This window comes from Erythranthe guttata, chromosome 4 (genome assembly GCF_056151865.1).
Source record: "Erythranthe guttata isolate IM_541 chromosome 4, IM_541, whole genome shotgun sequence".
Lineage (NCBI taxonomy): Eukaryota > Viridiplantae > Streptophyta > Magnoliopsida > Lamiales > Phrymaceae > Erythranthe > Erythranthe guttata.
This window is the reverse complement of record NC_142536.1, coordinates 16526420-16594220: the sequence shown is the minus strand read 5'-3', so window position 1 is coordinate 16594220 and position 67801 is coordinate 16526420. Positions and strand designations below refer to the sequence as shown.

The following is a 67801-nucleotide window of genomic DNA, read 5'->3' as shown; positions in this document are numbered from 1 at the left end:
TGAGTAAAAATAGCTTATAAGCTCATAATCCATACACTTTAAAAATAAATCTAAAAAATAATACGTAACAACTAATCAGCTCTTAATATGAGACGTAAGAGCTTATCAGCTCTTTAAAATAAGTTTAGCCAAACGGGCTCTAAAAAGTAACAAATACTCTGACAAATTTTAGTAAATACAAGACATTTTATGTTTAAAAAAAAATCACAATCTTAAACACTATACATATTTTTTTTCAAACTTTCTTTTCCTACGAGGGTATAGCTAGGATCCAAGTAAGCCTACTATATAGAAATTTGAAATTTCTACATTATACAGTTTAAATAATTAATTGAAACATCTTCGGCTACCTTAACTTAAAATCATATTACAAATATTCAATATCTTTCACCCTATCAAGACACCTTATCCCCAATCCATAACTTAAAATAATAATAATATATAAAAAAAAAAAAAAAAAAAACCCACATGCTAACAACATGGCGGTGTTATTGTCAAAGGTGCAGTCACAAGTAAGTGTATTCTCAAATTCTTTAGTGGCCGGGTTAAGGGTAATCCAACCCGATAACCCGCTACATGGATCCACACTGAAATTCCAATCCGTCTTCCCCAAACTCTTCGCCACCACCTGCTAAGATACCACTGCACCACCAAACCAAATAAGCATATATATATATATATATATATATATATATATATATATATATATATATATATATATATATATATATATATATATATATATATATATATATATATATATATATATATATATATATATTCAGCATATACATATAATACAACTAACACCATTTACTAGTTATACAGATATACATATAATATGTATATGTAATATGTACCTTCATCAGCAGGCAGAAGGGCTGCTCCAGAAGCAAAACCCAGAAGACAAATCAACCCGAGAAACCTGGGAAAGAACATTGGGAGGGAATGGCTCAGATATAATTAGTTAGCTTTCTTTGGGTGATTAATGAATGACGTGAGCAAAATCTGGGTTTAGTACAAAATAAATCCAGAGAGCTGAATTAGAGAAGGTGGTGATGTGGGGTTCAAGAAATGGATCTTGGTGACATCCTAATGGTATTTCTGTAATTATTTATTTTAATATTTTGTCTCTACTAATTTCTAACTATAATTTTTAACAATTATCAAAATTAAAACTAACCCGTAAAGAATCCTACCTTATCGCTACTTATATAATTATTTATTTTTAATATTTTTTCTGTACTAATTTTTTAACTATAATTTTAAACAATTATTAATCTCCTAATTTTCATCAATATATCTCAAATCTTAAGAGATAAAGCTAGAAATTCAATATGAATAATACTACATTATTAAATTTTATTATATTAGTGTACTATATTTTCTTATTATGTATTAAATTGATTATTTTTTTCACTATTTAAATAATATCCCGTGCATCGCACGGGGGAAAAATGCTAGTAATAATAATAATAATAATAATAATAATAATAATAATAATAATAATAATAATAATAATAATAATAATAATAATAATAATAATAATAATAATAATTATTATTATTATTATTATTATTATTATTATTTTATTATTATTATTATTATTATTATTATTATTATTATTATTATTATTATTTTATTATTATTATTATTATTATTATTATTATTATTATTATTATTATTATTATTATTATTATTATTATTATTATTATTATTATTATTATTATTATTATTATTATTATTATTATTATTATTATTATTATTATTATTATTATTATTATTATTATTATTATTATTATTATTATTATTATTATTATTATTATTATTATTATTATTATTATTATTATTATTATTATTATTATTATTATTATTATTATTATTATTATTATTATTATTATTATTATTATCGTTATTATCGTAACGATAATTATCGTTATTATTATCGTAACAAATGTATATTTTGATTCAATAAACCTTTTTCTTGGTATTATTTACATGTATATCAACTGTTCAAAGTTTTCGTTCGTTTTATTTTATCCAAAAAAAATTGATCCCGTGCATTGCACGTGTGAATTACTAGGTATTGTGATTGTGGCATTGGGCTACATTTCATTACTAGGTATTGGGCTACATTTCAACGTGGATGGTTTTTAGAACGTTGTCAGTTTATTATATATGCAGATTTTTTATTGATTGATTAAGATACAAATTTTTATTTTTTTGTTTGGTTGTATTCTTAGCATTCTCGATATTATTTTTCTTCGTTGATTTTATACATTAACTCATTTTAATGTTTTTAATTCATCTCCGTGCATCGCACGGGTGAGTTACTAGTAATTAGGTAACTGAAAAGAATTATTAAACGGTTGACCATACTCAAAATCCTAATACATTAAATAAATATTCAAATAATTATAAAATATTTGAAAGAGTATGACAAAAAAATTAATGAGTAAATAATTATAACATTATTTAAAAGAATATGATAAAAAACATTAGTTGAACAATAAATAATTATAAAAATATTTAAAAGAATATGATAAAAAAAAGTTAATGAAAAGTGATGAATTATTAGTAATTCTAACTTAGTTCAATATTTTCCAAAACTTTTCCATCAACAAAAAGATTTTATTTTATTTTACCATTCATACAATACTAAAAATATATCAAAACATTTCACCATACAAACAATACTATAAACTCATTTAAGTACATAAATAATTAGTACATATATGTAAATAGTATTATATTTAAATGAGGTTATTGCAATAAAAATATTGGAATAAGTGTATGCGTCATTGTGTGGGTTATTTCTAAATTAACACAAAAATAAAAATCATTTTCACATACATCATGTAAATCATTTCATTTCATGTAAATCATTGTGTGGGTTATTTCATGTAAATCATTCTTCATTTAAAAAATGGAAAAAATATATAAAAATTAATTCAAACACATTATTTAAATTTTATGAAAATTGAATGGACTCATTAAAACATAAAAATGAAATAACAATGAATGGTAAATCGAATTCTATTTAGAAAACAATGCAGAAATGAAAGCAAAACTATAAAATAAAATTTGAAATTATTGAATAAAATCTGTATAAAAATAAATAACATAAACCTGGGAATTGTTTTAAAAATGAAAGCAAAACCATAAAATAAAACAATGAATCTACAATTTTTACATGTATTGGAACTTGCGACTTTACAATTTGTACAGGGGATTTAAGAAATGTAAACAAATAAATATATGTAAATTTTATGTACAAATTACATGTTGCAAATTCCAATACATGCAAATAATAAAATAACAATTCCAAATTCGATATAATCAAATAATAACATACAAACAAATGAAAAAAAATGACTTAGTTTACTGGAAAAAAAAATCGAAAAAAAAAAACAGATGAGGAAAACAACTAAACACTCTTATACTCTCTTGTTGCTGTGAAGTTGGATAGTGGTGACACTTGAGGTGTGGTATGAGGATTTTATACTTGTGTTTGCATCATAAAAAAATTAAATAATATTTAAACTTGGTAAAAAATAATCAACATTGAATATACATTGCAAAGATTTTGTGAATCGTAAATTGGAATTTTGAAATGAAGTACAAAATAACTAATCAAGTTATTATTAAGGCGAATTTGACGGATTTGGTAAAATAATAATTTGGTGGGATGACAAATTATTTGCTTAAATAAGATAAACTAATAAAGTCGAGAAAATGTAATATATATAGGGGTTATTTTACATATCCCCCTAGCCACCAAATAAACTAGGGATAAACCCAAGCCCAAATCATCCTTTGACATACCCCCCATGGGGAAGCGAAATTACTATACTACCCTTATGTGCAATTTTCGGCCAAACTGCATTCAGCATTTATGGTCCTGCATTTATCATTTTCGCTGATTTATTTATTATTATTATTTTTTTTTTATAAATTTTTTTGTTAAATATATATATATATATATATATATATATATATATATATATATATATATATATATATATATATATATATATATGTATATATATATATATTTTTTTTTTTTTTTTTTAATTTTTTAATTATTTTTATAAATAAATTTTTATATTTTTTTAATTTTTTTTTTAATTTTCAAAACAATATGTCTACAGTACTGAAAATAACTACATGTAACTATAGTACCTATAGTAATTCATAGTTATGTTCGTTTTTTCCCCATATTTTTAGTCGATCAATTGTACGTATACACACACGAATACTGACTTATACAAAATAAATTCATAAAACCCCAACAAAAATTTACAAATTTAAATATTTTTATTATAAATCACATCAGAACCAATAAAATACAAATCGAAACTACATATATATACGCATATGTAACTACATGTAACTACATGTTACTATAGTAATGTATATTAATGTACACAGTCTGTTGAACAGATCTGATGTAACTTAAAAAAACAAAAATTGACACCTTCAAGGAAAGGATCAATGGCCTTCATTAAGCTGCAATTGCAAAATCAAAACAAAAAGAAATTACTTTAGTGCAAATAAACAAATTTGAATAAAAACATCAAAACACTCAAAAATCACCAAACATTAAGAGATCGAGAGATAGAGAGAGAGGTTATTGCTGGGAAATGCAAAAAAATATAGAAATAAATCTGTAAACATAAAAATAAACGAAATTACCATCAAAATACAGATCTCGACGAGAGGAATCCAACGGTGGGTAGCCCATCGAATTTCGACTGATGGAACACAAAGAACTCCTCCGGCAAGACCACCGTCGACGAATGAAAAAAAATTGCAGAAACAGATCTGTTCTCCAAACTGAATGAAATCACCACCAAAAGAAAGAGCTCGACGACAGGATTCCAACGGTAGTTAAACCATCGAATTCCGACAACCGGAGAGAGAGTTATGGCTCCGGGAAGCAATTTCGCCGGTGGGAGGTTTGTGGAGGCGGGATTTTGAATCTGGGAGAAGAAGAGAGACCGAAATGTGAGTGTCTAGGGTTTAAAACTGATTTTAAAAGGGTATTATAGGTACTTCAGAAGGGGTCCAGGGGGGTATGTCAAAATATTTTTGAAATTATGGGGGTTTCCCTTAGAGTGTAATGCACTTGGTAGTTAGTTCTATATAATTTGGGAATGAGGGGGGTCTACAAAATAATCCCATATATATATATATATATATATATATATATATATATATATATATATATATATATATATAATATTATATATATATATATATATATATATATAATATATATATATATATATATATATATATATATATATATATATATATATATATATATATATATATATATATATATATATATATATATATATATATATATATATATTAAATGAAAGCAATGGTAGAATAAGGAATACATCGTAATTAAAAGACAAAAAGACATAGGGATGTGATAAATGTCGTTCAAGCTTTAATAATACCGTTTTGACTTCAAACGCGATTTTCATCATTTTTATTTCAAATTTTGCAAAACCCGAAAAATAGGATTTGTAGTATTCTGAGTTAGTTTTCTAATCCAACTTGAATCGCCAAAATTGGATGTCGGACGAGAAAGATATACATAGATCAATGGATACTGCCCACAACTTTGATGTATTGAGGTATCTAAAATTCAAAATGTGACTCATTCATGCATAACTTTGTCACATGGCATCCATTTTAGCGGATTCAAGTTGGATTAGAAAGCTAACTCAAAGGACTACAGTTTTCGTTTTTTGAATTTTGCCAAAATCAAAATAAAAATATGTCAAAATTAGGTTCGAAGTCAAAACGGTATTAGTAAAATTGAAACGACATTTAACATTTCAGAAAGACATATGAGACCAAAATGAAAGGAAAGTCGTGACTCGTGTGTGTGTGTATATATATATATATGTATATATATATATAATATATATATATATATATATATATATATATATATATATATATATATATATATATATATATATTAATGATAGAATAAGGAATTCCTTTAAAATATATATATATATATATATATATATATATATATATATATATATATATATATATATATATATATATATATATATATATATATATATATGAGACCAAAATGAAAGAAAATGCAAGGCTTTCTTTTAAAATGAAACTATTAACCTTCAAAACAATGGAAATAAACATATAAATATGATCCAAATTTATTGAAATAAAAACATAAAAAAATAACATAAAATTGATTTTTTATAAAAAATGAAAAATGCAAAATTGGTGGAAGTATAATCTTTAATCTTTATATACTATTGGATTAAAAAAATCAAATCATTACCTAAAAACAATATATTTCCAATTAATTTTGTGAAATTCTACAAATATAATATATTTCAAGGAATTAATGCTAAAACAATACATAGAAATACGAAAATATATACATAATATAAAAATTCAAAAATATATACATAATATCAAAAAAAATCAATATTCATATACATTAAAAATTGAGTTTTCTGAATTTTCTAAAATATATAGGCGGAAAATACATTTCGAAAAATTTAAAATATTAAAAAGATAATATTTTTCGAATTTATAGGATATTAAATGCATGAAATGTTATATATATATATATATATATATATATATCTATATATATATATATATATATATATATATATATATATATATATATATATATATATATATATATATATATATATAGGTAATTGTTAAATGAATGTGCAAATGTTAAATAGGAAAGAACTTAAAAACATACCAAGATTAAAATGCCTAATAAGCAATTGAGTATTACACATCATCAATTTAATGCCAACTAAGCGATTTGAACAAATGACATAGGAATTTGACACATGTCATTCAATGAGGGCATAGATTGTCTTTTTATATAATATATAGATTCGATATTTTATTTTCTCAAAAGTATTATTTAACAAATAATAATTTTACAAGCAGCCTTTATAAGTTTCAATACACTCAATCAAGAGGGATTTATTAGGGTTAGAGAAATCGGGCATCCCACGTCGAGGTTGGTGCATTTTTATTATAATTTTAGCATCTAAGAATCCTTTAATATTAAGATCGTAAAATTCTTGGTATTTTCTTAGCGCAATTTCTAAAGAATCGTCAAAAGTATTTTCGTGTTCTTGGCTTGGCTTTGGTATCCATTGTAATCCAAGTACCCGAGATTCGACAAATATATCTTTAGTTCGTATATTCCTTTCATATTATCTCCCTTTTTCATTCCACCCAATTCTTAAGAAACTCTAAGGTCGTTAAAAAGTTGTTAATTGAATGTGCTTAGGTTATGTGAGAGTGTGAACAAAACAGAAAGAAAATGCCGAAAAAAGCTCGAAATGCGATTTAATTTACTTGATAATAATGGTGTATATTCAACTCAATAAACTCGATTTGATTGTTTGTTCAGGTGTAAGCTAGCTGCGATTTATGCCCTCTTGATCTAACAACAAAGTGAAATTGGATAAAATGAAACACATGTAATTGGAAAACTTTATTTAATGTTTTATTTTTTTCCATAAAAAAACAAGAAAAAAAAATCAAAATATTTTCTTGTACAAAGCCTTGATTCCATCAATGTCATCTTTATGCAATCCTTTTCTTTCACCCGGATAAATAATCGGATACATGACCGCCTTAAAAATCGTGCTGTGATCAAGCCCGAGTGCATGGCCCAACTCATGCAGCCCAACGGTTTGCATGTCGTATGCGTTTTTCTTATGGACCCAAGCCCATTTTCGATGCACGTCGAAGTGGATCCTCCCGTCTGGAGGCGGAAAGCTGTGGGCCATGCCGGTGGAAGACCCCACGAACGGATGTCCGTCGTCGTGATCCCCACTCATGAAGCTAAACTTAATGTCAGCTTTCCGGAAAATTTTAACGTAATGAAACTTGAAAGGCGTAGCCGATGCCCATTGTTTGAGCGCGTGCTCCAACGGTTGTTTAGCTCCTTCTAGAACGTTCCAATCGAAACTGTAACTGAGATTTTTCTTATACCATTTGGGACTATCCCGAAGAAAAGTATAGTAAGACCTTGTGTGAAATGGGGGAGTAGTTTTATTCGGGATGAAGAAGTCCGGCATGCCACATCTAGGTTGGCGCATTTTTGTTATGGTGATAGGATCCAAGAATCCGGTAATATTAAGATCGTAAAATTCTTGGTATTTTTTTAGGGCAATTTCTAACGAGTCGTCAAAGATATTTTCATGTTCCTTATTTTTATCGTTGGGGTAGCTATCGTGATTCAAATACCCGAGATACGACAAATAGTTTTTCAGTTCGCGTACTCCTTTCACATTATCGCCTTTTGCGACTCCACTCAATCGGTTAAGAAAATCGAAGGGGGTCGAAAAGTTGTTATTCGATTCATGAAGATGTGCTTTAACTATGAGAGTGTGTAAACACAAGAGGAAGAAAATGGAGGAAAAAACTTGAATTGTCATTTCATTGAATTGTTTGAAGTCTAAAGCTAACTTATGAGTTTATATATAGTCTCTTCTAGAATTTTTTTTTCAAGTGGATAATTTAAATATAATTAATGGGAAAACTTTATTTAATTTTTTTTTTCCACACAAAAGAATGAAAAAGATAAGGTTTCTAATGGACTATATATTATAGCCATGGAGGAAGTAAATGCTCTTTCCACTAAATTAAACTTGGCAAATGGCAATATTCAAGTTTAATTGAAGATCTCCAAAATATAAAAGTTTATTTTATCTTACAGTATTTTTATTTTTAAATTATGTTATATGAAATAACATAATTATTTTTTAGGAAATAAAATTAAAAAAATCACTTCGCTTCTGTTGAAAATATAAATATTAAATGATTCACCTCAGTGAATACTTAAATTTTCAGATAAAGTTGTCATTTAACACCCTTTCAACATATTTGGACATCATTATATTGACAAATGAAAATTATTTTCATTGAAAATAAAAATAAATATTACTTTCTTTGTAAAAATAAATTCTCACAAAATATTTGTTTTCTAAGATAAAATTAAAATACAGCCGAGTACCTAAGAAATACCACATATATATTGTAATATATGATAAAAAAAACGATTATACATTCAAAATAAATAAACTTTACCCAACTTTAATATTAGTTTAATTTTGTAAATCTCAACCAATTTGGTTAATGCATAAACTTATAACTTTCATAAATTGTACAATTTCTTAATTCCATCGATATCATCTTTATGTATTCCTTTTCTCTCACCTCGATAAATAGTCGGGAACATGACAGCCTTAAAAATCATGCTATGATCAAGCCCGAGCGCGTGTCCCAACTCGTGCAGCGCAACGGTTTGCAAATCAATGGTGTTTCCATTTATTATGTTACCGCCCAAGGACCAATTTTGGTGCGCGTCAAAGTGGACCCTACCATCCGGCGGAGGAAAAGTGTGGGCCACCACATCAATCGTGCCCCGAAAGGGATATCCATCGCCATGATCTCCTCTCTCAAAGCTAATTTGAATATCAGCTAGGCTGATATTTTTAATATAGTAAAATTTAAAAGGCGTCACCGATTCCCATTCTTTGAAGGCACGTTGTAGGGGTACCCTAGCCGCTCGGTTAACGTTCCGATCGAAACTGTAACTGAGATTTTTCCGGTACCACTTGGGATTACCCGGGAGAAGTGAATAATGAGATATTGTGTGAAATGGAGGGTTTTTATTAGGGTTAGTGAAGAGATCCGGCACGCCACATCGTGGTTGTAGCATATTTGTTATGGTGCTAGCATCTAAGAATCCGGTGGTCTTAAGACCGTAAAATTTTTGGTATCTTCTGAGGGCAATTTCCAAGGAATCGTCGAAAATATTTTTGTGCTCCTGATTTTGATCGTTGGAGTGTCTATTGTCGTTTAGATACCCAAGATACGATAAATATTTTTTGAGTTCGTATACCCCATTTACATTATCGCCTTTTCTCATTCCAACGCTCAATCGGTGAAGAAACGTTGAAGGAGTCGTTGGAATGATGTTATTTGATTCATATAGATGTGATTGGGCTATGTGAGAGTGTAAACAAAAGAGGAAGAAAATGTACGAAAAAACTTTAAATTCCATTTCGTTTAATTGGTAATAAAACCGAGTATGCAAATCACTCGTTGAACTTGATTCGACTGTTTGAAGTCTAACGCTAAATTAATTGAAACAAAGTGAAGGTGTGTGTGTATATATATCTATTGATATATAATTAATTGGAAAACTTTATTTACTATTTTTTCCACACGAAATAATCGAAAAAAATAAGGTGGTTAAGTTCAGTTCATGATTTAATTCCTCATTTCTTGTATGGCCTAAAAGAAATTTGAAATATAATTTTTATCTTGATCTATATGTTTTTCAAAATCAAATATATATGTCTATTTGGTTTATTGCATTCAACACTCTTGTGTTTACTTTGATTATTGAAAAAAAAAAAAGTACTCGTGTTGTAATTATTAACAATTATTCTCCGAATGCTTTTTTTTTTAGCTTAGAACTTTTACGCATAACCATCGTCGAAATAAATTTTGCCCACACATGCAAAAGTTTAATAAGAAAATTAATCTGATTTTCGGAATTCTAATGATCATATTATTTATATGTGTATACATAGAAAATGTACAATTTGTTAACAGAATTACGATTCCGTTATTATTTCAATCCGAGCATCCAAACGCGTCTCCCTACCAACGGTACAAAGCCTTGATTCCATCGATATCATCTTTATCCAAACCCTTTGTTACGCCTCGATAAATAATCGGATACATTATAGCCTTAACAACCTTGCTGTGATGAAGCCCAAGGGCATGGCCCAACTCGTGCAGCCCGACGGTTTGCATATCAATGTCGTTTTCATTTACCTTACCGGCCCAAGACCAATTATGGCGCACGTCGAAGTGGACCCTACTATCACGTGGCGGAAAGGCGTGGGCCACGATTCCATGTTGGCCATCAAATGGATATCCATCACCGTGGTCCCCACTCTCGAAACTAATCTTAATATTAGCCCGCTTGAAATATTTGGTATGGTAGAACGTGAAACGTGTCTTCGATGCCCATAGGTTTAGCGCGCGGTCCAGCGCCGGTTTAGCTTTATCGTTCACATTCTGATGGAAACTGTAACTTAGGTTTTTCGAACGCCACTTAGGATTGCCCTCGAAGAACGAATAGTGAGACGATATGTGAAACGGGAGGTTTTGATTCTTATTAAGGTTGGAGAAATCCGGCATGCCACATCGTGGCTGTCGCATTTTTGCTATGGTGTCGGCGTCTACGAACCCGGTGGTGTTGAGACCGTGAAATTCTTGGTATCTTATGAGGGCAATTTCTATGGAGTCGTCGAAAATATCTTTGTGCTCGCGATTAATTTGATCGTTAATATTGTAACTAAAGTACCCGAGATACGATAAATATTTCTTCAGTTCGTATACGCCTTTTACGTTATCGCCCTTTCTTACTCCGAAACTCAATTGGTTAAGAAAATCTAAGGGAGGTGAAATGATGTTACTTGATTCATGTAGATATGAGTGTGCTGATTGAGAGTGTAAACAAAAGAGGATGAAAATGTATGAAAAAACTTGAAATGACATTTCATCACTTGGTAAATTATGTAATAACACTAGATTTGGCTGTTTGAAATCTATCACTAATTAAATTATCTTGAGTACGTTTATACCATCTTCTAACAATAAAGTGAAAGTGAATAAATTCAAATATAATTTAACTAGAAAGGTTTTTTTTTAATTTATTAATACTAACTTTGTTCTTTTTAATTCATGACCCATTTTTTTAGGGTAAATTCCACTTTCCTCCGTTATACTTTGGTTGTATATCACTTTACCCCTTTCTATTTTCAATTGTATCGATTGCCCCCATGTACTTGAAAAATTGTCTCAATGTGCCACTCGCCGTTAGTTTTCAGACATTTGACATTAACACCGTTTGATCTAAGTCTGAAAATTACAAAAAAGCCACACCTCCCAATTCAAATAATTATTTTTAAAAAAAATTAAAAAAAAATTAATAAATTGTGGGTGATGTCGTGAACTATGTTTTCTCGTTGTCCTTTTTTAAATAATTATTTAAACTCGGAGAGGTGGCATTTTTGTAATTTCAGATCTTAGATCAAACGGTGTTAAGGTCAAATGTCTGACAACTAACAGCGAGGGTCACATTGAGATAATTTTTCAAGTACATGGGGGCATAATCGATGCAATCGAGAGTAGAAGGGGATAAAGTGATACCAAGCCAAAGTAAAGGGGGGAAAGTGGAATTTACTCTCTTTTTTTATGGTATAAAAAAGAAAAAGAAAAAGAAAATGCCTGTTTCAGATGATAATATATATTTTTATTAATTTAAGAGATAAAGTTGTTATCTTGTTGATTGGAATGCATTTTATACACGTTTACACTTTGTATATATAGCTATGTTCAAAATAAATGATGTTTAGGGAAATTGGGCAATCAGTAAATATCCTCCTTAAAAAAATTGAAAAAATAAATAAATGTTATTTTCCTCTTAATTGAATTGAAGATCTCCATTGATCATTGAGATAAAGTCGTTATTTATTTATTGATTTATTAAGAATTGATTTTTGAAGTCAATATATATATATATATATATATATATATATATATATATATATATATATATATATATATATATATATATATATATATATATATATATATATATATATATATGATGTTTTTTGAGGTTTAATTTTCTGCACTTTATGTTGAACAATTTTATGATCATATGCATATTAATTATTATATATGGCTTTGGCTTATATATTTTTGCTTTAAGCAATTCTACTTAATGTCACCAACGTAACTCAGATCATTTCGCTTATTTAGTCGAAAACTACTTTTAATTAAGACTAATGAAGATTTATATATGTTTCCCCGTATTCTCGAATCGTGTTATGACAAATTTCAACGAACTTTTCTAAATTGTGAATGGTCGTATGATATATTTATTTATTTTTATTTTTGAAGTTTTATGAATTAGTTTATGAATTTACCGGTGACGATATTATTGTTTCTTGTATTGATCTTAAATTGAAAAGGAAGATCAATTTAAGAATTATGATCAAATGTCGAAAGTCGGGACTTGAGAATCGAAGCCGTTGAAGCCCTGATAAGGCAAACGAGCTAAAAGGTTCCTGTACGGATCCTTTTTTCGTTTCTCCTTCAAATAACCAATGCATTTATCTATCTCATTTTGTATCTCCAAGTACATTTCCTTAGCTTTATCTTTGTTTCTCAATATATCCTCCCTTCCTGTAAACATAACACCGAAGCAAGATTTGCAAGCCGAATCACTCTAATGCAGACGGAAAATTAAATCGGAATAAAAAACTTGTTTCCATTAATTACCTTCTGTCGGGATTGGCTTGCCGAATAGGAAATAAAAGCGACCGGGCAATTTGGGAAGGACTATTGGATAGTACAGAAGTTGCTTTCCGACTTCGCCTCCAGCATCGCTCCTGCATTGTCGATACAGCCAAACAAAAAATTAGATAAAATAAAACTAAAAAATTAAAAAAGCGGGTAATGTTATAGAAACATTTTCGTCGAATTATATATGTGTGTGTGTGTGTATATATATAAGTGACTATTATTACTTACCTTAACCTAACGGCTTCGTTGGTTAGTTCTTCTATCAAAGACTTGAGGGGCGGAATCTTCATTTGATCATCGGAGTCTAACAACAGCTGCTCAAGAAAAGAGTTACATCTTATATTAGCGAGAATGAGCATTTTCAATATTCCTCTCGAAACTAATTAAGGAAGGGAAATCCAAAATTAAAAGTCGAGGTGTCAAATTACTAACAAAAACCCCTCAAATTTGGGTAGTTACAACCACCCCTAATATTCTTATACGTCCACCCAGTGTTAAATTTAGCCGGATTTTCTACTAGATTTTGTGTTATATTCTCCAGTTTTTAAACAAAATAATCATAAGATGTGTCGTTTGGCTTGTAAATATCAGATTATAGTGCATCAGCAACTGCATTTTTGCACAAAACGAGTACAAACTAGAGAACATTCCACGAAATCAAGAAGATTTTGTTAAATTTCACACCATAGGGGTATGCGTATAAGAAGATTCATAGTTGAGGGGTGGTTGTAACTACCCAAACATGAGGGTTTTTTTCGTAATTTAACCTTATCTCGGGGGTTGACCGTAATTTACCATAAAAAATAAATAAATAAAAAATGAGAGTGTGGAGAAACTTACTTGAAGAACATCATCCTCCCCAACACCTCCAAAAGGTACAATTTTCGCTCCAAATTTAACGGCCATTCTAACAAACTCCGGTTCAACGGGCCAAATCAATTTGTAATCCTCACCCTGATACCACAATGAATTGAATATATAAATGTCTGATCTATGGGTGAAAATCAGATGGATTGGTAGAATCAGAATTAAGACTTTTCTTAAATTACGGAAAACCCTCCAAAATTTAAGCTAAATTACGAAAAAAACCCCAACCTATCAATAACGACCAAAAACCCCTCTGACTAACTTGTGAGTTTTTTAACAGAAAATGTGTAAAGTATATTATACCCCTTCAGTTAAGTATGAGAATCGTAAATGTAGATTCTACCCTCTGCAGACGTGGCCTTTTTTTATAAAAATATTCCGTGAAAATATGTAAAGTCTATTATACCCTTCAATTAAATTAGGAATTTTGTTTCTAATTTCAATCCTGATAACAAAAATCTGTATAATCGAACATCGGAATGACAAAAAAAAAAATCTACTTTGAAGTCGAAAATTTTCTGATTGGAACTGACGGATTTAAAAATACAATTCCGACTTCCACCCCTAAAAGTCTGATCCCTTACCAAGATTACTAATACCAAGACTAAAATGTCTTTGAAAAAATCCTGGGTAAATAGCATTTAACCCCATGTGGTTACAAGCTTTTGCAAATGAACCCCTTATACTTTTAATATCAGCACATAACCCTCTCGTGATTGATGGGTTAGTTTTCTTTAGTTTTTCCGTCAAACTTAACCCAGTGTCAAACGTCAAAGCAATTTAATTTTGCAAATGACCCCCTCTGGTTTCATTTTCCTTTTCATTTTTACAAATGACTCCCTTGAAGTTTGACACACGCGATTAAGTTTGACGGAAAAACTAACGGAACCTACCCCATAAACCACAAGGGGGTTATGTGTTTGATATTACGAGCATAGGGGGTCATCTGCAAAAGCTTTTAACCATAGGGGGTTAAGTGATATTTACCAAAAAATCTTTAAACAAGACAAAAAAAAATGCTGATTGGATATACCTTCCGATGATACCCCTCGCGTATACCTCCCGGAAAAAGCAACACATGAGACTTCAACTTAAAAAGTTTATACATATTAGCTGCTGTAACTGGAACTGCACCAAGAACTCTGAACACATCGAAGAAGGACAAATCTGGTAATTTTCCATCCTTGGTCAATCGTTCAAAATATAACGGATGTGCCATTGTGCGGACCGTAATATTCCTCTCGATCACGAACTTGGAAACCAACGGTACAAGATCCATCGCCAACATCATGTGGTTACCGACGAATAATACGGGCCCTTCTGAAGGAATTCCGGAAAGTCCTCGGACAATTTTTCCGTTGTCCAAAGTCGACAGCATTACGGGATTCACAGCCACATCCATCCATCTGAGGTTTCATTTAATTTTCGGTTTATGTGATTAATGAGTAATAATATAATTAGATAATCGGTATTTTAATTTACCTGAACGGATCATAAACCATGTCAAATTCAGAAGGGCTCGGTGGCATGAAATCCGAGATAAAATCAACGGATCTTCCACGTCGATAATAGCTGGCGCGCTTTATAGCCGCTACCAAATCAAAAGTATCATCCTGTAAATAAATAAATCGAACCAACAAATTATTGCATTTTTAAACGAGCTATGTGAAATTTTAATTTTGTTAATATTTATTTATTTTATTTTATTTCGAATGAATATTTTTCTTTACCAAGAATAGAGGGTCGCCGTTGCCGATAAACGAACGAACCTCACAACGTTTGAGAACGCTACGAAGATTTTCTTGTTCTGTTATGCTCGACAGAAGAATATCCTTTCCACTGCATGGGAAATAATAATCCAAAACTTCGATCGAATATATGTAATATAATTAAATAAAGGTGTATTTTAGTTTATTATTTTTTTCAAGTTGAGATTGGGAGTCGAATCGATAACCTGTTAAGTATCAGTGTCTGAGCCTCGACGGTACGAAGATTCGAGTTCAAATGATTTTGCATCTCGTTAATCATATTCAGCTTCCATAGAATTGTTTCTACTGTTAATTCCATCATAAAGTTAATATTAGTAATTAAGCCAAAGAATGTAATACGCTCGACTAAAAAAAATCTCGAACAATGAGGAAAACGGAAAACCTGGTATCGAACTAATTGAACGATGTTTATCAATTATATCCCACAAAGGCACAACGTTTTGCAGCAAGGATTTGCTCAAACTTGTAGCTGCCACGAGATTATATAAAAATAAAAAATCGCAAAAAATTGTAAAATGTGTCTTAAATTTTACGGGTCGGATAACTTAAAACGGCACAATCCCGCTCACCTGGATTAGCCAGGATTAGAACGAGATCGATATCAGGGTTTTGAGCAGCAACAACTAGTGCAAGTGATGCTCCAAAAGATTCCCCGACAAGATATATCGGTCTCTTTGCTGCTCGATTATGCTCTGATCTAACTGTACTCTGAACTAACTTCACTAGGTCTAGTAGATCAAACAAATTAAAAATTAATAATTTCATTTTTTTTGAAAATCGACATGCAAAAATATGAGAGAGAGAGAGAGAGAGACCTGCCAAGGGTGTTCGATCCGTTACAGGAATGTGCAAACACCATACGTCAAAAATCCTTCACACACGGAAACGAGATAAGGGATAGCATAAATTACAAAGTGTTAGAGTTAAATATCAAAATAAATAAACGGCATATTTGCGGGAATTCGAAATTAAATGCAACAACTTACTCTCCAAGCCGTTCGTAGTGCAACGTAAGACCATGTCCAGAGCCATCAATTCCTGAAACCTTAATTTTTTCATCAAAACTTAAAACATTTTTAACAGATCTAATTAACAAGATAAATAACATCAAGATCACTGAGTACTACTCAAATGTAGACGAAGCAAGTGTTCAAAAAACATGTCTCGATTTCAACACTAGAATGTTAAAATTTCACCGACATGCAAAATTATAACAATAAGTTTCAATTATTTGATGTACTTTGTTCCTTGACTAGGTACTGTGTTATTTTTCGAAATGATCCCACACATACAATTAGTAAGTTATAACTTTAAAAAAATCTAGTCGTTTTTTTCCCTCAAAATCAGGATATCAACATTACGTCTGATGAAATACACGAATAGTTTTTCATATTTGATTAACACATATAATTACACACATATACATGTGGATGTGTGTAAACGAGCGAGTCCACCCTTGGGCAAGGGTGAACTCAAGTCCACCCTCAATTTATAATTTCCCCCCTATATTATTCCTATATATCTATTTCCTCCACCCAATTTTTAGTAACTAGCCCGCCCTGAATATAAATTAATGCAAAAAAATCCCAATTTTAATAATTAGCCACCCAAAATCCAAATTAATGCAAAAAATATTATTTTATTTTCTCTTCTTTTTTCATTTTCATATTTTCTGTTTTTGTCACAAAAAAATCCTAATTTAAGTCCACCGTGTAACAAATTCTTGGATTCGCCATTGTATAAACGTGTATGAAATTATACATGTGTATTGGTATAGATAGTATAATTCACCCGGTATAGCATTCGATTAAACAGGTCGAACTAAATCAAAAATAAAGAACATAAGACGACGACAGTATTTCCTATTACAAATTAGAGTAAATTACACTCACACCCATGAGGTGTGCTAAAATAGCTTTAAGGTCCCAGTGGTATCGGTAATTACACTCACCCCTTGAAACATAGTTTAGAAAGTGTAACGGGATAATCTATTGGATACACCGTTCCGATAGAATTCTAACGGACTATTAGTTCCAGGAAGTGTTGAAGACAACGCAGAGCTATGGGTGATTTAAGAAATGTTGGGGGAGCCACGTCACCTCCTAGCTCTATGTTGTCTCCACCACTTACTAAAAGTAATAGTCTGTTGGAATCCTATCGGAATAACGAATCCAATGCATTATCCCATTTCTAACAATGTTTCATGAGTGATTGTAATTACCGATATCACATGGACCTTATAGTTATTTACGCATCCCTCAGGGGTGTAGGTGTAATTTACCCAACAAATTAAGCTGCCGATGTACTCAATCAAAAAGAAAAAGTAGAGAGAGAGAGAGTTGTATGAGAGAGGAAACCTGGTAAGAAGAGCAAGAGAGGAGAGTTTGTTGACCTGCTACACCCGCACTCCAGCGGCGAAAACCACCGCGGCGGCCCGCCGCCGCCGCCGTCGAGCTCCGTCAACTTCTTCGATTGCTCCGCGTAATTTCCCGAGCTCAAACTGCTCTTCGTCTTGAAGCTGCTTCCGCTCACACGCGGGGAGCTGCGGCCAGTCGGCCGGTAACTGAGTCTCCGATGGGTTGTCTGCCGGTGGCGGAGAACTGTCGGGAGAGCGGCGGCGAGAAGTCCATTTTCGACCATTGCCGCCATTGATGGGGAGTGGCCTGCCTGCTAACGTGTACGTACTCCAGGCGTAGAGTAGCATACAGAAATTGGACACTTCATTATTAAATAGTCTGATTCATCGATAGATATTTGTGCAGTCAAAATTTATTGAGATCCAAAAACAGCCGATCCCCACTACCTGACAATACTGTGGTGCTAGTTGCACAGGGAGCCCTGTTGATTTTTCTTTCATTATTTTTTTCTTTTTCTTTTTTTCTTTTTTTTTCATAATTCAACGGTAATATAGTAAGAGATTGTTCTTTAAAATTTCATTTGATAATATAACAAACCAAAATATTTACAGATTGCCTAAACTCAACTTCAAAGGAAAACAAAAAATATAGGGACACTACAAAACAATTCACTAGTAAAAGTGAGGAGTCCTATAAGTTTGTACTAATTTCACATGTGGTCACATATACTCACGAAAATACATTTGATCTTTCATGTTTGAATAATTTAATATTTTTTGTCGTTGGGGCAAAAATTACAATTTTCATCCCTCAATGTTGCACTGTTTCCGCATATGGTCCCCTATGTTTACAAAAAACAAATTTGGTCCCTCATGTTTCAATAATTTATCAGTTTTCGTCATTTTCGTTAGTTTACCGTCAGTCCGTCACTTAAGGCAATGATGGGAACACGCTGATTTCGTTAATCTTAGCGGAAAATTGACGAAATAGGCTAAAAATGTTGAATTTTAGAAACATGGAGGATCAAATGTGTTTTTTGTGAACACTGTGGACTAAATGTGAAATCGGTGCAAACTTGAGGGATGAAAACTGTATTTTTCCCATTTACAGTTAGTCCGTCAGTTAAGGCAAGTGTTGAGCACATGCTTGATTCCGTTATTACTAACTGAAAATCGACGGAAACGACTAAAAATGTTAGATTTTTAAAACACGAGACACCAAATGTGTTTTGTGTGAACATTGGGAACTAAATGTGAAATCGGTGAAAACTTGAGGGATGGAATTTGTATTCTTCAAACACAACTTTTTTTTTTATTTGAGAATTCAAACACAAATTAAAACATAAACAAAAGCATAACACATTACATAATACATATTCCCCTCAACAAATCCTAAATTAAATAACATTAAAAACATCAACAGTCAACACAACGTGGGAAGCTCAATCTTTGCATTGGTTTCCATTTCTTTTTTTCTTTTATTTCCAATTCTCATAAACGTGGAGGCTACCACCCTTTGCCCTTCTCCTCCATTATCATCATTCCATACAAACTTCAATATGTATCTATCCATCTATATATACATATATGTATTTGCATTTCACTTCCAAAATAGAAGAAAACCAAAACCAAGAAGCAAAAAAGAAAAATGGTTAGCTTATCACCATCATACACTAGTTTGATCCTCTTAGTCGGCCTTCTTTTCTCCGAGGCAACAATTGTCAACTCGTTCGATTACGGCGACGCCCTCGACAAAACCCTCTTATTTTTCGAGGCGCAAAGGTCCGGCAAACTACCCGCCTCCCAACGCGTGAAGTGGAGAGGAGATTCCGGCCTTAGCGATGGCTACGCTCAAGGGGTAAATCCGTAAAATCACTAAAACAAGAAATAGTACTTTATGAATCTTTTTTTTCTTGGAACAATATGTAATTACGAAATCTCGATTTGCTTTGTGCATGGACAGGTGAATTTGGTGGGAGGGTACTACGATGCGGGGGACCACGTGAAATTCGGATTGCCGATGGCGTTTACGGTGACGATGCTATCGTGGAGTGCCGTTGATTTTAGTGGCGATTTGGTGAGTGTTAACCAAATGGCGCATACTTTGGAAGCAATCAAATGGGGGACTGATTACTTCATCAAAGCGCATCCAAAGCCTTTTGTTCTTTGGGGACAGGTACGAAATTACACTTATAATATCAATATTACTACGTATTTATATTATAAAAAATTGGAAATTTGAATTTCGCCTATTCCGTTTCAAAAAAATTCAATATTGAAACACTTTTTTTAATGCAAATTTTCGAAATTCCGATATCCAAATTGTTATGGAACCGTAATGGAAATAGTTTTGCACTTCCGGGAAAAAAAAAAAAAAAAACCCTGTGAATTTTTCAAATTTGCTAATTCCAATCCGATCCATCTGAATTCCACTTAATACTGGTCAATGGTCAATATTACGGGCACAACTACACGGTTCGAATTGATGTTTAATTTGAAGTGCACACCTATATGGATGTATGTATTTTGTGTACGTGTGGATATTCGGTAGCATCTAATAGAGCTATTACTACAAATTATATGATAATTAAGTATGTAAGTCTTAGCAAGTTTATGATGATTAATAAAGGTCGATTCACGTGTTTAATTAGGTGGGAGATGGAGCGTCGGATCATTATTGCTGGCAACGAGCGGAGGATATGACAACATCGAGGACCGCTTACAAGCTAGACCCCGAGAATCCGGGATCGGACCTCGCCGGAGAAACCGCTGCCGCCCTAGCTGCCGCCTCTCTTGCTTTCAAGCCCTATGATTCCACCTATTCCGAACTTCTCCTAGTTCATGCAAAACAGGTGACTCTTCTATTTATTTTATTTTATTTTCTAAATATAATATAATTGCTATAAAACAAAATATGAATAGATTAATATCATTTTTATTCTTGTTTTTTTTTTCAGATATTTTCATTTGCAAATAGATTCAGGGGATTCTACGATGAGTCAATTGGAAATGCCAAGCAATTCTACACATCATCTAGTTATGCTGTGAGTTTCATTTTTTTTTTAATTTATTATTTAACTTCAAATATAAAATAAATTATTTATTTATCCTAATATTTAAAATTAATTATTTAATTATATTACCTAGGATGAACTTCTTTGGGCTGCCACATGGTTGTACAGAGCAACAAAAGATGAGTATTTCTTGAAATATGTTGTTGACAACTGTGTCTCCCTTGGTGGAACTGGATTGGCTGTTAAGGAATTCTCTTGGGACAACAAATATGCCGGAATTCAAATTCTTCTCTCGAAGGTACATCTCGGAATTCGTTTTATCGTTTATTAAAAAAAATCGCAATATTTTCGACACACGAAAAAAAAAATACTAATCGGAAATTTTTATACGGTGTGTAGATTTTGCTAGACGGAGCGGGTGGGCAATACACTGCTACCCTACAACAATATCAAGCGAAAGCCGATTACTTTGCTTGCGCTTGTCTACAAAAGAACGATGGCTACAACGTAAAAATGACTCCCGGTTAGTATAATAGCCAAAAGAAGTCGATTTTTTTTAAACACATAGCTACTAGCTTCATTTAATTTTTTTGATTTAAGTATAATTTTTTTTTTGTACTAATTTTTGGGTATAATGTTTTATTAATTAGGGGGGCTTCTCTACGTACGCGAGTGGAACAATCTTCAATACACCGCCTCGTCTGCGTTTCTCCTTGCTGTCTACTCCGATTATCTTGCTAAGTCGAAAAGTGTCGTTAAATGTCCCAGTGTTCAAGTCCAACCTCAAGAACTCCTCACTTTTGCTAAATCACAGGTATGTACACATATACATACATACAGTAGAACCCCGATAAATTAGTAACATCGTTTCAATAATATTTTTTTCCCGGCCCCGACTCAAAACAATGTGTTAAAAAATATTTCGCTAAATTAATAGAAATTGGCTGATCCCAATTGTATTAATTTATAGAGGTTTAACCGTATATGTGTATATATTTGTCCACTTCTTCGTTATGATATTTACTTGCATCAATGGCCGAGCCAGCATATAGCCCCATTGCTTCTGAAAAAAAAATTGAATGTAGAAAAATTGAAAATATTAAATATGTGTGTGTAGGCCGATTACATTCTTGGAAAGAATCCGAAATCGATGAGCTATTTGGTGGGATTTGGACAAAGCTACCCATTGCATGTTCACCATAGAGGTGCTTCTATTACATCGATTTCACTTCTCAAATCCGCCGTTGGATGTGTGGAGGGATTCGAGTCTTGGTACAAACGTGCGGAGGCCGATCCGAACGTTATATACGGAGCCCTTGTGGGAGGACCAAATGCTAACGACGAGTACTTTGACAGTAGGTCTAATTACGAACAATCCGAGCCGACTATTTCCGGCACTGCCCCTCTTGTTGGACTCTTCTCCAGATTGCACAGATTGCCTGCAGGTAATAAATATGTGAAGAATATATAACATGAAAATTTGGATTAAATGTTGAAATTTAAATCATGGATTAATATTGTTTGTATTTATTTTCAGGTCCCTATAATCCAGGATCCCCCAATTCTTCTGCTCCTTACCACAAACCACAAGGTTTGTAATTATGTTATCTTGTTGTGGGAATTCTCATTAATCAACTATGTTTCTTGTCACATGATCCAATTGTCGAAATTGGAACGGAATTTTTAAATAATGTCGATTTCTATCAATAATTTTCAAATTTGGAATTTATATAGTTATTTGTTTTCCAAATTTTCAATTTCCTTGTTTTTTTAAATATAATAAAAAATGAACCGTAATCGGAATTTTATATCTTTTTTTATAAATTTCGATACCTGGTCCGATTTTGATTTTCCAAAAATAATTTCAAAAGTTCCAATTTTATTTTAAAGAAGAAAACAAGTCAATAATATTAATGTTATTATAAAATGTATCATATTACTATATATTTTTTTATATATATCAAACTCGAAATTTCCAAATATTTCTCATTCCACTTTCCGAAATTCTGATTTCTAATTTTGGTGAAAAACTTTTGAGATCATAATCGATTTTTCTCTTCGTCAATTTCTTTTTCTTTAAAAATGAAAATACTGATTCTGATCCGATACATCCAATCCTGTCAATTTTTATAGCATTATATTGTCATAAAAAAAGTCCCAATTTTCGAAGAAATTTTCTAACACCTCGAAATCTTGCAGGTCCATCACCCAAGACTTACACACCATCTCCGAAAACAAAACCAGGTAAGGAAGAAACAAAATAAAAATAAAAATAAAAAAATAAAAACATATACGAAAAATAACGGTATACTATTTGATGCAACAGCTGCCCCTGTCGAATTCCTCCACTCGATAACGAGCACATGGACCGTCGGCACGGAAACTTACTACCGGCACAAGGTGATAATCAAGAACGTCTCGCAAAAGCCGATCACGCAGTTGAGGCTCCACTTCGACAGCCTCACCGGATCGCTGTGGGGGCTCAGCCCAACGCAAGAGAAGAACACGTACGAACTTCCCGAGTGGCTTAAAGTGTTGGAGCCGTCTTCCGAGTGCACTTTCGTATATATCCAAGGCGGTGCTCAAGCCAAGATTTCTATTCAAAACTACCATTAATCGATTAACAAGAGATCTAGTGCGTACGTAAAACGAATTTGATGTCGTATGATCTTTTTTGTCGAATTTAATTATATCTTTTTTTTATTGGTTGTTGTATAATTTGATATATATATATCATGAAAAAATGTGACAGGTGCTTGATATATAATATTAACAATGATACATATATGATTTTTCATGTGATTATATCAAACCTCTGTGTGCTGTTTTTTGTTTTGGTTGAGGAATTTTCTGATATTAAAACAGGGTTTATTGCATTATTATATACTGAGCCTCAATTAACAATTAACCAAGATGAATTGTCTTCTATAATAGATATTTAGCAATGAACACTCAGTAAATACTACTAATTCAAATGCAATTTATATGCACATGTACATTTGGAATTTTGGATCAAACTTTTGGGATCAAAACAACCATAGTAATTACTAGCCCTTGAAGATAGATTCTTTCATTAGTCATTTTAGATCTCAATCCCTTGTTTGGTTACGAAGATATGATCAGCCAATTTCACTACAAGAAAAAGTTGCACTAGCACACCCCAATTGTGACAAATGCAAAAGTTGTCATTTAATGCACACATTAAGTGACAACATCTTTTTTATTGTCACTAATAGCTCTTTTTGTTGTCATTTAATCCTTATTTATTGTCATAATAGAGCATTAGCGACACCCCATTAGTGGCAAGCATAGTGACAACACTTTTTGCCTAACTATGTGAAAAATAGGTGGTCACTCAAAAAAAAAATATTTGTAGTGTTTCCATTCCAAAAATATTGGAATACAAAATTTCATTCCAATTTCGGAATGCCTTGGAATCAGCCGAATTTCAGAAATTTCGGAAATTACATTAGTTTATAATCTCTTGTTCAAATTCGCACGTAATGGAAATTTTCACAATATTTTTCTATGTTGCAGGAAAATGAAAGAAAATCCAAAAGAGAGTTCGACAAAACAGAAGAAATAAAAACACATGTAGGAACAACAAATTGAAACATATATTTATGAACCAATTAATCTTTTCTAGGGTTTTAATTTACTTGACCCTTCCGTATTTATAATTTCCATATAAAATATAGCATAAGTTATATTATAAAATTACAAAATATATCTTAAAATTACAATATATATTTCAAAAAACCATATAAATATTTGGAACTAAAATCAGATTTTTCGGCAATTTTATATAGCATTCCAATTCCGTTCCAAATCAATTCGGAAGAATCAGAAATCGGGATTTTGAAAATCAGAATAAAAAATACGATTCCGTGATATCTTCGGATTGAAATTGGCGGGATTCGAAAATTCCATTTCAATTTCCACCCCTAACTCTGATTTTAAATGTTGATATATAGTAGTGTTGTGCTTGCATTCACTATTAAAAAATAAAGATTCTTAGGACAAACAAGATATGTCTGAAGAACCTGGACTGCAAGAATTAGACAAGAAAACAATTACACAAATGAAGTAGTTAAGTCAACATAAACATATATTGTGTGTGCATCATATTTATCTGTACATGTTAAGATTAATAAATTAGCATAACCAAATATTTGAGCTGCATTCTTAATAGCAACAAATTATAAAGGGTAAATTACGGCGACTAAGGTCAAATTACAAAAAACCCTTTATATTTGAATAATTACAATTATCCCATCAACTATGAATATTCTTACACGTTCATTCTTGCAGTGTCAAAGTTAGTGGAATCTTCTAAATTATGTAGAATATTCTCCAGTTTGTACCTATTTTATCCCATTCGAGCTCCGCATTTTGAAACAAGATGATCATAAGATGTGTCTTGGCTTGTTAATATCAGAGTTGTGGTGCATCTGAAACTGACGTTTTGCACAGCAATAAGTACAAACTAAAGAACACTCCACGAAATGTAGAAGAATATGTTGAATTTGACACCATAAGGATGGACGTATAAAAAAATTCGTAGTTGAGGGGTGGTTATAATTATTCAAATATAAAAGATTTTTTTTCGTAATTTGACCTTACCTCAGAGGTCACCATAATTTACCCGATTATAAGTTTTACATATTTTATCATATATTGTATGTTGGATGTCTTGGAAAAACAGGTTCTATTCTAGATTCACTTTTTCTTTCATTTGAAACCTAAAATGGAACCAAAAGTATAACTTATTAGGACTTTCCCAAATGAATATATATGGAAGCAATGGGAGTTTAGGATAGTGTTACAGGGTGTAGGGGTGGGCATTCGGGTCGGGTCGGGTTATTCGGGTTATTCGGGTCGGGTTATTCGGGTTTTTTGCAAAAAAAAATTACCCGAACCCGACCCGAGATAACCGGGTACCCGGGTTTTGCTATTTTCCTCTTTTTTTTTTTTTTCTTTTTTTTTTTTTAAGGTATACATATATATATAGAAATAGACAGATACATATACTGATATACATATACATATACTGATATACATATATATATATATATACACAGACATATACATATATATACATACAAACATAGACATATATATATATATATATATATATATATATATATATATATAGTATGTATTACAGACATATATATATATATATATATATATATATATATATATATATATATATATATATATATCTTTATATATATATAAAAAAAAAAAAAAAATTTTTTTTTCTTTAAACCGGGTACCCGATCGGGTACCCGGGTAGAATTTCTATTACCCGGACCCGACCCGGTTTGGGATCACCGGGTACCCGAACCCGGGAAAAACCCGGCTACGTAAAAAATTACCCGATCCGGTCGGGTAATACCCGACCGGGTCGGGTTATACCCAGGGGCGGACCCAAGGCTTCTGTTGGGGGGGCACCCGCCCCTGCAGAAAATTTTTTTTTACCTTTTTTTTTTTATTTTTTTAATATTTTGGCTTATTTATGTATTAATTTATACACTTTAGCCCCCCCAAAGTTAAAATTTTATACCATTTAACCCCAAATTTTTTTTTTCGCCCCCCAACCCAAAACCCCCTGGGTCCGCCCCTGGTTATACCCGAATAACCCGACCCGAATGCCCACCCCTAACAGGGTGATCTTAAAATTTCGGGAGTATGAGGGCAGTCTCTTTGAAAAAAAATTATAATTTTTTTTGTGACAAAATCAGAAAATAGGTACCTAAAAAGAAGAAAAGAAAAAAAAATTATTTTTGCATTAATTTGAATTTTGAGTAGCTAATTAACAATAATTGGGACTTTGCTTACATTAATTTTAATTTTGAGTGGACTAATTAATAAAAATTAGAGGGACTTAATAATATATAGGTACAATATGGGAGAAATTTGCAAATTAATGGTGGACCTGAGTCCACCCTTCCAAAGGGGTGGACTCGCCCCTGTATGGAAGCACATAAGAAAAAATATATAACAAATAAAACCTATAAAAATAAATTCATTTGCTACTTTAAAAAGGGCGAAAAAAAAAGATTTAAAACATTACTAAAGAAATATATTTAAAATATTAAAAAAAATCACATAAAATAATTATACTGCAAACAAAAGCCAGCCACCTCGATAGGTAGTTGATGATCGGTTGTTCTGTAGTTCTCTGACTCTCTCCGGCCGGCAAAATTTGTCTGCATCCCCTCTCTCTCTCACACACACTACACACACTAAACAATGCCTATTTTCTCCACCACCACCACCACCACCTCCACTATATATGTACAATCCCCTTTGTCCCACCACCACCACCCACTGTTTCTCCATCAATGGCCGCCTTTTCTACTGCTCCTCCGTCACCGTCTTTCTGTTTCACTTCAATTCCGGTGAAGATTAGGTTATGGATTTTCCTATTTTTGATCGGAATTAATGATTACTTGCCAATTGCCAATTCCTCCACTCTCGGAGTGGAGTACATTTCCCGGCTCCTTGAGATTCAAGACCACGAGAGAGCGCCGCCGTCTCTCCAAATCTCCGCCGCTTATGCCGCCGTCAGCCGCCTGATTCCGTCGCACGCCTCCAGCTTTGAGTTCAACATATTCACTAAGGCAGGCAGTACTTATGTTCTCATTCCTCTGCCATAATTTTTCATTTGAGTCCTGTAAATATTGCATTATTTATTGCATTGCCTCCTAAATATCAGTTTTACTTATGCTGGACTTGCATCAATTGAGTTGTGCAAATATTAATTTATTTAATTGCTATTATTCGTACCGCAACCTACCGTGACGCTTGGAGCAAGAGACACTGCGTAACGTGTTCGATGAAATGCTAATGTGGACTATAAGTTTGTTATTTAGAGCAAGAATTTTCGTCTATCAATGTAGCTCATCATGAATTTCAGTTTAATTTCAGAAATAAATTTGGCTAATCGACTGAATAAATTTTCCTACTAATGAGAATTTAAAGGATCGTTTCGAAAATATTTTTCGCCTCATAGTATCGATTCTTTAAGTTTGAAGGATTTGCTCGAACGAATTTTTTTCTTCCTCTGTGCTCAAATGAATTTAGCATAGTTATATTATAACGTATTCCTCTATTTTTCTTGTTGTTGTTCTTCGAGCAGGAATTTTGTGGTGGAGAATCATGCTTCAAATTAAGCAATTATCCTGCTGTCAATCATAGTGGTTCTCCCGAAATTGTGTACGTATACTTCTTTTTTTTTAATTGAAATTTTCTGTATTTAATATTTCTTTTAATGGTTGAATTTCCATACATCCAATTTTTTTTTGCACAAATTTTCTTATAAAAGAATTTATCTACTCTTGATTTTCACAGAATAAGTGGAACTACCGGAGTAGAGCTTTTGTCCGGTCTACACTGGTACCTAAAGTACTGGTGTGGGGCCCACATATCTTGGAGCAAAACGGGCGGGTCACAACTTTCTTCAGTACCGGAATCTGGATCTTTACCCCGTATTCAAGATTCGGGTATAACAATGAAAAGGCCAACCCCTTGGAGCTACTATCAAAACGCAGTTTCATCCAGCTGTAAGACAATATATAGTTTCTACATCGTTTTATTATTGCATATATATGTGTGTACATATATTCTCGTAAGGATCGGTATTTAATATGTGATTATCCCGTGATAAAGATACGTTTGCATGGTGGGATTGGGAAAGATGGGAGAAGGAAATTGATTGGATGGCTCTACAAGGTGTCAATTTGCCTTTGGCTTTCACCGGTCAAGAAGCTATCTGGCAGAAAGTTTTCCAGGTTTTTTTATTTTTATTTTTATTTTTAATTTTTTAATTTTAAATTCCCTTTATTTTATAGGTCTTAGTAAATTTGTTATTGATACGAAAGAAATTTTATTGCTTTCTTTCGATCAGAAATTCAATATAAGTGGTTCGGATTTGAGTGATTTTTTCGGAGGGCCGGGATTTCTTGCATGGTCACGGATGGGAAATCTACACGGGTAAGCTTACAACCAGTGGCGGATCTAGCCATGGTCTAGGGTGTGCAGTTGCACACCCTTGATTTTAAACAAATAATACCATTATACATAAGTTCACAAGAAAAGTAGTTGGTTGAGATGGTAAAGATGTTCATTCTTTATGTAATTGGTCCTGGGTTTGAACTCATATTCTCTAAAAAGTTGATTTTTTTTCAAATCTTTACATTTTTCACCCTTTTTCTCTTTAAATATTTACACAATTCACCTAAAATTTTTAAATTGTAATTTTTTTTTTTCAAATATTTACATTTTTCACCCTTTTTCTCTCTTTAAATATTTACACAATTCACCTAAAATTTTTAAATTGTAAATTTTTGGTCCATTATTTTTATAAAGTGATATTTAAATTTTTTATTCTACAATTTAGCACCCTCTTGGCAAAAATTCTGGATCCGCCACTGCTTACAACGCGTTATCCCTGATCACTTTCTTAATCGTGATCTTCTAACATTAATCAGCATGTTTAATTGAAAAACATGTGTACTCCTGTTCATAAGACGTGTGTAGATTCTATAAAACATAGAATTTCGTCGTAATACGCTCGAGCTTCAATTAAAGTCAACTATACCGAAAGTTATACTCGTTTGACTCGACCTGAATTACAGGTGGGGAGGGCCATTACCACAAAGTTGGTTAGACCAACAACTTGTAATGCAGAAGAAGATTCTTACACGAATGCACGAACTGGGAATGAATCCAGGTGCTGTAATAAGACCAGTAAATTAACTCATTTTGTACTTATAACCGTGGACGAATAAAACATATATTTTTTTATTTTTTTATTTTATTTTTTTGCAATATGCAGTCCTTCCAGCCTTCTCTGGTAATGTTCCAGCAGCTCTAAAAAGTGTATATCCATCGGCAAAGATAACACGCCTTGGGAACTGGTAAGTCTTTGACGTAAAACGTTATAGCGTAATTCTTGATATATTCTCGACAAATATATATTACAAAAAGCATATATATGTTTTTTTTCGGTCGTCAAAACATTGTCACCACAAAATGATTTAGAAATTCATTTTATTTGTTAGGTTTACTGTTAGTAGTGACACCAGATGGTGCTGCACCTACCTTCTCGATGCTACAGATCCCTTGTTTGTCGAAATAGGCAAGGCTTTTATTACGCAACAATTCAAAGGTATGCAAATAACCTCCGTTTATATTATATTAAATTCCGAGTATTTCAATTCTTATTTAGTTCTTGAAATTTGGATATTTGTTTTTTGCTCAGAATACGGGCGGACTAGCCACATTTATAACTGGTAATCTCTTATTCATCTCCTCGATCTACTTGTAATTATTAATCTTCATTTATGCATGCACTCGTTGCTTATTAGTGAGCAGAAAAATTCCATTACCTATCGATCTACCTTTTTTTTTTTTTTTCTTTTTTCTTTTTTTGTTGTCTAGATTTATGGACTATTTTGTATTGGTTCAAACTTCAATGAATATATAATAATGCAGCGATACTTTCGACGAAAACACTCCCCCGGATGATGATCCAGAATACATCTCTTCATTAGCTGCTGCAATATTTAGGGGCATGGAAAGTGGTGATGATAATGCTGTTTGGCTTATGCAGGTGAATCAATACACACACACACACACTCTCTCTCTCTCTCTCTCTCTCTCTCTCTCTCTCTCTCTCTGTGTAACAGTCTTTCTTTATGTTATACAGGGATGGCTATTTACCGATGATCCATTTTGGAGGCCTGCACAGATGAAGGTGAAAATCCTCTTCTATGCAAAGGAAATTTTGTTCTTTCAATGTATATAATTAATTCCGATGATTGTTTTTGTTCGGGTTATTTTTTCATTTAACAGATATTAAAAATACCATTTTCAGGCGCTCTTGCATTCAGTTCCGGTCGGAAAGATGGTGGTTCTTGATCTATACGCCGAAGTTAAACCAGTTTGGGCTACTTCCCAACAGTTTTACGGCATACCTTACATCTGGTACACTTTGCATCTTCTTGTTTTCCGTATGACTATATTTATTTATAATTTTTCTTTTTATTTTTTTCACTCTGTTTTTTCAGGTGTATGCTACATAACTTTGCTGGAAATATCGAAATGTACGGTATCGTCGATTCCATTGGATCTGGGCCGGTAGATGCTCGTCTTAGTACAAACTCAACCATGGCAAGTCTGTTATATCAAAGTTGTAATTTTTTTTTTGTGTCACTAATCATCCTTATCTTACACGATATCGTTTGTGCCAGGTTGGCGTTGGGATGTCGATGGAAGGTATAGAGCAGAATCCAATCGTTTACGATCTTATGTCCGAAATGGCTTTTCGAGAGGACAAAGTTGACATTAAGGTAATCCAAGGTTGAATTTGTACGTAAGGATTTCAAATCCATAACGAGTTATTTAACATCATTAAAATGTAACTCGACCTTTTCTTTTCCGCTTCAGACATGGATTGATACGTACGCACAGAGACGATACGGAAGATTCGTTCCGTCTATACAAGAAGCCTGGAACATATTATATCATACACTATACAATTGCACAGACGGACTAAACGTAAGTTATAATAAAACATTGCTACGTTAATCATGTAATCGACATCACTAAACCCGTCAATCTTTTTTTTTTTTTTTCGTTCTTGTTTTTTGAACAGGACAAAAACAGAGACGTAATCATGTATTTTCCGGACGTTGATCCCAATTCGATTGTCACTTCACCTCTGCTAGTGTCACCCACAAAGCATCACAGCTATAGTAATCACCAAAGTCTTAGAAGAACTATTTACGAACTTAGAAGCGATTCGTATACTCACCCTCATTTATGGTACTCGACTTCAGAAGTAATACGTGCACTAAAACTATTCATCGCGAGTGGGGATTATCTCCCGGGCAGTAACACTTACATGTTAGCTCTTCTTACCCTTCTTCATGCATAGATATTAAGAAAATTAAATAAAAATCCATAGATTTTAGGGAAAAATTGCGTAATGTGACTAAAATACCCTTTCTATGAAACATAATGTGACAGTTAATTTGAAATGGAGGGAGTGTAATTTTTTGTCTTTCAAGAATTCTTTTTGTTTACGGGATTGAGTTTTTTTTGGGTGATTTTAAGGTACGATCTTGTGGATTTAACGAGACAAGTTTTGGCGAAATACGCGAATCAATTATTCTTAAAGGTTGTTGAAGCTTATCAACTAGGTGATCTAAGTCTAGTGAACCAGCTCAGCGAGAAATTTCTAAGTCTTGTGGAAGATCTCGACTCGCTTTTGGCTTGCCATGAAGGATTTCTATTAGGGCCTTGGCTGGAGAGTGCAAAGGAACTTGCTCAAAACGAAGAACAGAAAAAACAGGTTATTAATCTTCCAAAATTTCAAAAAATACCCAATTTTCGAGTCATAGTACATCAATTTGAACTGGTGAGAGAAATGTGCAGTTTGAATGGAATGCAAGAACACAAATAACTATGTGGTTCGACAACACGGAAGAGGAAGCGAGTCTACTTCGCGACTATGGTATATTATTTTTTCATTTTTCAGCTAGTAACCCAAAGTTTCGATTTTTTCGGTAAATCTTGCGATTTCGGGATTAGAATGGAAAAATTGGGGATTTGAATTTTCCAAAATTTGAAAAATCGAAAAACCCGATTTTCCCATTCAAATTACCCGACCGAGCGGGACTGGTTCTCGAAATCAAGTCCCCAAAAATTAAGTCCATATGAATTCCTTTTCTTGTTTTTTTATTACAAGGAAACAAGTACTGGAGCGGTCTCGTACGAGACTACTACGGGCCACGTGCTGCAATTTACTTCAAGTATCTGATACAAAGCCTGGAAAATGGAGATGGTTTTCAATTACAAGAATGGAGAAAAGAATGGATCAAACTGACTAATGATTGGCAGAGAAGCACCAACGTGTTCCCGACCAAAAGCACACGTGGCGACGCCCTCAACGTATCTCGTTTGCTGTACGAAAAGTACTTGAAAGACTAGTTGGCAGTTGGGTGTGACATAGTAATTTTAAATTCTTTTTTTTTTTTTTTTTGTTTTTGGTTTGGTTGTTGTCCCACATCGGTTAGTGATTGAATATGGGGTAAGAGTGAAGTGCTATAAATAAGGGAGTGTAGGGAAAGGGAAAAATTGCCTTAAACTAATGAGTAAGGAAAACAAAGCGGGCGGTGAGAACTGACCGCGGCACCCAGTCTAAAAAACTAAAGAGTGGTGCGTGTATTTTTGGAGGGGTTATAGGCTGGCCCGAGCGTTGACGCTGCTTACTTTGCAGAACTCGTTTGGGCGGGCCTCCCGATAACCCACCCCCCCCACCCCCCCCCCCCCTATTTTAGTTTTTAATTCTTTTTGTGTTAAATATATTACTCAACAAATTTATATTTTCAAATTCTGCTAAAGTCAAACTACTAAATAATCAAGATCAATTTTTATTCGAAAATGTATTATTAAAACATATTTATTAGAAAAGCTCATTAACATTATATTATTAGTAGGATGGGGAATAGATTACGGCTTATATTATAATATTATTATTGTTAGGATAAATTAAGCTCAAATTAAAAAAAAAAAATTCCTTATGTATAGGTAATTACGGTTAGGGTTAAATACAAAAACACCTCTATACTATGGACTTTGTATCATATACCCCCTGTACTACTCTTAAATACAAAAACCCCCCCTCACATTACATTTTTTCCAAACTATGACGAAAATACCCCTACTCAAGCATATATATATATATATATATATATATATATATATATATATATATATATATATATATATATATATATATATATATATTGAGCCATTTTCCACTATATACCATTTTCAGTCAATTTTACGTGGAAAATTTTGGTATTTATATTTTTTTCTCCAAAGTATCTAATTCTTAGATTTTTTTAATTTTCTCAATAAAACTTTTTATTTTTGTCATTTTCAGTTTATTTATTTTTTTTCTTAAATTTCTTCCGCTAGTTCAAACATCCTAAGATTACAAACATCTTTACAATCATATTATTGTTGAGAATTTGAACTACCGAAAGACATTAAAGAAAAAAACGAAGAAATTCAAAATGACAAAATTAAAAGGTTTTGGTAACAAAAAAAAAAATCTAAGTAATTAAATGTTTTGAAGAAAAAAAAATATCAAAATTTTTCAAGTAAAATTGATCAAAAATGTCAAAAAATATAGTGGAAAATGGATCAAACAAACCTTTTATTTTTAGTCTTAGTAGGGGTATTTTCGTCAGATTTTGGAAAAAATATAACAGCAGGGGGGTTTTTGTATTTATGTGTAGTACATGGGGGTAAATGATACAAAGTCCATAGTACAGGGGTGTTTTTGTATTTAACCCTTACGGTTACCCCATCAACTATGAATCTTCTTACAACGTGAATGCGGTGTCAAATTTTGTGGAATCTTCTAAGATTATATGCAATATTTTTCTAATTTGTACCCGTTTTATTACATTCGAGTTCCACAGATGATCATAAGATGTGTGTCTCTTGGCTTGTAATATCAGATTGTGGTGCACCAGAAACTGCATTTTTGTACAAAACGATTACAACCTATAGTACATTTCACACAATCCAGAATATTATATTGAATTTGACACCACAAAGGTGGATAATGATGGGCGTGTAACAAGACTAATAGTTGATGGGTGGTTGATAAAAATGTAATTAACTCTTGAGTAGCTACATTGAGACAATTTTTCAAGTACATGGGAGCTTTAATTTACCCTTAATTGTTCAAATTATCACAAATGATTTTAACCAAAAGAGATCTTCCGAATTTGACTTGACTATAGGGAGGTGGTTGTAACTTACCATTATTATTATTATTATTGTTATTGTTATTATTATTAGGTTAAATTTCACTTTTCCTTGTACTTTGGTTCGGTATCACTTTAACCCCTTCTATTCTCGATTGCATCAATTTACCCCCTGCACGTGAAAAATTGTCTCAATGTGGTCATCGCCGTTAGTTTTCAGACTTTTGACACACCGTTTGGTCTAAGATCTGAAAATTACAAAAAACCACTCCTTCCAGTTTAAATAATTATTAAAAAAATTAAAAAATTTAAAATCAATTGTGGTTGTCGCTGTGGACTATGCTTTCTCGATGTTTTGAACTTTTTTATTTTGTTTATTTTTAATTAATTATTTAAACTGGAATTGGGTGGCGTTTTTGTAATTTCAGCTTAGATCAAACGGTGTTAAGGTCAAATGTCTGACAACTAACAACAAGGGCCACATTGAGGCAATTTTTTAAGTGCATGGGGAGAATAGATGCAATTAAAAGTATAAGGAGATAGAGTGATATAGAGCCAAAGTACAAGTGTTACCCTTATTCTTATTATTATTATTATTATTATTATTATTATTATATTATTATTATTATTATTATTATTATTATTATTATTATTATTATTATTATTATTATTATTATTATTATTATTATTATTATTATTATTATTATTATTACAGTTAAACATCTATAAATTAATACAATCGGGACCAGTCAAAATCTATTAATTTAGCGAAATATTAATTTCATGAAATATTTTTTTAACACAATGCCTTCGAGTCAGAACCGAAAAATATATTATTAAACAAAATTATTAATTTATCGATGTTCCACCGTATTATTCGAATTTAACCGATACGATTTTATATCATGGACTTGGACCACTTTGGCCCAATCGTGATACAACTAATTTCGTCATACGACATTAATATATTAATTATTAAATAATTTATTATCAATCTTACGTCTTATTCTATTTCTCCATCGAAGAAAGCGACCAAGCCACGTGAGTGAAGATATGCGTGAGATATAGTAGACACGGCCATGGGTCGGGTTTGACCCGGACCCGGCCCAGACCCGACCCGAAGACCGCCCCGCCCCGCCCCGCCCCCGACCCGTTGACCATGGACCCGGACCCGGCCAAGCACGGATCGGTTTCGGGGCCCAAATATCAGGACCCGAGACCCGTCGGGTCCACCCGGCGGGTCTACCCGTGAGACCCGGCCCGAGGCCCCGACCCGGGAACCGGGTATTAAACCGGAGTTTTTTGTACAAAAAATGCACCTTAGGGGGTTCGAACTCGGAAAGATGGGGTAAGAATGAGCAATTCTTACCACTGGGCCAACCAACATTTTTGTTTTAATGTAGACAAGAAATATATATAATATAAACACGCTAGTGTAAAATGATAATTATGTAAAAAAATTATTAATTTTCATATTAATTGTTATTAAATAATTTTAATTAACTTATTAACAAATGCAATATAAGAAACTTTAAAAAAAATATATAGAATTACGATTCAATACTTGAAAACATTTATTAGTAATTATTATATCAATATAATCTCCACTATTGAAATATATAAAATATTGAATCAATTCAATATATAAACAAATGCGTTGATTCATATAATCTCCACTATTGAAAAATATATAGGATTGAATCAATTCAATATTTAATCAAATGCGTATACTTAATATAAACTCACTTTTGTTATTAAAATCGATAGTGTGAAAAAATCGAATGAAAAATTAAATAATATGAGTATTTTAACATAAGATAATTATTTAAAAATATAAATGATGTTTATTTTAACAAAAATAGATTATATCTCAATTCAATTAATTTTCTTACTTTAAAAATAATATTATATATGACTACTATATTCAAAATATTATGATGTAATTTCTCTTTTAATGATTGGTTTAATTTGTAAAAATCGTAAGAATTAAATTGTAGATCATATGATTTAATCCTTTTTTTTTACATATACATTTTATTCAAATATTAGAATTGAATCGTAAGATTTAAATGGTTTAAGCTCAAGTTCTTTCAATTTATTTTAATTTTTTTAATATTATATTTGTGAATAATTTAATTAATTTTTTTTAATAATTATGAATATGATAATTAATAATCCATTAAACATTATTTTACTATGTGTTATTGTTATATATATTTCTTGCAAGTAATTTCATAAACAATTGCCTTGTCCCACTGGTTTGAATTGGCATTTTCATGTGAAGGGAACCAGAGTTCGAACCCCATTCCAAGCATATTTTGGAAAAAGTTTCAAAATCCGGTTCGGACCCGGACCGACCCGGAACCGACCCGGAGCCGGGTGGACCCGAGTGGACCCGCCCCGGACCCGGACCCGCCTCCCCGCGGGTCGGTTTCGGGTCCTCCAAAACTCGGACCCGACCCGACCCGGGGCCGTGTCTAAGATATAGCATTCAGTCACATTATCTTATTTACCAAAGAAAATTCTTAGTGCAATATACTTTTTTTTGTTTTCATTTACCATATAATAGTTTGTTTTATATTAACTTAGGGTAGATTTTTCTTAGTGCAATATACTTTTTTTTGTTTTCATTTACCATATAATAGTTTGTTTTATATTAACTTAGGGTAGATTTATTATACCTTTGATGATGCTAAAAATAGATCACCTTTGATAGTTGAGATTGAGGGAGCTGGGAAAGCCAAGTGGGTCACTGCTCACGTGCTAGATGGCCCTGAGATACCTGCGAACAAAGAACACGTGAACTAGGCCGGGGGTTGATCCGGCGGAAACCCCTCCGACGCTCAAGTCAGACGTGCGGATCCTAGAAATAGTTGGGAGAATATGACCCCTAGTATTATTTGGATAATAGGGCGTACATTTAATAAATGAATTATATCGTTATTTATACCTTAGATGAGATCGTTGGGCCCAAACCTTATTTGAAGGTGATTGGGCCTCGGTGATATTGGTTTTCAATATTGGGCTCGTGGCCCAATAGGTAAATAAATTGTAAGTCCATTGGGTTGGCCCAATTAGGCATATCATTAAGCCCCCCACTCTCGAGTCGATGTGGGGGCCATGTCGAAATGGGTGACATATCGTGTCGAGAGTAAAAATTGTAGTAGTCGCTCGTTGGCGTAAGGCCTGATGGTGTGCGAAAACGCGTTGGAGCATGTGTCGGAGGGGAGTGAAGGCGCGTTGGCGCGTAGCGCGACCAAAATGTCGCGATGTAAATTACTTGAGTCGGCGTTGTTATCTCCTCGTGTGAGTTGTTTATTTATTGACGTTGTCAATGGTTTGACGCGTTGCTTATATGTGTTTACATATAGCCTTGTGCGTGATGTACTTGATGAGTGGATCATACTCTCAAGATTTTTTTAATTTTTTATATGGGGATCGTGCCCCTTGTTAGACCTCGTGGGTCGTATGTATGTTTGGACCGTGGCCCCGTTTTAATGAAGGACCCGTCGAAAACAAGTAGAGAAATTTGAGTAATCAAGCTGGCCAGGCTATATAGATTCTCATAATATCTCTAAGTGTTTCTAAGGTTGCCGAGCGAGTTGGTTCCTCGTGGGAATTGCCTTGCAACGAATTTGTAGTGTCGAGCGAGTTGGCTCCTCGTGGGAGTTGTCTCGCTGCGGGATGTAGTACCGAGGGAGTTGGCTCCTCGTGGGAGTTTCCTCGCAACGGGTTGTAGGACCGAGCGAGTTGGCTCCTCGTGGGAGTTGTCTCGCTGCGGGTAGTAGTTCCGAGCGAGTTGGCTCCTCGTGGGAGTTGTCTCGCAAGCCCCACACTCTCGAGACGATGTGAGAGCCAAGTCGAAAAGGGTACCGGATCGTGTCGAGAGTAGATCGGTGCTGTAGTGTTCCGTTAACTGTTGGCGTGACGTGGATAAATAATAATTTTTATTTATTTATTGGAGAGCACGAGCGCTTTGGTGAGGCGCGTTAGAGAGCGTGCGCGATTTGGTGGAGTGTATTGAAATTCGCGCGTGATTTGGTGAGGCGTCTAAAATCCGGACGCGACTTGGAGGAGCGCGTTGAAATTCGCGCGCGTAAAAATCCGGGCGCGATTTTGAAGAGCGCGTTGAAATTCGTGCGCGATTTGGTGAAACGCGTAAAAATCCGGGCGCAATTTAGTAGAGCGCGCGATTTGGTGAAGCGCGTTGAAATTTTCGCGCGATTTTGAGAAGCGCGTCAAAATCTACGCGCAATTTGATGAAAAATATTGAGAGTTGCGCGCGCTCCGAGGATGGGACGCGGGCGCGCAAGCGTGCGCGCTAGGGATCGCGCGCGGTACCGGCTTGGGAAGCTACGCTCCTTTAATGTAAGGAGAGAGAAAATGGGTGTCATTAATGCAAGAGAGAGAGAGATAGTGATGCTGATAGGTGTGATTAATGATGAGAGAGGTGATGGGAGGTGGTAATTAATGAGGAGAGAGAAAAAGAGTGAAAAATGAGGGTAGGTGGGGTGTGGTCATGTGGGGTGGTGAGAGGAGAGAGAGAGAGAGAGGAGGGGGCGGGGGGGGGGGGGGGGGGGGGGGGGGGGGGGGGGGGGGGTACCCCGCGCGACGCGCGGGTGGATGGGGTGGGGGGTACCCCGCGCGATGCGCGGTTGGGTGGGGGTGGGGGGTGGGTAGGGTGAGGCTGATTTGCGCGTCGGGGTGCGTTATTGGCCCTTTTTCGTCCGTTTTCGCGGAGCGTCTACTAGTTTCTTCTCCGGATCATAATTTTGCAACGAATAATGGAATTACCAATATTATTGATGATGTTGGTACTAGTAGGAGACGTCATAGATCCCAATTTGTAGATTGTAGGAGTGATAGTGAAGAATCAGAGGGATCCGAAAGTGATGTAAATCCGGATGGAGATGTGGGATGTGAACCCGCAGTAAGGGTGATGTTCAACCATTGGGATGAGATGCCCAATCTGTGGTAGGATAACCCCCAACTTAGGATGAGACGATCACGTACCCTTGAGATGAGATGTCCAACCTTGAGGTGGGTAACCTCCAACTTAGGATGAGGCGATCACGTACCCTTAGGATGAGATGCCCAACCTTGTATTGGGATAACCCCCAACTTAGGAAGAGGCGATCACGTACCCTTTGGATGACTCGCAGGGAGTCGATAACCCTTGGCAAACGAACTATTTTGGGAGCAGAGGTAGGCCCCGAGGGAGTCGATAACCCTCGGCGAGCGTTGAAGGGCCTCCTCGGTTGTCTGAACCGATTGAGGGGCGGGAAGAAGTGAATCCTGTTGAGGATCTAGTGGGACCTCCGAAGCAGGTCTCGTGGTGAATCTCGAGCACGAGGAGGAGGAAGTTGCAAGCCAGAGCCTCCACAAGGTGGGAGGTCGTTAGCAGTCACACTCCCCCTGAGCAAATGTCTCAAGGCCATCATGCGCGCTACGTGATTATGTCTGCCTTCCCACAGACGGCGCCATTATGATGATGCTAAAAATAGATCACCTTAGATAGTTGAGATTGAGGAAGCTGGGAAAGCCAAGTGGGTCACTGCTCACGTGCTAGATGGCCCTGAGATACATGCGAACAAAGAACACGTGAACTAGGCCGGGGGTTGATCCGGCGGAAACCCCTCCGACGCTCAAGTCAGACGTGCGGATCCTAGAAATAGTTGGGAGAATATGACCCCTAGTATTATTTGGATAATAGGGCGTACCTTTAATAAATGAATTATATCGTTATTTATACCTTAGATGAGATCGTTGGGCCCAAACCTTATTTGAAGGTGATTGGGCCTCGATGATATTGGTTTTCAATATTGGACTCGTGGCCCAATAGGTAAATAAATTGTAAGTCCATTGGGTTGGCCCAATTAGGCATATCAACCTTATATATAACAAAATAAAATAGAAAATAATAACAAATATATTATTATTAGTTTAGACTTTAGCATATAGTAGTAATTTTTTTTTTGAGTAAAGCATATAGTAGGATTTTATTATGGGGGCAACTATTTTGAATACTAGTTTTTGCTTAGTTGAATACCAAAAAAATAAAAAATAAATAATTAATTGTAAATTACTTTAATACCCTTAATGAAAATTAAAACCAAAAAATATTACAAATACTATTTTTCTTTCTTAAAAACCAAATAATCAGAAACTAAAAAAAACACTTCCCTCCTCACTCACAAACCCCTCACCTCCTCCACCTCCTTCTTCTCCCTCCCCAAAAACCCTCCTAAAAAACCCCAAAACAAAAGAAATCAAAACCTTACACAACTTGCAAAATGGCCTCAAATGACAATAGAATGGTAGTTTACGAGCAAGGAGAACCCATTCATGTATGTATTCATGTATTTTTTGAGCTAAAACATCGATTTTGAATTTTTTTTTTTTTTTAAAACACGCCATGTATTTTCGACACATACAGGTCGAAAATACCCTTATTTTTCGACATGTATGTGTCGAAAATACCCTTTACTATCGACACCTAAGTGTCGAATTATGATGCCATTTTCGACACTTAAGTGTCGAAAATTACCCATATTTTCGACACTTAAGTGTCGAAAATTGCATCATAATTCGACACTTAGGTGTCGAAAGTGAAGGGTATTTTCGACACTTAAGTGTCGAAAATATGGGTAATTTTCGACACTTTTGTGTCGATTTTGTTCCAGTTGCAAATTTACTTGTCTTATATTTTCGACACTTTTGTGTAGATCGATTGCACCCATTCATTTACCACGTCAGAAAAATTCCCAACAAAAGAAGCTTTAATGGCATGGGTTCGTGAAGTATGTAAAAGAATTGGAATGGTGTTAATGATTGGGGGTTCGAGTGACGGGGATAGAGGACGTAGGACACCGTATGTGATTGTTCGTTGTGAGCGTGGGGGCCATTATGTTGGCAAGAAGGTACCAGGTGAAGATGATCAAAGACCGGGAAAAAGGAGCACCGGTTCAAAGAAATGCAATTGTCCGTTTAAATTGAAGGGGACAAGAGAACACAAGGATGATGAAAAGGCTGAGTGGAAATTGGATGTTAGTTGTGGTATTCACAACCACAACTTATTCGAAAACTTGCACGGACACTCTTATGCCGGAAGATTATCAAAGGAGGATGTTTCCTTTGTTCACACTATGAAGAAAGCAATGGTGAAACCAAGGGCAATTCTAAGAGCATTGAAGCAAAAGGACCCGTCTAATGTAACTGGTATGAAGACAGTTTACAATACTATCTCTAAGTTAAATTTCAGTGAATTGGATGGGAGATCTCAATTGCAATCATTGTTTGTCAAGTTGAAAGAAGATGAATACCTCTCGTACCATAGATCGAACGAGTTGAATGCGATTACCGACTTGTTTTGGATCCACCCGAAATGCATTAAGTTGGCACAGTCGTATCCGTACGTATTCGTCATCGATTGCACGTACAAGACCAATCGTTACGGACTCCCATTTCTTGAGATTGTGGGTTTTACTTGTACCAACAAGACGTTCTCAATTGCCTTTGCTTACTTGGACCACGAAAAGACGGAAAATTTTGAATGGGCGTTGCGTTGTTTGAAGGAGGCCATGACCAGTTGTCCTCGGCCTAATTGCATTGTAACAGATCGAGATTTGGGTTTAATGAAAGCAGTGGCCAATGTGTATCCATCGAGTCATCACTTGCTGTGTCGGTGGCATGTGAACAAGAATATAGTGGCCAATTGTAAGAAATTGTTCCCAAAGGACATCACCAAATGGAAGCAATTTCAGTCGAGTTTTTCGGCTCTTATTGAAAGAAATACCATAGAGGAGTTCAATGAGGATTGGGAGGATTTGAAAAGAACATTTATGGGTTATCTCCCGGCTATAGAGTATGTAGCTAATTCATGGTTGGATCCGTACAAGGAGAGACTTGTATCGGTGTGGACAAATAAGTATACTCATTTTGGAACGTTCACTTCTAATAGGGTGGAGGGGGCACACGGACGAATGAAAAGGGATGTGCGTAATTCAACTGGCACATTTGTGGATTTGTATACGAAAGTCCACAATCAAATTGTCGAACAACACAATGACATCAAGGCTTCATTTGAAGTAAGTAAAAATACTTACGAGCACACTTTCAAAACGTTGATATACAATGAGCTTCGTGGAAGTATCTCAAAATACGCTCTGCAACTACTCAAAGTTGAGGTGGACAATGCGAAACTATTGCAACCGAGCGATATGGGTTGTAGTTGCGCCATCCGAACAACCCACAGTCTACCATGTCGCCATGAACTTCATGAGTATGTTGTTGTGAACAAATGTCATATCCCACTTGAGTTAATAGGCTCGTATTGGAAACACATGAGTATGGAGCCCGTCGCGACCACAGGCCAAGTCATCCTACCAACCATCGACGAAGAATTATCGGAATACCAGAAGCTCTTTGAATGTGCCGATCTCGATGCAAAAACTCGATTGCGCAACCATTTGAGACATTTTACCCACCCAGAGAATACTAACCTTACGGAGCCAAGTGAAAAAGTTGTTAGCAAAGGTCGACCGGCAAAAAGTAGGAAAGACAAATCAACCACCCTCTGGACGAGCTTCATGGGGTCGAGGTCGATCCGCCTGGGGTCGAGGTGGATGGGCTCCATGCCTACTCAGTTGTAACATGCATCTGGGTCGGAACCAATTCATGTAGTCCGGCGAAGTGTCCGCCTCCCCGAGTTCAATTTCAACGGACCTCGACTCCTCGTCCAGACAATACTCCTCCCACCGATCAGAGAATCGTTCGCCGTACGCAACGAAAATTGAGTTCTGGACCGGTCGACCTTTGCTAGCTAGAGCTTTGTACATATCTTTCGACATGTATGCACGACCTGGAATGATTTGCACCCGGTTGAACTGCCTCAACACTCTGTCCGAATGATATGCCTCGAAGTGGTCCATGCAACATATCATCCCACTAAACCAAGCAGAATCTGGCATCGGGAAACGATCACGAATAGCCGTATACGGTGAACATAAAACCTAGTAAAATAAATAAAAAATTAGATGTAAAAACCTACTTAAGTAGTAATAACAAATTATTAAACTGGTATGTTACCTGATCGGGGATCAAATCATCTAATCGAGATCGCAGGTACGACGCTCGTTCAGGCGTTGAAGTAGTCTTTGACTGAGGCTCCCATCGGCTCGCTAATGGCCCCTCGAATTCCGTCTTCAATGTGCCACCCCCCAAATAAGGAAAGTGCTCGTAAATCCATGACTGAAAGAGCGTCAGCCAGCCAGCCATCGAGTTCGTTGATTTTTGTGAGGCTGAGGAAAGCTCATCGTACAACCGGCAAAGACATGCAGTGCCCCAAGCATACTCGCCGATCCGATCCAAATCAGATACAAGATTTAGGTACTCAACGCTTACCATGTTGCCTGTCTTGTCGCACAGTATAGTACACCCGAGCAAAAATAACAAATACGCCCGAATGGCGTATGTCCTCTTCTCCGCACTATCTCTCATGGTCACTTTGCTAAATTTAGCCTTCAACCATTCCAACTTGACCGCTTTCTTCTTGTTTACATCGTCCGGGTACTCACCTAGCAACTCGAACATCAAAGAACTGGGAATGGTTTTGGAATCACGGACCAAACGCTCGCAAGATACGGTACGCCCAACAACTGGCAAACCGACCAACGTACTCACATCGTCAAGTGTGATGGTCATCTCTCCAACAGGTAAGTGAAATGTGTTGGTAGCTGGCTGCCATCTCTCTACGAAGGCTCTAAGTAGATGGCCGTCCACAGTGTTGTACGATGCCTGTACAACTGACATTAAACCACATCTTTGTACTACCTCTGTAATAAACGGCGCCGGCTCCCAACCTTTCAAGGTTCCTGTGTGATTTCGTATTCAAAATTCTGAGCCGCGCTCCGAACGATCTGGCCCTCCGTTCACAATATGATAAGCAATGTGCTTATCAAATTTTGTGTACAATTCCGGTATCTCGGGACCTAGGACCGGTTCGTTGCTCGAATCACCAACTTGTACAGTCGAATGTAAAGCCGGCACCGGATTCGTTGACGAAGAACCCTCTCCAGACTTCTTCTTGGTCGTGGTCTTTTTCTTGGTCGTGACTGCTATGCCCTTGCCTTTATCGGATAATTCCTTCCTCTTCTTACGGTTCGAGACAGTCGGAGGTAAACGAGGTTCACGTGGTTCTTCCACTGCAAAATAACACAAAAATAAAAATTAATATACATAATATAAACACAAGCAAATAAAAATAGAAAAAAAAAAAAAAAAAAAAATCACAGTTCAAATTCGACAGAAACCTGTCGAAAATGGGTTGCATTTTCGACAGAAACCTGTCGAAAATTGGTTGAATTTTCGACATGTCGCTGTCGAAAATGCAACCCACTTTCGACAGGTTTCTGTCGAAAATTACCAAAATCCAAATTCAACAATTTCACCATTTTCGACATCTACATGTCGAATTTGGATGAATTTTCGACAACAACCTGTCGAAAATTCATCGAAAATCGACATATACAGGTCGAAAATGGTGAACGAAGAACCGACCCACGAATCTCAAATCAATGCTCAAATCGACTGAAATCAGATGCACCCATTACTAATTAACGATCATTCTAACCTAAAACAACCAAATCCTAATTACCCATATCAACAATCAAATCTTAAATAAATATTAAAGAAAAAAAAATCGAAACAACTATAACTTACTATTCGAAGACGACGACGGCGGCGGCTTTGGGCGACGTTGGGCGGCGTTCGGCGGTGTTTGGCGTCGGCGTCCGACGGCGGCGATGGTTGGAGCGGCGGCGGCGGCGTCGGGCGGCGTGGACGGAGGGAGGTGGACGGAGGGAGGTTTTTTGTGTTTGAATTTTTTTTTTTCTTTTTTTTTATTTGGTTTTCAAATAGGTAATTTCAAAGAAAAATTGATGTAATTAGTATTTTGTATGAAAGGGTATTTTTGTACTTTTATTTTTATTTTGGTATTAAAGTAAGAAAAAACTTAAAAATATGTACTCAATTGTGGTTTTCAACTAGGTAGTATTCAACTAAGCAAAAACTAGTATTCAAAATAGTTACCCCCTTTTATTATGGCTAATTCTACATTTAAATTTACTCAAAAAAAAAAATCTACATCTAAGTAGCAGACCCAATTGGAAAAAGACAAATCAATGTGTATGTCAATTACGGGATTGCAATTAATAGTCCAATTCGCAATTAATGAAAGCAAATAGCCAAACACTCCAACTCTTGTTTAATATCTACACGTGTTGCTTAAATAATGGAGTCCCATTTTGTGTTAATTATCAGCACGTCCGATTTTAATTTAATCTCTAAAAAATAACGTTTATTCATTTCTCATTAACAATGAGAGTCAATAATCAGCGTTGACGAGTATCTGAACTAATTGGTGGAGCGCGGCGGTTTTGTAGATGCTACATCCGATGAAATATATCGGTGATTTAAAATTATAGATCTTCACATAATAACACACACTCATGTATATTGATCCAGATTGATTTCGGCCTAGAGGAAAAGCCCAAGTCCAATTAAGTGAAACCCAGATGATTGGGCCAGACTTGGGCCCAGGTCAAGTTCAAGGAAGCCCAAAACCACAACTATCATAATACTCCACAGAGGGTAATTAACGAGGTATTAAACCTACGAGATAGGCTTCCGAGGTAATCCCACGCCTGACGAAGTAAGCATTACGTCGGCATCTCGAAAGTGGAGCAGGGGACAATTCTGGGACGTAAAGGATGGGTGGCAGGCTTGAACTGATTGAGGAACAGTGAAAAGAACCAATAAGAACTCGCCACGTGGCTGAATAGACAGGATAACGGCTTTTCTGTCTTGGAAATATAAACAAGCCCAAAAAGGCCCATATTGTAGTAGTATATATACTAGGTCATGTATAGAGAAGAGCAGGAAGACAATTCTTGAATAATAAAAGGGAATTCAATAAATTGGACCACCCACATTTACTATATTAGGCACATTATCTTCATATGTTATTTAATAATCTTTCTCATCCACATTACTCTGTGATCTCATAAATACTCAAGGTATGAATATTCAAACTAATGATAAGATTTAACAATCTATTGAACCTAATAAAAAGCTATAAAACCTATATTATTGTATGTGGTTAATTAATTTAAGCCCCATCATATATATGTGTGCTTAGTGAGTTGTTATTATATAGATCTGTTATTTAGAATCACCAGGTGCATTTCATCGAGTATAGCATCTCAAACGGGTTAGTAGCTTGAAAGTCTACATTTCGACCACTCTACCTCCTCACTGAAAAATGTGAGACAAATGATTAGTTCTTTTCAATCCTCACATATGATTTTTCAAAGACAATTCATAAGTTAAGGTGATGTTTGCAAAAGCTTATTAAAAAGCATAAATTAGTGATTTTAAGTTGATTGCGTATATATTAAGTGTTTATTCTTACAAGTTTAAGGTATTTGCAAATATGCTATAAAATCAATCTAAGTAGAGAAAGCAGGTCTAGGGATGTTTTTTTTTTAAATAACTTAAACAACTTAGTTTTAGAGAAGTAAAAGTAAAAACTGATTTTCCTAACACCTAAAAATAGATTATAAGCTGGAAAGGCTCAGAAACTATTTCTAAAAACTTTTTCAAACACCACCTTAGTATCCAAAGATTCCAAATATCTTATTAAGGGAATATTTTTACCTAACAATGTATCAATTTAATAGTATTTATTAGTCACTAGTGTGAGAGATCCTAAAATGTTTAAATAAAAAAAAATGAGAGATCACTAGTGTCTTCTCTATTCCTATGTAAATTAAAAAAAGTTTGACCCTAACAATTACTTAATAAAGAGAAGGTCCATAAAAAACTAAAAACTTGACTCTTATAGTCATTAATGCGGGACATCAAAGTACTACCTTTATTATTAATGGACCAAAAATCGTACATATGATATTTGGGGGGGGGGGGGGGGGGAATTTCAAAGATTACAAATTCTGGGCCCACTCCATAATTTCCCATATGGTGCTGCCGTGCTGACTCAGTACTTTACTTATCGAGTAAAATACAGACGCAAACGGAATCCTTATGTATAGATATATCAATATCTATATCTATATCTATAATAAAATATATATATACATACAAGGGCTAACTGAGAGAGAGAGTGAGAGAGAGAGATAGATAGATACACGCAGTAAACAAGAGTAAGTGGGTGATTGATTGGTGTGATCAAGCAGTAAAAATGGTGTCAATCCCAATACCGAGTCGGCAACTGTTCATCGACGGCGAATGGCGAGAATCCGTTAACAGAAAACGGATTCCGATCATCAACCCCGCCACCGAAGAAGCCATTGGTTCGTCGATTCACTTTTGTTTTCCTCTGTTGCATTTCTGGTGATAGTAGTTTAATTGTTTTGGTTCTTAATTTGTCGTTTATTTGTATGATTTTTTTTTTTGTCGGAGGGTTTTATGATTTGGGTGGATCTATTCGTTGAAGTAAGCGGAACTCAGAAATCTCATATCAATAGTGTGGGAATGGTATAATGTTCGATGAATTAGGGCAAATCTAATTCGAGTTGCGAGATCGTAAATAATTGATAGAAATAACAGGAAGGCCACTGATTGAATTGTTAATTTTATATAATTTTATTTTGCAATTAATAGAGGTAAAGAGTAGGGTTTATGACTGATGATTGATGATTGATGTTTGTTTCCGGTTTGTGGTATTTGTGAATATGTCAGGTGATATTCCAGCTGCTTCGGCTGAAGATGTTGATATTGCAGTGGAAGCTGCTCGCAAAGGGTTCTTCAGAAATGGTGGCAAAGATTGGTCCTCCGCAACCGGGGCCCACAGAGCCAAGTATTTACGAGCCATCGCTGCTAAGGTTTTTCTTCCTCACTCTAATTTGAATTTTGTTGCAAAATATTTCAGTTTCTTTGTGGACTATTTTCTTGAATGTTTTGGGGTAGGATATAAACTATTTTGGTAATTTTATGTAAAAGTATAAAATCTTGAATCTTGCTTCGTGAATTTGAAAACGGAATTGTCTAAACGTTTATTTCAATTTTATTGGTACTGTTTCGACTTTATTTTGGACTTTTATTATGTCTGGATTTGGCAAAACTCGAACTACAAAATTTGTTGTTCTTTGAGTTGGCTTTCTGATTCAGCTTGAATCAGATAGACTGAATGTCGGGTGAGAGAGTTATGCAGAAATGAATTACACAGTCCGAATGTGGAATTGCTCAAATATCGATGTTGTAGCCATTGTTCATTCATTCATGCATAACTCTGTCGCCCGGCATCCAATCTAGCTGAATCAAGTTGGGCTGGAAAGCCAACCCAAAGGACTACAAAATTTGGTGCCTTCGAGTTTTGCCAAATTCGGACTTAAAAAGGGTCAAAATCACATTTGAAGTCGGAACGGTATTGATAAAATTAAAGCAGTATTTTATTTAAAAATATTATCTCTCTCTTGATAATGGGAAGAAATATAATCTCAATGTGAATTTCATGTCTCCATCCTTGCATAAAAATGTGGTTTGTTCATTTCGGTTGATAATCTTATGACTTATGCCATTATTTTCAAGATGTTGTTTAAGCGAGTTCATAGCAGTTAGATGCCACCCTATTTGATATGGAGCCTTCTTCCCAAAGGCATAAAATAAATAGCTAACTAAACTTTCATCATTCGTTTCGTATGTTGGATGCTTCCACATGCTTACACTATCTGATTACGTGCAGATTACAGAAAGGAAACTAGAACTAGCAAAACTTGAATCACTTGATTCTGGGAAACCATTGGAAGAAGCGGCTTGGGATATGGTATTTTTCGTAATTAATAAAGACTTTTTTTTCTCTAATTTTCTATATCGTAATATCAACTTATTATTCTGTCTCGTATAGGATGATGTTGCTGGATGTTTTGAATATTATGCGGACATTGCAGAGGCTTTGGATTCAAAGCAAAAGAGTCCCATTTCTTTACCAATGGAAACATTTACGTGTCATACTTATAAAGAACCCATTGGAGTCGTTGGTTTGATTACACCATGGTTGGTCGTCCTTATTCAGTTGATCGATTCTTTTTTATTTCTTTTTTTTATTAAATGAGAAGGATTGTTGTTCCTCTATCCTCTTTATTCCCTAATAGAGAAATCTATGACATATATTGCCATCTGTTTCTGTTTTTAGACTAATCTTGGTTAAACCATTTTCTAATTTATTTTGTTTTAACTTCTATCATTAAAAAAAAAAAAATCCCTAATTTAACAGGAACTACCCTTTGTTAATGGCAACATGGAAAGTTGCACCTGCCTTGGCAGCTGGATGTACTGCTGTACTTAAACCGTCTGAAATAGCATCTGTGTAAGTCTCTTCGTTGATCTTTATCGTCTTTTTGCTGTTAGTATTGTTGTATTATGTTGCCCATTTATTCCATTCTATATATTTTCTCTTTGGATATTGGAAATGAATTTTTTATTAGAAAAAATAATTTCAAGTGCAGTACTTGTTTGGAGTTGGCTGACGTTTGTAGGGAGGTGGGCCTTCCACCTGGTGTTCTCAACGTTTTGACTGGTTACGGCCCAGAAGCCGGTGCTCCTTTGGCTTCTCATCCTCATGTTGACAAGGTTCGATTTTTCAGTTTTATATTTATTATTATTGTTATTTTTTTTATTCTTTTTAAATAATACTTTTTCTGTGGTGTGGTAACATTGTTCTCATATTTGATAAATAGATAGCGTTTACTGGGAGTAGTGCTACAGGAACCAAAATTATGACTGCTGCAGCCCAACTTGTGAAAGTATGTTTGATTAAGTTACCTGTCTTCATTATGCGTATGATTTAAAAAAAAAATTACATTTTATTTGAAAAAATAATAAATCGATTTCTGATTGCAGCCAGTTACACTTGAGCTTGGTGGAAAAAGTCCAATTGTTGTATTTGAGGATGTTGATCTCGATCTAGGTTCGAGAATTTCATCATAGTTTTTAATTTATATTTGCATTAATTGAGGGAAATGTATTTTGAGCATTTATACCTAAGTTTGTCAGCATAATCAGTAATAAAAACTGATTTTTCAAGAAACTTTGCTCATTGTTAACTTTCTTATTTACTATTCATCACAGCTGCTGAGTGGGCTCTCTTCGGCTGCTTTTGGACAAATGGACAGATATGCAGTGCTACTTCTCGGCTTATAGTGCATGTAAGTGTGAATTTGTATTTGATAGTTTTGCATTACATCCAATATTATAAGGTTTTAGCCAACAAAAGATCACGTAACTATTAAAAGTAGTTTACTCCTCACAACGAGCTCCTTCCAAACTCACCGAGTCTCAACTAACTTTTGTAATTGGTATTTGGTTTACCCTGCTGCTGCTATTTGGAAGCATAATGTGGATGATTTTTTTATTTAATTCTTATTATAAACTCTTTTTTCTTTTTTTTTTTTGGGAAAAGTAGTCTAATATTTTCAAATTTATGGGAATATTTCAGGAAAGCATTGCTGAAGCATTTTTGGAGAAACTTGTGAAATGGTGCGAAAATATTAAAATATCAGAACCCTTGGAGGATGGCTGCAGGCTTGGTCCCGTTATTAGTGATGGGCAGGTAAACGAAGATTGCGTATTATTACCGTTGCCATAAAATACTCAACGAGAAATAAAATTCAGGAATCCCTTAAATTTCTTTAATAATAAATAAATAAAAAAAGAAAAACTAAACATCTGTTTCTTTGATGAGATACAAGAACCATTAATAATATATTATTGTAAGTTTGCATCTAATGTAACAACAAATTTTGTAAATGTTACAGTACGAGAAGGTGATGAAGTTCATTTCAACGGCTAAGGAAGAAGGGGCCACAATCTTGTCCGGGGGTGCTCGCCCTCAGGTAAAAATCTAGTCCCTGATCATTTGACTGTTTTTCTACCAGCTTTTGCAATAGTATAGTTATTCGTCTTTTTTTTTTTCTAAAATTATTTTTATTATTGCAGCATTTGAAGAAAGGTTACTTTGTAAAACCAACTATAATTTCAAATGTGAAAACATCCATGCAAATATGGAGAGAGGAAGTATTTGGGCCAGTTCTTTGTGTTAAAACCTTTTCAACCGAAGAGGAAGCCATCGAACTAGCAAACGACACACAGTGAGTCGGCTTTTTTTATTTTATTTTATTTTATCCTATATACATTTAAACCTCTATAAATTCTCTATAAATTAATACAGTTGGAACCATCAAAATCTCATTAATTTAACGAAATATTAACTTATCGATAAATTAATAACTATTAATTTATACATTAATTAATAACTTATTAATTTATGAAATTATTTTTTTATTATTTTCAATAAACACATTTTTTTTAAATATTTTTTTACGTGTATATTATTCATTATACCATTAGTTCAATGCACTATAGAGTCCGTTTCACGAACGAAAACTCTTAAAGCAGTAATGATATTGAATAATTTTTTGTTGAATTATGAGAAAACTTATACCAAAAGTTCTAACCGTGTTAACAAAAGTGAGGGACGAGATTGATTGTATGTGAACTTCAATAAGAAACAAGCGATAATTAATTATATTTTATTAAACTTTCGTAGATTCATAAAATATGTATTGTACCATGTAATTTAAGAATTATTTATATGCATTATTAATTTATATATTATATGGGACTTCTTAAAATTTTCGAATGTGTATTATCTTATAAATTTAGCGAATTATTAATTTAGCACGTTGTCCCCGAGTCGGGACCGAGAAAATTTATTATTTAAGCGAGATTATTAATTTATCGGGTATTAATTTATCGAGGTTCCACAGTAATTACTATATCAATTTTGCTAGCCTTTATTTATATTATTTGAGATATAATATTTTTCAGTTATGGCTTGGCTGCTGCTGTATTATCCCGAGATCTGGAAAGATGTGAGCGAATGACTAAGGTAACAATCTTTAGTATTTGCCAACAAAAATAAAAAAATATCCTTTGATTTTTTCGCATTGCTAAGAAACTCCATGCGTTAATTTTATTAGCAAATGTTATTTTAACAAAATAAAAATCGAAACTTGGGATGGATATTGTTGAATTTATTTCTTGATTATTCTTGTACAGGCATTTCAAGTAGGCATTGTATGGGTCAACTGCTCACAGCCATGCTTCACTCAAGCTCCTTGGGGAGGCAAAAAGCGTAGTGGTTTTGGTCGTGAACTTGGCGAAGGGTAATAATTACTAATTTGTCCTTACAATTTCACATTTATCATCTTATTATACCATCAATTTCGAATAATGAAAGTTACACATTATTAAATTTTATTTTCTTTTCTTCTGTATTTTTTTTTTCTCTACCAGGGGAATCGACAACTACTTGAGCGTAAAACAGGTGACGAAATATATTTCTAGTGATCCTTGGGGTTGGTATACTTCTCCTTCCAAGCTATGAAAATGTTTTCCTGGTTCAATGAGTTCAAAAGCATCGGCAAATATGTAGAATAAGGCTTCTATGATGGTGAAAGATGACAACCTTGTGTAATAGAACCACTACTTTTTTCGAAGATGGAATATTTGGAAGAATACTCGGAGTAAAAGTCGGTTTTATTGTCTTATTATATCCTTTTGTTATGGTAATGACATTTGGTTTGAGCTTCTTAGAGGTCTATTGTGACTGATTTGAACAAATAAATCATATTCACGAGCATGGGTTCACATTTTTCGAGCTAGAGCGAGTTTGTGAGGATCGTGAGTTGGCTTATCTCGTTTACGGCTCTCTCTACTTTGTTATTTATTTATTTATTATATATCTGAATCAAATAAGCCACATTTGATATTTGAACACAATAAAACTGCACTTGGGAATTACATAATAATCGAGTTGCAATAACAAAATGAAATTAACAATAAGATGTGGAAATAACCGAGGTGCCAAACCAGGCATTCGTAACAAGAAAGAATCACACGAAAAGTATTCGGTATTTCTCATTTGGGTGAAGCGATCACATTATCCACGAGTGTTACAAATAAACTGAACATACGAGTTGCAAATTATTGCTTTCGGAGCTCTCGAAGCTGGCCACCTTTTCCTTGAACCTCTCTACTTCTTTGTTACTCCAGAACTGAATTCGAACTCGAAGATAGTCGTTTTCAAGACTCTCTTGTTCCTCCAGTATTCTAATGGCTGAAACGAGTGCAGTTTGGCTGCAGTAACACATTTGAATAAGGGCAAGTGTGGATATTTCTCCGATACCTGAAGGAATCTCATCCAGTTGCATAAATCCATTCAGAACAAGACTCTCTAGGACCGGGAAGTGAACACTCTCCGCATTCCAATGCTTCAGTTCCGTGCAGTAGTTGATAAGTAGGTATTTCAGGCGAAGGAATTCCCCCTCAACAGGGTTCCACTCCGATCCTCTCACCGAATCACTTCCCAGTTTGAGAATCTCAAGATTGGGCAACGAACCAATGGCTGACAATTCTTCCCAATCTAGAACGTAGCTACTCTCTAAGGTCAACCTCTGGAGCGAAGTCGGAAATTTGAGGTTCCGTAATAAAGAAGTCTTCTCTGGAGTATTTCCTGACATTGACAAGTTACCAAAATCACAATATAGTGATTGGAGTTTATCAAACCGGCCAATGGTGTAGAGACAGTAGTCACATGCAGATTCTGTTACAGCCAAATCCTCGATGTACTTTATCTTCAGTATCTTGACATTGGGGATTCTCGTACAGACCTCCTCACTCAGCTTCAAATTCATTACTTTCTTGAGTGTGTGCAAGTTTTTCAAAACAATGCCATCATCGTTTTGTTCGCTTCTTAAAGGAGGGTCAGGAAGATATATCCCGTTGTCGAACTCAAAATGCCTAAGTTGTGGCATTGACCAAATTTCAGATGGTGCAACCAATGTCTCTGTACCTCCAATTTTCAATGTTTGCACATTCCAGAGTAGATATAATGACAAATGGAGTGCACGATGAATATGATCACGTTCGGCGTAACTGTAGTTAGTCCAAACATAGCGCAAGTTAACTTGCTCAAAAATATCGTTTAGAGAAGTATCAGCATAATCCACACTCAATACTCTCAACAATCTAAACTTAAACGGCAGCCGACCTCCATTGCCTAACAAAGAACGAGTAACGGGTGCTGGCTCATGATTATGAGAGAGTGAAGAGTCCCAATTTATCGCCGTAGTTTTTTCAGGAAATAAAATGCGACGCTCCTTATGTATGCCTGATTGAGTGTCACATAGCTTGATCAAATAAAGAAACTTCTCCTTTTGAGCTGCCTTTAAGCACAAGTCTCTTAAAAGATCGTGGATAGTGCATGTTTTCATTTTCCCATTCAACCTCAATGTACTAACTAAAAGGAGATTCCTCTCAACAAGATCCTTAACGTATTCCTTCGCAACATCTTCCAAACTTTGGTATTTATTTGGTTTTATAAATCCCTCAGCAACCCAAAGTTTGATGAGTTCGGTCACACGAATATCACGGTCTTCAGGAAAAATTGCCAAGTAAAGAAAACACGGTTTTAAGTGGGCAGGTAAGTGACTATAACTCAAAGACAATATGTTTTGCTCTTCCGAATCCAAAATCGAGTTCATATTTTCTGAAATATTCTCCCAATATTCTTGTGTTCTAGAAGACTTCATAAGAAGTCCTCCAATTACAACAATTAATAGCGGAAGCCCTTTGCATTTTTTAGCAATCTTCATTCCAATTTTCTCTAATTCAAGAGGGCAAACTTCTTTCTCTGGAAATGCCTTTTCACAAAATAGCTTCCAACTTTGATTTCCATCTAGAAATTTCTTTGAAAAGTACGACGAGGAGCCAAAATGGCTAGCAACATTTGACAGCCTAGTCGTTAGAATAATTCGACTTCCGTTGTTGTTATCTGGAAAGGAAAACATCATCTTTTCCCAAGCATCGATACTCCACATATCATCCAATATAATCAAATAAACTTTGATACAACTCTTGTGATAATTGTTGTTCATTAGCAGATTGACTACTTTCGCGAGAAAGAAGTTTTGAAAATATTTCTTTCACGCTATACTCTTGAGATATTGTAGCCCAAGTACAAATATCGAAGTGTTCCAGAATTAATCGATTTTCATAAACATTTTTAGCAAGAGTAGTCTTACCAATGCCGCCCATGCCCACGATCGATATGACTTGCAGACTTGATTGCTGTCCGGTCAGAGCATCCAAAAGTTGAATCAACTCCTCATCGAATCCCACCATCTTGCTCTTTCCGCTACATGATGAAGTAATAGGAGGAGCATGCAACGAATATGTGGGGCCCTTTTGATGATCTTTGAATCTCCCTTCTTCTTTAAAGTTGACAACCTTATCCTTGACAGAATCCATGTCCTCGATTACTGTCTGTAGATCGAGCAACGAAGTCGAACCGGAATGAATCTGGTCAACTACATGAGATTCGATTACATCTTCAGCCGAATAGGCTGCTGATGTAATCTGGCCCTCCAAGACTTCATATTCTTCGCTTACAACTCCACGAGAATGAGTAATCTCTACAAAATCTAACAAGAAACTGAGATGATAGGAAAGAGATTCCATCTGTCTGTTATCGAAGCAATTGAAAATGCGAGGATGAATTTGGATGTGATCAAGAACATTGATTAGAGAAACAAGAGCTGCATAAGTTGCCATCTCAATCTTCTTTCTAGTGTAAGAAAAAGCAAAAATCTGTTTACACAAAGGACTTTTACAGATACAATTTTAGAGATGATGTTATACAGAGATGCTTTTTTGTTTTGAACATTTTTTCTTACTAGAATATAATTAATTGAAGGTCCAAACATAGCCTAAGTCAGATGTAAAATAGTAACCGCTACGATAATAATTAGTCTAATGTCTTATAACCCTTTTTTTAAGGAGCTTTCGGGTGCATTGACCTTAATTATTACAATTTAATCTTCTTCACAATAATAAGTTGCCTTAGTTATTACTTGACAGCAAGTGGTGTACTAGTGCTCGTACGTATAGTTAGGGGTGGTAAATGAGCTCAGCCGGCTTGAACAAGACGAGCCGACTCGACAGAAGTTCGAACTCGAGCTCGAGTCTGATTATAGTTGTTCGACAGCTCACGAGCTTCTTATTTATTTATTTTGTTTTATATATTATACAATAAAATTATTATTATTATTATTAAAAATAGAATTATTTTAGTAATGAGCTAATTATTTTTAAAGCTCGAGTTCGAGTTCGAGCTCACCGAAGCTCATGCGAGTTCGAGCTCGAGTCAGAAAATCTCAACGTGTGCTCATGAAAGGGTTATTTTAGCATGCTCACTTGCTCCACACGTGCTTTTTGTGTCCAAATTAACACACAAATTAGACTGCTGGGCGAAACTGCAAAAACATGGCTTGTTTGAGGACTAGGATTGTGGAAAAGGTAATGTAAGGGACTAAAATCAAATTCAAAGTATAGTGAATGGGTCAAAAGTGTAATAATTGTTATGCGACTGTTATGATTTTATTTGTTTGTTGTGCACTTAATTCCTAGATTCCAAATAGGGGCTTGCTATTATCAGTGCGGTTTTTACCACTCGCAGTGCAAAATAATTCATTTTTTTTTCTTTTTCAAATCTTATCCAAATCTTCTCTCAAACACTCTCAACCTTTTATTCTTGAAAATTTTCAATTTTAGTAATTTTTCACCAATATCAATTAGAGCAGAAGTATTATCGACATGGATGACAACGACTTCGATTTTGAGGTGAAAATACACGTTTTTTGTTCATTTCCAACGTTTTTATGGATTTCGTGTTATAACACACGAAATATATGCTTTCATTTCGTGTAATACTATACGAAATATGTCATAAAATCGTTAGTTGTTTGTTTCGTAGACAATCACACGAAATGGAAGCTTACATTTCGTGGTAAAACCTACGAAATGGAAGCTATTATTTCGTGTGTGTTTACACGAAATGTAGGTTACATTTCGTATGTTTTTCTACGAAATCCCTTAAATATTGTCTTTTAATTTTAAATATTTATGCAGGAAGTAAGAGAACAATCTCACGATCATAGTCACTTCTTTGAACGTGGTATTGTGTGTGATAGTAGAGAAGCGTTAATCATGTGGGCAAAAGACACAACAATTAGTCATAATCATCAACTGATTAATCATTGCAAATCAGAAAAACATCATGTTTTAACGTGTGCAAAATATCAATCTCGACGACACGTACTATTGAAGAAACGTTCTTGTCCGTTCAGGTTAATTGGCAAAAAATCAACGGAGGATGGATTATGGCGATTGAGTGTGAGTAATGGTAATCATAACCATATGCCGGATATTTGAAAGTTTAACTTATGTTTAAATTTATATTTGTTTTAATTTTGCATTCAAACTTATGTTTTGGAATATTTAAATTTGTAGCGTTGTGTTTTGCATTTTATATGTTTAACCTATGTTTTTGGAATGTATTAAATTTGTAAGATTGTTTGTAAGGTTGTTTAAATATGTACTTTAATTGCTTCAGTTGTACGTAGTTTCTAAATTCAAATAATAAAACTAGTGAATTAAAATACAAGACAACAAACTAGTAAATTAAATAGTTCGTAATAATAATAAACAAAATTAGTAAAATAATTAGTTCCTAATTAAAAATAAAAATAAATTATTAAATTAAATAGTTCCTAACAATAATAAAAACGCATAGTCCTAATAATAATAAAAATAAACTTTATAATTAAATAGTTCATAAAAATATATAACTGGCAAAAAAAACCGATAAACTACCGCCTCGCTCTCCTCGGCGGCTGCACCTCATGATCGTCGTCGTCATCGTCGTCGTCGTTGTCGTTGTCACGGTCGATGCCAAGATATCGGGCGGCGGGCTGCATAATATCTCCAAGATCGGCACGTAGATCGGCAAACTGCTGCATCCAGTCCTGTCCAGTGCTCCTGGTGATCGGGTACAGGGCACGTACTACCTGGTAATAAGCCGGCTGATCTGGTGGCCTCACATTCTCTCGATGCACTAGAACCGGGCCTACGTCGGGGTTGTTGATCTTCGGATGAGTCCGATCGGTGTACCACTCCATGTAGTGCTCGTCGACTTCCCCCCGTTGTCGTGATGTCTTGTATGCGCGGGCACGAATGGAATGAGCCTGGACCATGTCCCACATCCCACCCGGAAATGGGTAGTTGACTTTGTACGATGTACCTCCTTTGGGACCGCGTGAACATGGCTCCATCGACGGAATCAAGCCGCGCGGTATATCCTGAACCCACTCGAACTGTCGAACGCAACGATCAGGCATATACGGCTCTACGACCCACATGTACTGGATCGTGCCATGATACAACGTACGAGGGATACTCTCGTGTATATCCCGACCATACGGTAGCCACTCGACCTAAACACAAAACAATATAAATACATAAATAAAAAAATTCATATTTAAACAAACTACAAGACATATTTAAATCAAAAAATTCATATTTAAAATTCATATCGAAAAATTCATATTTCAAAAAATATAAATACATAAATATAAAAGACTTACATCATCCGCTGTCATATTGTCGAGTAAACCTCGAATATGCTCGAGCGTGCCCGCTTTTGGCGGCGCGTTCCACCTCTTGCATCGAGGCTGAAACTCGCGGTAGCGCTCGCTCTCCTCCGGCGGCTGGAATCTCGGGAAATACTCGTATATCCAGCACTACAATATTTTATTTAAAGATATTAAAATTTATTAAAATATATTAAAATGAACAAAATAAGTTCCAAATATATTAAAATTTACCTGAAGAAGGGTGGTGCGACCCGCCAAGCCCCTCGACTGTGCTCGGCTACATATACCCAACTCTCTGTATAGATTGGCCAAACAGGCCGAACCCCACGAATACGTGCCGACCTGATCAAGCACTGAATCCTCGAGCACGTGCATATACCACGGTTTCACCCGATCACATGTCTTGTCGGGGAATAAAATCGATCCGAGGAGAAACACCAGGTATATCTGAACTCGGCGTCTCATGGGCGTGTCGGGCATCAACAACTGTCCCTGTAACATCCTCCATGTGGGGCCCCCATGCTTCCACGACTCGTCAATCTCCTCAAACTCGAGGTTTAAGGCCTCGGACAGCAAATACACGCAGTTTGTCCGCTCGATGGCATCGTCGTACCTAGGCGCGACCACCCGTCCCTCCACATTGGCACCTAGAATCATCTGGACATCGTGGAGAGTGATAGTCATCTCTCCCCACGGCATATGGAAGCTGTTCGTCTCCGGCTGCCACCGCTCCACGAATGCAAACAACAGCGGAGTATCTAGGCCCTGTAAATAACATCGGGCTAGGGGATACAAACCGGTCATCCGCAGAAAATGCTTGTCTACGGATACATCTACGTCTTCTAGGGCATCTGCTATCTTCTCGTAGTTGAATTGGTTCAGGGAGTTGATACGGGACTCCACTCGTCCAACCGGACGTTCCTGCAATCATTTATTTAGAAAACATATTAATTAATCAACTATAAAAATATTTTAATAGAAGATACAAAAATTATAATATTAAAATTAAAACAAGTAATTAACTTACTTCTCCCCTCCAAATATATGCCGCTACGTGCGACTTGAAACTCGGTATCAAAGACGGATCCCGCGGGCCACCGGGAAATGGACCATCTAGCACATCCGGATTGACTCGAGTATGAGGTCGACCTCCACGGCCCCGTCCTCGGCCTCCACGACCTCTACGACCTCCACGAGCTACAACCTCAGTCTCATGAACGGGGTCCACATCTTCCTCCTCCTCCATAGCACGAGAAGACCCAACATCGGGATGTGGAACTGATGATCTGGCTTCACCAGCTCTCTCAGCCTCTCGCCTACGTCGTGTAGACATAGTCATGCGCTCGCGCTCGCGCTCTTGATGTTCAACCTCTTCACGAACTGCTCGCATAATTGCACTTGATTTCCCTTTGCCTGCCATCTGTTAAATAAAACACTATTAACATCAGTCTAAATAATAATAATAAATAAAATAAATCTTTAAAAAAAAAAAAAAAGAACCGTGCTATTTCACTGTCATTTCGTGGACAAACACACGAAATTAGTGCATCTATTTCGTGTGAGAACACACGAAATACAAGCACTAATTTCGTGTGTTTGTCCACGAAATGACAGTGAAACAGCCAAAGTACATACGTTTCGTGTACAATTACACGAAACAAAAGCTTACATTTCGTGAGAAATCTCACGACATGTAAACTTTTGTTTCGTGTAATTGTACACGAAACGTATGTACTTTGGCTGTTTCACTGTCATTTCGAGGAAAGAATAGCATTTCAGTTCCAAATATGTCGTGCATATATTATTTTATAGAGGTTGGTTTTTGAAAAATTGAATTCACATGGATGGAAATTTAAAAAATGCACAACTTGTTACTTAACAACACATATTTTAATTTTTTGAGCTCGAGTCGAATTTGACGAGCCTGACTGTTGTGCTCTAATATGTAAATTTGAAATAACCAGACACAAAATTCTTCGGTTAAAAAAAGCGACGAATGATGAATACAAATCCCGAACGAGGTGAAAAATCACCTCATAATTATTTGAGGAAAGACAAATACAACAAATATGTTAATAAGTACTTAAGCTCATCAAATATATATCATTGCAATGAAACAAACATTTTAATGTGTTTATAATTTTGAAATTGTAATTTAATATGAATTATTTTCTCAATTACATTAATACATAGGTAATTTCTTTCACAATACCCATCATTCTTAACAAACCAAAATAACAATTATTACTTAAGCTGAATATTATTACATCACGGCCATAATAAATTTATAGTTGCAATAACAAAATGAAATTAAAAGTAATAACTTAGCCAAAATGAAACAAGCTTTTAATCAACAAGACTTTGGAGTTGCAAATTATTGCTGTTGAAGCACTCGAAATCGACCACCTTTTCCGTGAACCTCTCTAGTTCCATTTTCCGCCGGAACTGAATTACAACTCGAAGAAGATCGTTTCCAAAACTCTCTTGTTCCTCGAGTATGCTCATCGCTGACATGGCAGCAGACTCGCTGCAGCTCAACAGATGAATAAGGGCAAGTGTTGGTATTTCTCCTATACCCGAAGGAATCTCATCGAGATGTAACAATCCAGAGAGATATAGCTTTTCCAGGACTGGAAAATGGAAGCTTTCAGCATTCCAGTGTTTCAGTTCCCAGCTGTCGATAAATAGGTATTTGAGGCGAAGGAATTCCCCCTCCACAGGGTTCCACTCCGATCCTGTCATCGAACCGTCTTTCAGTTGGAGAACTTCAAGATTGGGTGACGAACCAATTGTTGTCAAATCTTCCCATTCAATCTTACGACCACTTAAGGTCAACTTCTTGAGCGAAGTCGGGAATTTGAGGTTCCGTACTAAATTACCACACGGTTGCACGTTACCTAACTGACAATTTAGTGATTCGAGTTTATGCAAACACCCAATATTGTAGATAAAGGTTTCACGTGAAGATCTCTCAGGCAAAAAGTCGTTGTACTTTATCTTCAATATCTTGACACTGGGGATTCTCTTACATACCTCCTCACTCAAATTCAAATCCACCACAGTCTTAAGTGTGTGCAAGTTTTTCAAAACAATGCTATCGTCTTTTTCTTGGCTTCTCAAAGGAGGCGCTGGAAGACATAACCTTGCGAACTCTAAATACCTAAGTTGTGGCATTGACCAAATTTCAGTCGGCGCATAAAAAATTCCCAAACCTCCAATTTTCAATGTCTGCACATTCCAGAGTAGAGATACTGTCCAAGGAAGTTCACGAGAATAATGCTTATGTTTGTAGAAATCATAGTATATCCAAACATAGCGCAAGTTAATTTGCTCAAAAATATCGCTTGGAAGAGAATCGGTATAATCCACATTAAAAACTTTCAACAATCTAAACCTAACCGGTCGCCAACCTGCATTGCGTAAAAAAGAACGAGTAAGGGGTGCTGACTCAAGAGCATGAGAAAGTAGATCATGATTTATCTCTGAGTTTTTTCCAAGAAATAAAATGCGACGCTCCTTAGTTAGGGCCCGTGGACTGTCACAAAACCTGATGAAATAGAAAAACTTCTCTTTCTCAGCTGTCTTTATGCACAAGTCTCTTACAAGATCATGGATAGTGCAGGTTTTAATTTGTCCATTCAACCTCAACCTACCAACTGAAAGGAGATTTCTCTCAACAAGATCCTTTAAATATCCCTCGCCAACCTCTTCCAAACTTTTGATTTTATTTGGTTTTATAAATCCTTCAGCAATCCAAAGTTTGATGAGTTCTGACAAATGAATCTCATAGTCCTCTGGATAAATTCCCGTGTAAAAAAAACACGGTTTTAAATGGGCAGGTAACTGCCTATAACTCAAAGACAATATGTCCAAGTTTTGCTCTTCCGAATCCAAAATTGAGTTCATATTTTGTGAAATATTCTCCCAATATTCTTGTGTACAAGAAGACTTCCTAAGAAGTCCTCCAATCACAACAATTAATAAAGGAAGCCCTTTGCATTTTTTAGCAATCTTCTTTCCAATTTCCTCTAATTGAGGAGGGCAAACTTCTTCTTGTGGAAAGGCCTTTTCACAAAATAGATTCCAACTTTTATCTTCATCTAGAAATTTCTTTGAGAAGTAGGACGAACCAAAATAAATAGAAACATTTGACAGCCTAGTGGTTATGATAATTCGACTTCCATTGTTGTTATCTGGAAAGAAAAGCATCATCTTTTCCCAAGCATCAATACTCCAGACATCGTCCAATATAATCAAATATCTCCTACCTATGAGTCTTTGATACAACTTTTGTCCTAATTGTTGTTCAATTTCTTGACCCAATCCACTAGTTTGGCGAGAAAGAAGTTTTGAAAAGATTTCTTTCAGACTAAACTCTTGAGATATTGTACCCCAAGCACGAATATCGAAATGATTCAAAATTAATCGACTTTCGTAAGCATTTCTAGCAAGAGTAGTCTTACCAATGCCGCCCATACCTACAATCGGTATGATTTGCAGACTCGATTGTCGGCCAGTGAGAGCATCCAAGAGTTGAATCAACTCCTCATCGAATCCCACCATCTTGCTCTTTGCATTACTTGATGAAGTACTAGGAGGAGTAGGCAACGAATACGCGGGGCCCTCCTTTTGATCTAATTTGAATCCCATTTCGTTTTTAAAATCGACAACCTTATCCTTGACATGTTCCATGACTTCGATTACTGACTGTAGATCGAGCAACGAAATCAAACCGGAGTGGATTTGGTCGACAACATGAGATTCGATTACGTCTTCAGCCGCATAGGATGCTGATGCAATTTCGCTCTCCAAAACTTCGTATTTTTCGCTTAGAACTCCAACATGAGAATTAGTAATCTCAACAAAATCTAGCAAGAAACCGACAAGATAGGAAAGAGATTCCAACTGTTTCTTGTCGAAGCAGTTGGAAATACGAGGATGATCTTGGATTTGATCAAGGACACTCATTAGAGAAGCAAGAGCAGCGTAAGTTGCCATCTCAATGTATCTTCTTTCAAGTGTAGGAAAAAGCAAAAGCTTTTTTTATGGAAAATGAGAGAAATATTATGATATAGAGAGAAATATCACAATAACAAGTTGCCTCAATATATTATTACTCGACAGCTAGTGGTTGTGTTCATATGTAAGTTGCCTCTTGACTGTATTGCACAAGACAAATGAAGTGGGGATTCAATTTGCAATGTACATGCATGTTGACTATTGACTATTCTCTTATATATATATATATATATATATATATATATATATATATATATATATATATATATATATATATATATATATATATATATATATATATATATATATACACATATAGACAATTCGAGGCCCTAATAAATGAATTCACATTCATAATCAACAATGGCTCCGATCCATCTGTTGAAAATTTCAACTCGGAAATATCAACTGATAATCCGGATTTTCTAGGGAAAATTACATTTTTCGTCCTCATACTTTACTCACTTTTTTAAAACTGTCCCTAAACATTTTGGAGTTACAATAGTAGTCCTTATTCATGCCATTTTTTGACAGAATTGGTCCGCCGTTAATTTTTGCCGTTAAGTTGGATGGAAAATGGCATGTGCCTCTCACATGCCTTCAATTTACAACACTACATGAAAATGGACTTTCAACAAGACGCATTGCGTCTTGTTAAAACATATTTTTTATAATTATTATTTTTAATTAAAATTTAATATAAAATCGAAATCACGTAATTCCAAAAAAATCAACTCATTTCGAAAATACAATTTAAAAAATCAAAATATTGTTTAAAAATTTAAAATATTGTTCCAAAATCGGCATTTTGAGAAATTCAATTAAAATATATCGTTTCAAACCAAAATAAAAAAACCCCATAGGAATTGGGGAATTAGAAATCTCCATTCCAATTTTCACCTCTAGACAATTCCAAAAATCTCAATTGTGAGACAATATGTCGAGTTTTAAAAATATGGGTGAAAATTGGAAAGGATTTTTCTTATGCCGCCTAGTTTGATAAAAAAATTATTTTATTTTAAAATAATATTTTCATTCAATTACCAAAAATTCCGATTTTAAAACACAATAATATTTTTTTAAACAATATTTCTGAATTTATTTTGAAAACAAATATCGAGTTTTAGATTATTAAATAAGGGTGAAAATTGGAACGGGGTATTCTTACTCCGCCTATTACGATCAGATTTTTATTTTATTTAAAACAATAATTTTCATTTGGATTCAAGAAATTCCGCTTTTAAAACATTATATTATTATTTTAGACAATGCTTCTAAAAATATTTTGAAAAAATTTATCGAGTTTTACATTATTAAATTAGGGTGAAGATTGAAATGGAAGTTTCTTATCCCACCTATGCGGATCGAATTTTTATTTTATTTTGAAACAATGTTTTCATTTGAATTCCGAAAATCTTGATTTTGAAAGCAATATTTCATTTTTTAAAACAATGTTTCAATTGTTTAAAGAATATTTCTCAAAATAATTTAAAACAATATATATCGATTTTGTTTTTTTGGAATTTATATAATTTCGAATTCTAATCAAGTTTTAATTATGAAAATTCTGTTTTAACAAGACGCAATGCGTCTTGTTGAAAGTCCATTTTCATGTAGTGTTTTAAATTGAAGGCATGTGAGAGGCACATGCCATTTTCCATCCAACTTAACGGCAAAAATTAACGGCGGACCAATTCTGTCAAAAAATGGCATGATTAAGGACTACTATTGTAACTCCAAAATGTTTGGGAACAATTTTGAAAAAGTGGGTAAAGTATGAGGACGAAAAATGTAATTTTCCCAATTTTCTATATATTTTTTTCTCACCCCGCTCTCATATAATAATATAATAAGGGAAAAGTACAATTTGCACTCCTAAACTATGCGATTTATCTAAAACATCCCTAAACTACAAAACGTACCAAAATAGTCCCTGACTGTAACAATCAAACATTATGAATTTAAGGGATAATTACACTTTTCGTCCCTATACATTACCACTTAAACGATTTTCGTCCCTAAACAAGATGAAGTTACAATTTTCGTCCCTAAACATGTCACTTTTATGCCGTTTCTGTCCCTCCGTCCATTTGTCCAGTTAGTTTGGACGGAAAATTGCACGTGCGCCGCACGTGACACACAAAAGCATCTCTACACCTCAAAACGTTCAATCACGCATTAGTATTTAATAAACTTATAGTATTAGGTTCCAACCCTTCAGTCTTCATTTTCTCGACGATTTTTTCCATCCCACTAATATCATTGGACAACCCTTTGGCACTTATCAAAACGTGGTAAGTGAAGTATGATGGCTTGATATTTTCTTTCTCCATCAACGATAAAACGTCAGAAATTTTCTTGTTGTCGGTTCTCTTGTACAGAAGTAACAACTGATTGCAAGAAAAGCATGTAACAGGGAATAAGCTCTTCATTTTGTTGAAGAGATCTTCGGATTTCTTCATCTTGTTTAGGGACGAAAATCGTTTAAGTGGTAATGTATAGGGACGAAAAGTGTAATTATCCCTGAATTTAACATTGTTAGAAATAATTATTTACATTTTTACCCATTATTTATTTGGAGTCGGATTCAGATGAGCAGCGACTTTTTTGTTCACCGAAATCGGAGTCAAATTCCAATGGTTACGGGTTTATGCAGAGGCTGGGGAGATTTTCATATATGATAACAAAGAAGGCGGCGGAGCAGTGGCAGGTGTTCAGGGGCGGTACTACTAACGGGGCCCCCTAGAAAAAAACAAAAATGTTTTTTTAGCTATTTTGACATAATAGTTTTTGAATATTACTTTTGGCCCCCTCAAAGGTTTTGTAAATATGTGTCTTAACTCTTAATTTTTTTTTTATTCTCCATAATTTTATATAAATTATAGATATATATCATATTTAATATAAAATAAAATGTTTAAAAATTGTACTATTTTAGGAAAGAGAGGTGTGTGCCCATTTATAAATTTGCAAT

The 67801-nt window shown here is 34.7% G+C and overlaps 10 protein-coding genes and 1 non-coding gene across 11 annotated transcripts; 5 read left to right on the top strand and 6 right to left on the bottom strand.

Moving 5' to 3' along the window:
* Positions 1 to 7580: 7580 nt before the first annotated feature.
* On the bottom strand, positions 7581 to 8483 carry LOC105966780 (metalloendoproteinase 1-MMP). Its single transcript, XM_012991363.2, has one exon. It carries the CDS (start codon positions 8481 to 8483, stop codon positions 7581 to 7583), a length of 903 nt encoding a protein of 300 aa, XP_012846817.2.
* Positions 8484 to 9202: 719 nt separating this feature from the next.
* LOC105966779 (metalloendoproteinase 1-MMP-like) lies at positions 9203 to 9979 on the bottom strand. Its single transcript, XM_012991362.2, has one exon. The coding sequence runs from the start codon at positions 9977 to 9979 to the stop codon at positions 9203 to 9205; it is 777 nt and encodes a 258-aa protein (XP_012846816.2).
* A 740-nt stretch (positions 9980 to 10719) lies between these two features.
* LOC148771283 (metalloendoproteinase 1-like) lies at positions 10720 to 11286 on the bottom strand. Its single transcript, XM_088817571.1, has one exon. It carries the CDS (start codon positions 11284 to 11286, stop codon positions 10720 to 10722), a length of 567 nt encoding a protein of 188 aa, XP_088673697.1.
* A 1770-nt stretch (positions 11287 to 13056) lies between these two features.
* Positions 13057 to 18950, bottom strand: LOC105966787 (phytyl ester synthase 2, chloroplastic). Its single transcript, XM_012991369.2, has 13 exons — positions 18434 to 18950; positions 17063 to 17114; positions 16892 to 16947; positions 16646 to 16804; positions 16459 to 16545; positions 16262 to 16361; positions 16038 to 16146; positions 15790 to 15920; positions 15341 to 15713; positions 14281 to 14394; positions 13669 to 13754; positions 13417 to 13526; positions 13057 to 13320 (listed from the first exon to the last, which is right to left on the bottom strand). Exons 1-13 carry the CDS (start codon positions 18723 to 18725, stop codon positions 13130 to 13132), a joined length of 1860 nt encoding a protein of 619 aa, XP_012846823.2. The 5' UTR covers positions 18726 to 18950; the 3' UTR covers positions 13057 to 13129.
* Positions 18951 to 19993: 1043 nt separating this feature from the next.
* Positions 19994 to 24258, top strand: GH9C1 (glycosyl hydrolase 9C1). Its single transcript, XM_088817024.1, has 11 exons — positions 19994 to 20290; positions 20396 to 20608; positions 21084 to 21284; positions 21390 to 21476; positions 21580 to 21744; positions 21846 to 21969; positions 22097 to 22260; positions 22564 to 22891; positions 22984 to 23037; positions 23646 to 23690; positions 23773 to 24258. Exons 1-11 carry the CDS (start codon positions 20081 to 20083, stop codon positions 24060 to 24062), a joined length of 1881 nt encoding a protein of 626 aa, XP_088673150.1. The 5' UTR covers positions 19994 to 20080; the 3' UTR covers positions 24063 to 24258.
* A 3291-nt stretch (positions 24259 to 27549) lies between these two features.
* Positions 27550 to 33876, top strand: LOC105966777 (alpha-N-acetylglucosaminidase). Its single transcript, XM_088817023.1, has 19 exons — positions 27550 to 28075; positions 28594 to 28670; positions 28806 to 29017; positions 29124 to 29245; positions 29362 to 29447; positions 30092 to 30186; positions 30292 to 30373; positions 30518 to 30624; positions 30718 to 30748; positions 30951 to 31068; positions 31165 to 31212; positions 31333 to 31442; positions 31526 to 31628; positions 31709 to 31807; positions 31905 to 32015; positions 32113 to 32363; positions 32574 to 32811; positions 32895 to 32973; positions 33208 to 33876. Exons 1-19 carry the CDS (start codon positions 27797 to 27799, stop codon positions 33447 to 33449), a joined length of 2490 nt encoding a protein of 829 aa, XP_088673149.1. The 5' UTR covers positions 27550 to 27796; the 3' UTR covers positions 33450 to 33876.
* On the top strand, positions 33597 to 33760 carry LOC148771282 (U12 minor spliceosomal RNA). The gene has a single exon (XR_016031087.1). It is a non-coding gene; the product is annotated as a U12 minor spliceosomal RNA (small nuclear RNA).
* An 8148-nt stretch (positions 33877 to 42024) lies between the features above and the next one.
* LOC148771281 (protein FAR1-RELATED SEQUENCE 5-like) lies at positions 42025 to 43893 on the top strand. The gene has a single exon (XM_088817570.1). The coding sequence runs from the start codon at positions 42025 to 42027 to the stop codon at positions 43891 to 43893; it is 1869 nt and encodes a 622-aa protein (XP_088673696.1).
* Positions 43894 to 48307: 4414 nt separating this feature from the next.
* Positions 48308 to 53975, top strand: LOC105966789 (aminoaldehyde dehydrogenase 2, peroxisomal). The gene is made up of 15 exons (XM_012991371.2): positions 48308 to 48609; positions 48998 to 49140; positions 50001 to 50081; positions 50163 to 50311; positions 50532 to 50624; positions 50764 to 50887; positions 50995 to 51060; positions 51158 to 51224; positions 51386 to 51462; positions 51753 to 51866; positions 52072 to 52149; positions 52253 to 52404; positions 53144 to 53204; positions 53375 to 53481; positions 53612 to 53975. Exons 1-15 carry the CDS (start codon positions 48498 to 48500, stop codon positions 53700 to 53702), a joined length of 1515 nt encoding a protein of 504 aa, XP_012846825.2. The 5' UTR covers positions 48308 to 48497; the 3' UTR covers positions 53703 to 53975.
* A 111-nt stretch (positions 53976 to 54086) lies between these two features.
* LOC105966776 (late blight resistance protein R1-A) lies at positions 54087 to 56989 on the bottom strand. Its single transcript, XM_088817022.1, is given in 2 exon segments — positions 54087 to 56224; positions 56226 to 56989. Coding segments are annotated over 2 exon segments (2658 nt in total). The 5' UTR covers positions 56930 to 56989; the 3' UTR covers positions 54087 to 54270.
* A 4980-nt stretch (positions 56990 to 61969) lies between these two features.
* LOC105966793 (putative late blight resistance protein homolog R1A-3) lies at positions 61970 to 64921 on the bottom strand. Its single transcript, XM_088817020.1, has 2 exons — positions 64272 to 64921; positions 61970 to 63218 (listed from the first exon to the last, which is right to left on the bottom strand). The coding sequence occupies exons 1-2, from the start codon at positions 64804 to 64806 to the stop codon at positions 62155 to 62157; spliced, it is 1599 nt and encodes a 532-aa protein (XP_088673146.1). The 5' UTR covers positions 64807 to 64921; the 3' UTR covers positions 61970 to 62154.
* Between the last annotated feature and the right edge of the window lie 2880 nt (positions 64922 to 67801).

What these genes read in the sequence shown, in the direction of transcription:
- LOC105966789 (XM_012991371.2), top strand. Translation starts at nt 48,498, where the DNA reads ATGGTGTCAATCCCAATACCGAGTCGGCAACTGTTCATCGACGGCGAA. An exon ending in CGCCACCGAAGAAGCCATTG is followed by an intron (nt 48,610 to 48,997) that starts GTTCGTCGATTC and finishes TGAATATGTCAG; the next exon opens with GTGATATTCCAGCTGCTTCG. An exon ending in GAACTAGCAAACGACACACA is followed by an intron (nt 52,405 to 53,143) that starts GTGAGTCGGCTT and finishes AATATTTTTCAG; the next exon opens with TTATGGCTTGGCTGCTGCTG.
- GH9C1 (XM_088817024.1), top strand. Translation starts at nt 20,081, where the DNA reads ATGGTTAGCTTATCACCATCATACACTAGTTTGATCCTCTTAGTCGGC. An exon ending in TTCAAATTCTTCTCTCGAAG is followed by an intron (nt 21,745 to 21,845) that starts GTACATCTCGGA and finishes TACGGTGTGTAG; the next exon opens with ATTTTGCTAGACGGAGCGGG. An exon ending in TCACTTTTGCTAAATCACAG is followed by an intron (nt 22,261 to 22,563) that starts GTATGTACACAT and finishes ATGTGTGTGTAG; the next exon opens with GCCGATTACATTCTTGGAAA.
- LOC105966787 (XM_012991369.2), bottom strand. Translation starts at nt 18,725, where the DNA reads ATGGCGGCAATGGTCGAAAATGGACTTCTCGCCGCCGCTCTCCCGACA. An exon ending in TCTAATCCTGGCTAATCCAG is followed by an intron (nt 16,546 to 16,645) that starts GTGAGCGGGATT and finishes ATCTCGTGGCAG; the next exon opens with CTACAAGTTTGAGCAAATCC. An exon ending in CAAGCCAATCCCGACAGAAG is followed by an intron (nt 13,321 to 13,416) that starts GTAATTAATGGA and finishes TTATGTTTACAG; the next exon opens with GAAGGGAGGATATATTGAGA.
- LOC105966793 (XM_088817020.1), bottom strand. Translation starts at nt 64,806, where the DNA reads ATGGCAACTTACGCTGCTCTTGCTTCTCTAATGAGTGTCCTTGATCAA. An exon ending in TGTAGGTATGGGCGGCATTG is followed by an intron (nt 63,219 to 64,271) that starts GTAAGACTACTC and finishes TACGCAATGCAG; the next exon opens with GTTGGCGACCGGTTAGGTTT.
- LOC105966780 (XM_012991363.2), bottom strand. Translation starts at nt 8,483, where the DNA reads ATGACAATTCAAGTTTTTTCCTCCATTTTCTTCCTCTTGTGTTTACAC.
- LOC105966779 (XM_012991362.2), bottom strand. Translation starts at nt 9,979, where the DNA reads ATGAGAAAAGGCGATAATGTAAATGGGGTATACGAACTCAAAAAATAT.
- LOC148771281 (XM_088817570.1), top strand. Translation starts at nt 42,025, where the DNA reads ATGGCATGGGTTCGTGAAGTATGTAAAAGAATTGGAATGGTGTTAATG.
- LOC148771283 (XM_088817571.1), bottom strand. Translation starts at nt 11,286, where the DNA reads ATGCGACAGCCACGATGTGGCATGCCGGATTTCTCCAACCTTAATAAG.
- LOC105966777 (XM_088817023.1), top strand. Translation starts at nt 27,797, where the DNA reads ATGGCCGCCTTTTCTACTGCTCCTCCGTCACCGTCTTTCTGTTTCACT. An exon ending in TCTGGCAGAAAGTTTTCCAG is followed by an intron (nt 29,246 to 29,361) that starts GTTTTTTTATTT and finishes TCTTTCGATCAG; the next exon opens with AAATTCAATATAAGTGGTTC. An exon ending in ATAACACGCCTTGGGAACTG is followed by an intron (nt 30,374 to 30,517) that starts GTAAGTCTTTGA and finishes TTTATTTGTTAG; the next exon opens with GTTTACTGTTAGTAGTGACA.